Source organism: Nansenia antarctica, assembly GCF_963989245.1.
Source record: "Nansenia antarctica genome assembly, chromosome: 2".
Taxonomy (NCBI): domain Eukaryota; kingdom Metazoa; phylum Chordata; class Actinopteri; order Argentiniformes; family Microstomatidae; genus Nansenia; species Nansenia antarctica.
The window spans coordinates 27253465-27325057 of record NC_137675.1 but is presented as its reverse complement, the minus strand read 5'-3'; the positions used below and the strand labels follow the sequence as shown (position 1 = coordinate 27325057).

General features: G+C 43.4%; 12 protein-coding genes across 12 annotated transcripts in view; all 12 read right to left on the bottom strand.

Moving 5' to 3' along the window:
• Nucleotides 1–19372: 19372 nt before the first annotated feature.
• LOC308150046 (chromobox protein homolog 3-like) lies at nucleotides 19373–22830 on the bottom strand (the record flags this gene model as incomplete). Its single annotated transcript, XM_080522916.1, has 4 exons — nucleotides 19373–19499; nucleotides 21917–22011; nucleotides 22434–22599; nucleotides 22700–22830. 4 exons carry the CDS (start codon nucleotides 22828–22830, stop codon nucleotides 19373–19375), a joined length of 519 nt encoding a protein of 172 aa, XP_080379042.1.
• Nucleotides 22831–23690: 860 nt separating this feature from the next.
• LOC308150045 (chromobox protein homolog 3-like) lies at nucleotides 23691–24589 on the bottom strand (the record flags this gene model as incomplete). The annotated part of the gene is made up of 3 exons (XM_080522915.1): nucleotides 23691–23772; nucleotides 24164–24358; nucleotides 24459–24589. 3 exons carry the CDS (start codon nucleotides 24587–24589, stop codon nucleotides 23691–23693), a joined length of 408 nt encoding a protein of 135 aa, XP_080379041.1.
• Nucleotides 24590–25451: 862 nt separating this feature from the next.
• LOC308150044 (chromobox protein homolog 3-like) lies at nucleotides 25452–26352 on the bottom strand (the record flags this gene model as incomplete). Its single annotated transcript, XM_080522914.1, has 3 exons — nucleotides 25452–25533; nucleotides 25951–26121; nucleotides 26222–26352. The coding sequence occupies 3 exons, from the start codon at nucleotides 26350–26352 to the stop codon at nucleotides 25452–25454; spliced, it is 384 nt and encodes a 127-aa protein (XP_080379040.1).
• A 3732-nt stretch (nucleotides 26353–30084) lies between these two features.
• Nucleotides 30085–32316, bottom strand: LOC308150043 (chromobox protein homolog 3-like; the record flags this gene model as incomplete). The annotated part of the gene is made up of 3 exons (XM_080522913.1): nucleotides 30085–30166; nucleotides 31891–32085; nucleotides 32186–32316. The coding sequence occupies 3 exons, from the start codon at nucleotides 32314–32316 to the stop codon at nucleotides 30085–30087; spliced, it is 408 nt and encodes a 135-aa protein (XP_080379039.1).
• An 862-nt stretch (nucleotides 32317–33178) lies between these two features.
• Nucleotides 33179–34077, bottom strand: LOC308150042 (chromobox protein homolog 3-like; the record flags this gene model as incomplete). Its single annotated transcript, XM_080522912.1, has 3 exons — nucleotides 33179–33260; nucleotides 33652–33846; nucleotides 33947–34077. 3 exons carry the CDS (start codon nucleotides 34075–34077, stop codon nucleotides 33179–33181), a joined length of 408 nt encoding a protein of 135 aa, XP_080379038.1.
• Nucleotides 34078–34939: 862 nt separating this feature from the next.
• Nucleotides 34940–35838, bottom strand: LOC308150041 (chromobox protein homolog 3-like; the record flags this gene model as incomplete). The annotated part of the gene is made up of 3 exons (XM_080522911.1): nucleotides 34940–35021; nucleotides 35413–35607; nucleotides 35708–35838. The coding sequence occupies 3 exons, from the start codon at nucleotides 35836–35838 to the stop codon at nucleotides 34940–34942; spliced, it is 408 nt and encodes a 135-aa protein (XP_080379037.1).
• An 862-nt stretch (nucleotides 35839–36700) lies between these two features.
• LOC308150040 (chromobox protein homolog 3-like) lies at nucleotides 36701–37599 on the bottom strand (the record flags this gene model as incomplete). Its single annotated transcript, XM_080522910.1, has 3 exons — nucleotides 36701–36782; nucleotides 37174–37368; nucleotides 37469–37599. The coding sequence occupies 3 exons, from the start codon at nucleotides 37597–37599 to the stop codon at nucleotides 36701–36703; spliced, it is 408 nt and encodes a 135-aa protein (XP_080379036.1).
• Nucleotides 37600–38461: 862 nt separating this feature from the next.
• On the bottom strand, nucleotides 38462–40690 carry LOC308150039 (chromobox protein homolog 3-like; the record flags this gene model as incomplete). Its single annotated transcript, XM_080522909.1, has 3 exons — nucleotides 38462–38543; nucleotides 40265–40459; nucleotides 40560–40690. 3 exons carry the CDS (start codon nucleotides 40688–40690, stop codon nucleotides 38462–38464), a joined length of 408 nt encoding a protein of 135 aa, XP_080379035.1.
• Nucleotides 40691–41552: 862 nt separating this feature from the next.
• On the bottom strand, nucleotides 41553–42451 carry LOC308150038 (chromobox protein homolog 3-like; the record flags this gene model as incomplete). Its single annotated transcript, XM_080522908.1, has 3 exons — nucleotides 41553–41634; nucleotides 42026–42220; nucleotides 42321–42451. The coding sequence occupies 3 exons, from the start codon at nucleotides 42449–42451 to the stop codon at nucleotides 41553–41555; spliced, it is 408 nt and encodes a 135-aa protein (XP_080379034.1).
• An 862-nt stretch (nucleotides 42452–43313) lies between these two features.
• LOC308150037 (chromobox protein homolog 3-like) lies at nucleotides 43314–44212 on the bottom strand (the record flags this gene model as incomplete). Its single annotated transcript, XM_080522907.1, has 3 exons — nucleotides 43314–43395; nucleotides 43787–43981; nucleotides 44082–44212. 3 exons carry the CDS (start codon nucleotides 44210–44212, stop codon nucleotides 43314–43316), a joined length of 408 nt encoding a protein of 135 aa, XP_080379033.1.
• Nucleotides 44213–64302: 20090 nt separating this feature from the next.
• LOC308150036 (chromobox protein homolog 3-like) lies at nucleotides 64303–67111 on the bottom strand (the record flags this gene model as incomplete). The annotated part of the gene is made up of 4 exons (XM_080522906.1): nucleotides 64303–64429; nucleotides 66194–66288; nucleotides 66715–66880; nucleotides 66981–67111. 4 exons carry the CDS (start codon nucleotides 67109–67111, stop codon nucleotides 64303–64305), a joined length of 519 nt encoding a protein of 172 aa, XP_080379032.1.
• Nucleotides 67112–69789: 2678 nt separating this feature from the next.
• Nucleotides 69790–71593, bottom strand: part of LOC308150034 (chromobox protein homolog 3-like) — a gene marked incomplete at both ends in the record, with an annotated part of 2855 nt that continues 1051 nt past the window's right edge. Inside the window, one exon of the mRNA XM_080522904.1 lies at nucleotides 69790–69916. Within this exon, the coding sequence (XP_080379030.1) occupies nucleotides 69790–69916 (127 nt within the window). The remainder of the gene's footprint in view (nucleotides 69917–71593) is intronic.

Here is a 71593-nt window from a genome sequence, read left to right as displayed (position 1 = left end):
CTGTGTCAAGTTCTCCTGGTTAGCAGCATGTTCATTCATTCATCCATGTCATGCCTGTCAGCTAGCAGCTAGCAGCCCAGCCAGGCTTTAGGGCTAGGTCTGTCAGCTAGCAGCCCAGCCAGGCCATGCAGAGGTCTGTCTCCATGCTGCCCACCTCCCTGCTGCTGGGTCAGGCTACATCAGTCACACACGGTGGCCAGACAACTCCACATCTACAGGGCTCTACAGTGCGACCATTTCACTCGCATTTGCGACTAAAAATACATCTGTGCGACTAGAGAAATAAATTCACGAGCACACGTGCGAGTACAGATTTTTTTTATTTTATTTTTTTTTTTTTTTAATTCTAAAAATAAATCTGCGCGAACCGTGTGGCCACATTTTAAGCCGTCAGCCAGCCCGCTACGACCACGGGAAGTCATGTTAAAAGTGAAGTTACTTCTGTTAAACTGGCGCTAAGCTAACATCGCTAATCGCTAACTCCCTTTTGGGCCTTAAAGAGACAAGCGCCCTTTTCTCATCTCAAGCTTCATTAGCTTCATTAGCTCACCACATCTACAGATTTGGTCCCACACACTCCAGATTTGAACCCACGGTTACAACCAGGGTTAACTACCCAGGGTGTGCTAACAGCTAGCCGCCGCAGAGGCACCGTGCTGGGCTGGCCACCTCCACATGTCACCACCCCGGGCAGCATGGGGCTGGGGACTGGTCATCTGGATGTGGGGTAGTTTAATACCCCTAGATGTGGAGTTGTCTGGCCACCGTGTGTGACTGATGTAGCCTGACCCAGCAGCAGGGAGGTGGGCAGCATGGAGACAGACCTCTGCATGGCCTGGCTGGGCTGCTAGCTGACAGACCTAGCCCTAAAGCCTGGCTGGGCTGCTAGCTGCTAGCTGACAGGCATGACATGGATGAATGAATGAACATGCTGCTAACCAGGAGAACTTGACACAGCTAGTTACCATAATACAATGCCATCAACTCTGCGTCTAGTAGGGCTGTAGGCATGGGCCAATGTGTGATTTTGGTGCAAAAATGGCAAAATCACTAATAAAAATGTGTTATAATTACATTTTTCACTGTGCTCCTAAATTTCTTTGTGTGCCCCTAACATTTTTCATTTAGGAGCACATGTGCTCCTAGTGAAAAAGGTTAGCGTAGAGCCCTGATCTAGGGGTATTAAACTACCCCACATCCAGATGACCAGTCCCCAGCCCCATGCTGCCCGGGGTGGTGACATGTGGAGGTGGCCAGCCCAGCACGGTGCCTCTGCGGCGGCTAGCTGTTAGCACACCCTGGGTAGTTAACCCTGGTTGTAACCGTGGGTTCAAATCTGGAGTGTGTGGGACCAAATCTGTAGATGTGGTGAGCTAATGAAGCTAATGAAGCTTGAGATGAGAAAAGGGCGCTTGTCTCTTTAAGGCCCAAAAGGGAGTTAGCGATTAGCGATGTTAGCTTAGCGCCAGTTTAACAGAAGTAACTTCACTTTTAACATGACTTCCCGTGGTCGTAGCGGGCTGGCTGACGGCTTAAAATGTGGCCACACGGTTCGCGCAGATTTATTTTTAGAATTAAAAAAAAAAAAAAAAAAAAAAAATCTGTACTCGCACGTGTGCTCGTGAATTTATTTCTCTAGTCGCACAGATGTATTTTTAGTCGCAAATGCGAGTGAAATGGTCGCACTGTAGAGCCCTGCTTGAGAAGTTACAAAGCCACTTTACCTAACTAGTTTGCAGTGTAGCTTTATGTTCATTCCATTCGACGTTCACACAAATGTGGCTGTGTTGTACCATTAGATAGTAGGGATGCTCCGATCTGGATTTTTGGGGCCGATACCGATCACCGATTTTTTTCCTCAAGATCAACCGATACCGATACCGATTTTTTTTTAAATACATAACTGTAGGCCTACTGACTGGATAGCCTACATATTTTTTGCTTTTTAGACAAAAGTTTTGATCCATTAGGCACCAAGCAAACGCAGACCCATTTTTATGGCATAGTAAAAGTCTGGCCTATCACCCAGTTAGGGCCTGAAGCCCAAGTCAGTCGATATGGCTGTATAAAAGACATCATAAACGTGGCCTTCATGGTTTACATACTGTTACGTCCTCCTATGTTTTCTGTTCAGTTATCTGTCTTCCCCAGGAAAAAAAAAAAAAAAAAAAGATCGGTTTTTGCGATCGGCCATTTTTGCCGATCACCGATCGAGTCATTTGGAGTGAAATCGGCCGATTTAAATCGGTGGCCGATAAATCGGAGCATCCCTATTAGATAGTAGGGCTGGGCAAACGCTAAAAATTTCTTTTTCGATAATCGCAAGAATTAACGATCAATTATCGATTAATCAATAAGCTTTTTTTTCATAAAAACAAAAAAACAAAAACTAGGGCAGAAATAACTAACATGTTTTCCTTGGGGAAAAACTTTATTTGTGTTGCTATTGCACACATTCATTCATTCACATTCAAACTAGACACTACAGTCAGATAACAATCCTCAATAAGTAACTCGCCATAGGAGCAGTAAAAAAAACAGTTACTCACAAATAGGAGGATGACTGAAAATGTTAGTGTCCTTAAGAGCGTCCATCTTAACTTAAATTTAAACTCCAGCGAGAGACTGTAGGCGGCAGGCCTACTGGTTCTTGTTCAGAAAGATGATCATGTTAACATGTTCAGGGGTGAGCGACGAACACAATCTGGTGACAGTTAGGCCAGCCGCAGAAAACACTCGCTCCGAGGGCACCGAGGTTGCGGGGATGCAGAGGTAGGTCCGCGCTAATTTGGCCAACCGAGGAAACCTTCTTTCGTTTAATTTCCACCAGTCAGTTGGGTCGCAGTTCAGGCCCGCAGAAGGCTCCCTCAGAAAGGTGCAAACTTCGGTGGACAAACTAATTTCGGTGGACAAACTAATTTCCATTATTATTATAAAAAAAAAAAATATATATATATATTAACGATTATCGAGCAAAATATTTTGTGATCGACCAAGATCCTTATCGATCAATTGTCGATCATTGATGCCCACCGCTATTAGATAGTCATTCTATTTTCTATTTCTATTATTTCAAAAACAACCGCTTCCTGCCTAATTTTCCCATAATGCATTGCATCGTGCTTGCTGCTTACATCAGAGGCACAAGCTCTATTGATGTTACAACCTTTATAGTGTGTTTGTGTGTTTTCTGTTTGTTTCTTGTGTTTTCTCCCAGGTGATTGTCCTTCCTCCCTGCCTATCACCATGGTGACGGCCTGATTGGGCACACCTGTGCTCAATCCTCAATCGAGGGTGGAGGTGGAGGATAAAAGGCTGCTAGTGGGCCGTTCCACAACTTGAACAGGAAATGATGGAGGGACTGAACAGATGGGGACTGACCAGAGAAGGTTTGGAGTAGGGCTGCACGATTTGGGGGAAAAAATCTAATTGCGATTATTCTGACAGATATTGCGATTGCGATTTAATTTTGTGATTACATTATTTTTAAAGAGGTTTTTGTAAAGTGCGGCCATATCTCCGGCTAGGAAGGTCGTATCAACGTGCAGTTTGTTTGTATGTCTTCAGGGGACTTAGGAGCACAAATTGGCTCCCATCTCTAGCAGCCCCACAGCCCGAGTTACGAGTGAAAGAACTACATGAAACTTACGTTGGGTTGCTTTAAGTCAAGCTTCAGTTTAATTCACAGTGATTCACAGTGATTCACAGTGTAATAGATTTAAAACATGTGATGGGGCATTACTAACCTGACTCTGATGGTTTGTTTCACACAACCATCTAGGAAAGCTTCATTGGAAGCTGTTTGGAAAAGGCTAGGTACTTTCAAAAATACAGGTGATTGGATAAATCTGTCTATCATGGGCAAATTTCAGAGAGCATTACCACATGATACCATCAAACTGTTAACTGCTCTAATTCTAATGCAAGGATGAGAACTTAAAAGATATTAATTGGAACAACACATTTTTTAATGTTTTTTTTAAACAGCTGTGATTTTGTTTCTCTCAACAAGTGTCCACATGTTTTAACAATTCCAATATGAAAATAAATTAAGACCTTTCTACAAACAAGGTTATTCAATTATGGCTCAGGAGCAGTATCTAAATATTGCACATACTGCAATCAAGTTAAATAAAGTGATAATAAAAATGTCCAGTAAAGAATAATAGGTCCTTTCTGTAAACATTGAAATAGACAAAGCAGGAAAGTATACCGTTTGCAGGCAACTCTTCAACTCAAAGTCGTAATGTATGAAGTGCACGGTGAGACTGAGATACGGCTCGGTCGTCCTGCCCGACAGATCGGTTGTTGCATAGTACTCGACATTTTTCAGCTCCGTCTCAAGTATCTTCCTACATTCCGCATACGTTTCCGGGATGGCCACATGACTAAAGTACATGCGGGAGGGAACCGCATATCTTTTATCCAGCGTTTGGATGAGTTTTTTTAAACCCTTCGTTGCTCACAGTGTTAATAGACACCATGTCTTTAGCGAGGTAGTGCGTGATGGAATTGGTTATTTCACGGTGCCTTCGTGAGCCCTTTTCATACGGCGTAACAGACGCAAACGACTCTAAAACACTAGGTTGCTTAACGTTAGACTGGGCTACGGGACTTTCACTTAATTCTCAGTTTCTGACCGTACACTCGTCATAGAGCTGCCTGTGGTACTTTTTCAAGTGCTGATACAGGTTTGCGGTGTTGCCTCTGGATGTAGCGATTGTTCCACGACAGGTTGTGCGCAACACCTGCTGTTGTTGCACATCTGTCGCCCTAAACCCGAAATACTTCCATACAACAGAAGTACTGTTTTTGAAGCGATTTATCCACACCATTAATGTTGCTACTTGCTAGCTACTGAAACGTCTTCACAGATTCACACGTGGGCGTTTCACGTGCAATGTTGTTGTTCTTGGGTGTGTGCGTTCATTGACTTTGAATCCGACGCGCTGTATAATGTATCCCAAATCGCAGGCTTTGCGATTTGCTAATCGCATCATCTCAAATCGCGATTTCGATTTAAAATCGATTAATCGTGCAGCCCTAGTTTGGAGGGCGTATTGGAGTGTGGTGGGAGTGGACAGGCCAGGAAGTGTCTGGTCAGATTTCTCAAGAGAACTGGCCTGATAGGGAGACTGTGACGAAATGGACAATGTAGGAATTGGATAAATCCAGAAGATGGCAGGAGTGCAACGCGAAGGATGCAAGCTGCCGTTAAAGCTCTAATCTGTTACTGTGTGTTTGTTGCTAGTTAGAACTAAGCTTCAGCTATAGTGCGCTACTGTGGGTTGCTTGCTAAGTTAGCTTAAGCTTAAACTACTGCTATTGTTTGGTTTAGTGCAGTGGTTCTCAACCTTTTTTGGGCCAGCGCCCCCCTGTCCATTATCCAGGTCTCTTAAGGGCTCTGCACACAGCGTGCGATTTCTGTTGCGCGTCAACGTTCCATTTTGAAGTTTGAATGGAAGTCTATGAGAACATCGCATTTACTCACACACGGCCCCGATTTTAATCGCACGGCGAACATTCGATTCCATTCATTTTGAATGGGACAAAGCACACGGCGTGCGAGTTTTGTCGCACTGTCAAATGAATGGAATCGAATGTTCGCCGTGCGATTAAAATCGGGGCCGTGTGTGGGTAAATGCGATGTTCTCATAGACTTCCATTCAAACTTCAAAATGGAACGTTGACACGCAACAGAAATCGCACGCTGTGTGCAGAGCCCTTTACCCCATCAAAAAAAGTAGGCTTATTTTCTTCCCTGAATATTAATGTTGACTAATATTCTGTGTTATATCACAGAACAACAATAACACAGCAGCGATTTCACACATGTCCGGTGCAGAACAAACAGTAGGCTACAAAACTGTATATTACAACTAACATTGTTTGTTTTTTAAGTGTGCTGGTGTTGCATTTCGCCAAATTGCTGTTTTATGATGCTAATATTTATTCATTTTTGATTGGACTTTGGGGGGGTGGGGGGGGGGGGGGGGGGGGGTGGTGGTGGTGGTGTCACAATATGGCGGCAAACGCTAGGGGGCTATTATTAAAATATTTTATTTAGTATTCTATGGTATTATTTTCATAAACTGACCACTTAGTTCGAATTTCTCATATCAAAACATAACAAAGTTACAAAGTTCAGAGCTCTGCGCTCTGGGAGCGCTCAGAGATGGGTGCTCTGACTGAAAACACGGTTTTGTCCGAGCGAACTGACCGTTCGTGCATTTACGAACGTACCCGTAATAACACTGCTGACAGCTGATCAATCGCAAGCAGAGTAGTGGTTTCCTATAGCAGGGCTCGACAGTGTGACTGTTTTGGTCGCATTTGCGAGTGAATATATTTCTGTGCGACTTGGAAATACATTCAATCGCACCAGTGCGACTAACTGCTGAACTACTGTCATGCGCAGTCAAACCTATGTGTATAAGCGATGAGGGAATGAAAACAGTGAACAGAAACGCGTGTCGCAGAAATGCTTCACGCGAGTCCTATATGCTTAAAATGCGCATAATGGGTATATGGGATACAGCTCTCATAGTTCGTAGCGCTGTGTTTTGTTAGCCGCTAGCTGCTAGCAGCGGTTGCTTCCGGTTTCATTACAAAGAGGTTAACCCTATATGTGCCTGATGTCTAACATTCAAATGACTCTAACTTCATCTTTTTTCGGATTTCAATGTATGACACATCATTTGAAAGTTTATGATCCGTAGTTCCAATCCACAACACGTCACATTTGAAAGTGTTTCTGTAATTTTTTTACATTTGAAAGTGTTTTGTTTATATATATTTATATTATACAATTTACCAGTCATATTCTGGAATGTGTCTAAATGTTAAAGTTCCATAAGTATAAGCAAAATAAAGTAACAGTTTGTAAATAAATAGTAGCATTTGAAACAAACAAAAAAAACGAACCGTGAACCGTGACCCAAAAACCGAGGTTCATACCGAACCGTGGGCCAACTGAAATTAAGATTCTTACTTCCCCTTTACATTGTGTGAGTCTCCATTTTTATTACGGCCAAGAGCCGGTTATGATCATTTTGATATGTTATGATTATGATAATTTGTTGTCGTTGTTGACGAAAATTGCGCAATTTTCATTGTGCTACTGAAATTCTTGGTGTGCTACTAAATTTTTCAACATGGTAGCACAGTGCTACCTGGGGAAAAGGTAAGCGTCAAGCCCTGCCTATAGCAACAAAAGACGCTGACAGCTGTTCGGAGTGCTTATGTGTTCGTTTCCAGGACATCAGAGGAGCAACATATCACAAAAAAGCGATCGTATATTTTAGTTTGTAAACATTAAGACATCGTAATGCTAACCTCAGAATGGCACTAGGGATAACATCCACAACAACACTTAACAGTAATACATTTATGTAATATACTGTAATGAACCTGCGAGGGGAGGGGACATTCGTAGCTGATTTCTCTAGGTTCGATTATTGGTAAGCGACAGAACTTTCCGGACTGGTTACAATACGATCGTTTTTTTGAGATTTGAGGTTGTTCCTGCTGTGATGTTCTGGTATGGTGGTATGGTATAAGGCAGGGGTGCCCACACTTTTTTTAATCAAGATCTACTTTTCAAGTAGCCAGTCTGCCACGATCTACCAGTCTAGTTTAAACATCGCAAACATACACGCACGTACTACAAACACACACACACACAGTTCCCAGCCTGCATAGTACAATACACTTTCTCTCTCTGTCACACAGCCACACAGGAGAAGACCATCACAAACCCTTCCTCTTTGCTATTCTCACACACACACACACACACACACACACACACACACACACACACACAGACACACAGACACACAGACACACAGACACACAGACACACAGACACACACATACTTGTTTTTATCACATGATGGGGACTCATGACTAGGAGGTGAATGATGGGGACGTTACTTTCTAAATGTTCTAGAGACATGGTTTAAACTGCTAAAAATTGCTTTTGATTTTACAATCATAAAAATCACTTGAAATATCTAGTTTTAATAACTTTTTATTGCAGACCTGACTTTTCATATCCTGGTGGGGTCTTGTCAGACAAACCAGCCTCAGGGGTACCTATGATGTCATCACTATTTGCACAACACTGTTTGGTACTACAAGCTCTACACTACGCTCTATTACAGGCATCTTGCAATATCTGGAAATACTGGATTACAGGGGTCACACTTCTATTATAACAACACAGAGTTCAGAAGGAAGAACATTCATTCATTAACGACAATGTAATACAAAAAATATACAACTCAACTCTTTAATTAACATAACGAGGGTCGGAAAAAAAAAGTCATACAATTGTATAGGGGTATCCTTAAAAAATAGCATTCTACAAGAAAACAACAGTTATTTTTTGTGTTTTCCCCAAAAAGTGAATTTTTCAGATAGGAAACATAACCGTAACCTTCCTCGGCCCTCGATAACATTAACAGTGCAACGCCACATTAACGTGTCATAGACAGGCGTTGGATAGCTGTTATTCTGTTCTTTACATAGAATTTGACTGCTTCCCAACTTCTTTCTCTCAGTGCCCCTGGAGATAACGCAATACAGTCGACACATTCTCTTTTTCCCGGTACCCGGCCAGATCTGATGCATTCCAACAGCTTTTTTTCTACAGCCTGAATCTCCTCCTGTGTCCACTTTCTTCTCTTGGCATTATCTGGACCAAATAAACATTATTGCTATTAAGTGTCAACATGAGGAAATCTTCTGTCAAAATCAAATAAGCATAAGTTGGTCAGCACCCTGTTTTGAAATGACTGACGTGACATACGTCTGTATGTCCAAATATGTACATGGATACCGGGTGGTACGTCCAAAGTAAGGATGTTTTAGTTTGTAATGACTTAAGAGGTCAGACCTACTTGAAACAGAGGTGGAACACGTCTTGCACTGCCACATTCACACTGCCGTTCACTGCAAAGGGAGGAGAAAAAACGTGTTGGAACATACACTGAATTTATACTACATTACATTACATACACTGCAATTTGAATAGCATGCAGGGTTTTTCCTGGCTCAAAATGAGGCGGAGGTGGTACCAGTGGTGTTTGACATCGGGGGGGCCCATGAAGCAGGGCTGTCTGGGGGTCCTTAAACGACCGTCAAACACTTAATTTCTTGCATTCTGGTGAATTGATATGCACCAATTTGTGCCCTTTCTGCATCAATTTATGGTGGAAATGTCATTGTTTATGTAAAGGAAAACACAATATTCAGGCACCAGATGACCATTCAAAATATAATGCAATATAAGGCTCTCAGGCATTCTGTACTTTCAAATATGTATTCTCCTTGAGCAGTCAACATCAACTATCAGCTATTTCGGTAGCAAAAACGAAAGCTAACTTATTTGCGAAACAGCGCCCCCGCCACCACGTCGGCGCAGTGCCGCAATTGCAGTTAGAAATGACAGAAATACACCGAGTGCAACGTAGAGCTGGAGGCGGCTAGATATATGACGGAGGCGGCCGCCTCATAATTCTCTACGCAGGAAAAACCCTGCATGTTTTTAGATGAAAGGTGCTATAAAAATAAAAATAAAAATTAATTTGATACATAAAATAGAATAATAGAAGAACATTTTTAAAATACTCACAGAGCCTTTGGCACACCCTCTGGCACAAGCAACACATTTGGATCTGTGAAGATATACAATTAATCACATGATTACTTTAAGGGACAATAAGCGGCCACTGATTTCTGGCAGAATTTTTCTTGAATAATTATTTATCATTAACTTAATTATTATCATTACCATACACTTTATACACACTGCACTCACCATATTTCTTCGCTACTGTATTGCACTGTACTGCATTGAACGGTTTTCATTATCAGGATATCTAGTATTTTGTTGTTATTGCTGAAAGGTCTTGCTGAAGCAAGCATTTGTATACTTTCACCAAAATTCCAGAGCATAAAGTTAGCTAGCAGGAACTTATAGCAAACTACACATTGGCTAGTAACTTGCTAGCAGCTAGATAACGTTATCCTAAGCCTAGCATCACTTTACCATGCCGTTAGCACGTGGCACGTTCTTTTCTTATGTCTGTCTTACATGTAACGATGAATTGAAAATCAAGGACCCCAATTGAAATAAGCCAGTGGCTTTCTTGGGTTTTTATCCTTTTAGTTGACCTTGTATGTAATATGTACTTTCATGTACCTACTTCTGCAAACCTTCTAATAAAGTTTTCAATCAATCAATCAAGCCTCCTCTGGCTAACATTAGTAGTTAGCTAACTAGCAGCCGGAATAGCTAACTAACGTTACACATTGGCTATTCTAGCAACTGGAATTACCCAGAACAACTGACGATGCAGCTAACAGTGACAATGTTTTCACATTAAGACCCTTGTTAACCCTGTAACTAGTCAATACAGTATTACTCCATTTAGTTTATCCTAGCCTGCAGCTACAACATCATATTTTTGTACAAATACAAACCTACCTACCTCCTCTCATCGAAGTTCTTATGATATCCTCGATATTGAAAGATGAACCTGTAAACAATGTTTCATTAAAACAGATATCACATCGACATGCTACTTACAATATGGCGCTCCTTCTCTTTGCTCCTTCTCCTTGCTTGCTCCAAGTGGTGGTGTGAAATTGCGCGCTGCATGTGCCTCAATATGCACCTGCGAGGTGAATTCAAGGTCCCAGTGGGCAGTGCGTGCGCCCACATGACATTGGGGGAGGGGCAAACTATCTAAATTAATATTATGTTCTATCATCATGATCATTATTTGTTGATTACACATCTACCGAGATTATAATAATCAAGCTACATTTAAACATGTTTAAAGGAGAACCTTAAACAATTCATGTAGTATCATTTAAATTATTATTTGGAGATTGAACAGACTGCCAGTTCCCTTATTTTCAGTGTGCGACTTTTGTGGCCATAGGTTACATGCAAATTAAACCTGGTCAACTTTATCAAAAGATACTGATATATGGAGATCTTTCTTGGTCAGGTGGCCGGAAATGATATATTGATAACTCAGAGAGAAGGTTGAATCGTAATCATTGTATTAGGCAGATCTGGGTTGCATTCTCTTGTACAGATGTTTCCAAGGCAGCATGCTCTGTTAAGTCCAAGCTTCAAGCATGGCTACGACATAGGAGATGTCGAGCTTGGCTGCGACTAGGGGTGGGACGATTAGAAAATGTCATGTCACGATTATCGTGGGCAAAATAATCGCGATCCACGATATTATCGCGAGAATGAAAAAAAAAAAAAAAAAAACTTTTTTTAGAATGCCAATAAAACACACTGTAATCACTTTAACTTAGATTTTGTTGTATTTTTATTGAATCATGTTAATAACATTAACATCATTTTAAAAACATCTTGACAAAAATAAAAATCTTTAATAAAATCTTAAATAAGGTAATGATAAATTATAAGGTATCACTGCATAAATAAAGGAAAAAAATACTGTCAAACAAAACTTGAACACTGACACTTTTCTGTCATCAAACTGAGTGCTAGCCTTGTGGCTTAGAGACGTGAAAGCTTCAAGATAGGTTAAAGTGCAAAAATGTCAACATGTTCACTTTTTCTGCCTTTAGCTGTGCTCGGAGAGGTGTGAGTATGTGCCCACTGGCACTAAACACTCTCTCTGAAGGAACACTAGTTGCAGGTATGCATAGAAGCCTGCGTGCAACCCTGGAAAGGTGAGGCAATGGACACGGGGCCGATGCAGCCATGGTGAGAAGGCTAGCATACGTTAGTGACTGACTGACAAGGCTGACTTGACAGTCACGTTACCCATGCAGGCTGAACAATCGCGCGAGACAAATTTCTGTGAGGATATTCGCGCGCGGCTCATGTGAGAAATCTCAATTATATTACCATTTATTTATAACATACGATTATTACATCCTCCCTCTCGCCAGTTTGGGGCAACATAGACTTCTCCCCTGGTGCCACGGATAGGGGTTTCAAGCGGTGGGACAGCAAAGGGATGGTTACTATCGGACATTTATATGATACGGAAATACTACTTTCATTTGACCAATTATGTAAGAAATATGACCTACCACGAAATGAGTTTTTCAGATACCTTCAGATACGAAGTTTTTTAAATAGCCAAAAAGACACTGGCCTCTGTCACCAACCCTCTCCGCTGGAGGAGATAGTCTCTGCTGGAAAGACGAGAGGCATTCTGGGGCTTGGGTATAGAGCACTTTCGAAATATGATAAAGGCAAACCTGCATTTACGCCCAAAGACTGGAATAATGACCTGAACATTAATACTGATGCAGCAACTTGGTCACTAATATGGCAATCGGCAAACGACATCTCAATCTGTAATAGGACGAAGGAAACGCAATTTAGACTACTACAACGTTTGCAGATTACTCCCCAACTTAGACATAAAATGGATCATAACAAATCGGAAATGTGTACAAAGTGTATTACCGAGGTTGGGAGCTTTGTTCATTGTGTTTGGACTTGTAGATATATAGATGATTACTGGAAAGGTATAGTGGATAAAATTCATCTAATTCTAGATGTTACATTGGATAAGGACCCCATGTGTCTATTGTTTGGGTTGCCAGACAAACAACTTAAAAGTATGCATTCCAAAAGACTTCTGTGTATCCTCACTTTTTGTGCAAGGAAAAATGTACTGCATAACAAAGTGCAAAACTAGTTTTCTACTATTAATGGGACAATAACCTCCCCCACGGATACTAGTTGTTGTTGTTATGTCCTGTTGTGTACATGTCTCTTTGAAACTCAATACAAAAATTAACAACAACAACAAAAAACACACATAGGTCACATACATTAATACATACAATAAAAACAGACAGATCAAATCATGATACAGGTGATGGTACTCCTGCTGGGCATTGCTGCCTGACGCACCTCCAACAGTGCCTTTAGAACAGGTGTGCTGTGACACCTCACTGAACACCTATGTGGGCCTAACTGGGTCATCAGCTGGGGACCACCAGTCAGACAAAGCAGTGTTTATAAAATGTAGTGCCTATTTAAAAAGTCCAGTCATTTAAAAAAAAAAAAAAAAAAAAAACGATTATGACGATTATTCAACTAATTAAAATTCTCCACGATAAAGTTATCGCGGGTGTTTTTATCGCGATTAACGATAAACACGATAATCGTCCCATCCCTAGCTGCGACATAAGGGATGCCGAGCTTGGCTACGGCTGGTGCCGAGCCAAGTACTGATGTTTGTTACAGCTTATATACCGTTCTCAGAGAGGGAATAGCTTTACCTCATAACTTACAATACTGACATTAGTTCCCATACATGGTTCTATCCTGTGTTCATGCTGTTCTACCCTGTTGACCACTGGGTAAGGCTCCTATTCTGGGAATCTGGGACATTGGGGTGGTGGGGACATTGGGTGGGGTGGTGCTGGACACCTAAACTCCAGTGTGTTCATTTCCTGTTCTATTAAAAAGGTTCAGTCTCTGTTCCTCTCCTCCTCAGCGGTAACACAGGTAGCTGATGATGAGCTTGGGGATGTCCAGTTGACCTATGACCTCCACGGCTCTGGTACCCAGCATCCTTCTCAGCGCCACTCTGCTCAGGTGCTGCAGACTCAGGGGGTTACTCTCATAGTGCAGTAGACAGCGGGCTGACGGGGACCCTGGCAGGGCCAGGTCGCTGGGCCTCCTCTCCTGCTGGTCTCTGGCGTACACGTTGGCCCCGAACTCCACCAGCATCCTGATCATGTCCACGCTCTGGGCCCCGGCTGCATGGTGCAGGGGGGGTCACGTGCAGCCTGGCTGCATTCACCAGCGCACCTGCGTCCAGCAGCACCTTGACAAAGCTGGTGTGTTGGCGGGAGCAGGCGACGTGCAGGGGGGTGCCGTAGTACATGTCATAGGCCTCCAGACTGGCCCCCCGAGACACCATCAGCCTCACACACGCACTGTTACCCTTCATGCAGGCCTCGTGCAGGGCGGAGGCTGTGCAGGAGGTGAGGGTGGGGTTGACCGCGGCCCCGTGGTCCAGCAGCAGGGTCACACACTCCAGGCTGCCCGCAGAGCAGGCCTCACACAGGGCCGTGCCCCCGTACACGTTACGGCTGTCCACCTGAGCCCCTGCCTCCAGCAGCAGTCTAACACAGTGCGTCTGGCCCCTGCCGCAGGCCTCGTGCAGGGGGGTGACAGAGTCCACCCCCACCATGTTGACCGAGTCCCCCCCCTGGATCGAGGCCCCCCCCAACAGCCACGCGCATCATTCGACTGATGCTCACGAGACGTTGCTAAGGGACGTGTATGTATTCAATGTACAGGATATATAATTAGGCAATTCTGCTGGAGCTCTTAAATCTGCGTGCTACTCCATAGTTCGTTAAGCCGGAAGTCCTTTAGTCTTGTGTTTTGAGTCACTTTAAGTTAATTGTTTCACTGTTCATTACTTGGCTAGCTACCTAACTTGCTATATAGTCTTTATTAATACTTATCCGCTCTCTCCTTTTTATAGGGAGTAGTTTTCAGTTTAAGTGTTTCACAGAAACAGCCCTGCTACCCCCTCCATACCCCCCCAGGCCCCAGAGGGCCCAGACCCAGCCCTGCTACCCCCTCACCATACCCCCCCCAGGCCCCAGACCCAGCCGTGCTACCCCCTCCATACCCCCCCCAGGCCCCAGAGGCCCCAGACCCAGCCGTGCTACCCCCTCCATACCCCCCCCAGGCCCCAGACCCAGCCCTGCTACCCCCTCCATACCCCCCCCAGGCCCCAGACCCAGCCCTGCTACCCCCTCCATACCCCCCCCCCCCCAGGCCCCAGACCCAGCCCTGTAGGGGGAGCTCTGGTCCAGCCCCCTCCCTCTCCAACCACGCCTGAGAACCTCCCTGCCACGGGGAGACACCTCGCCTCTCCTCTCAGTCTCTCCTTCAGTTCTTTCAGAAAGCCTTAAAAGAGCCATGTGTGATGTTTATGGTACAGACCAGCAGGTGGCAGTCAAGGGTCAATTTTGTTACTTCAACATACAGTGCCCTCCACAATTATTGGCACCAATCTTTTCTTGGTAAAGATGAGAAAAATGGGTTCCTTTTTCTCCTTGTTCCTTGTTCCTTTTGGTGAATCAGCTTAAGCGCTCTCGGTTTTTATTCTACAGAATTAGGATATTTATCTAATTGTTGCCATTACAAAGTTCAAATAAATCCACCAAAAGTTGGTAATTTACATTAGAACATTAACATGAATATTATGCTGTTGTCAATAAAGACGTTATCGAAGCGTATCAACTTGTGGTTATGGACGTATTCTACTGTGTGCGTAAATTCAATGTGGTACATAGACCAGTAGACGATTTCGAGTTCGTAATAATAAATACATTTAAAAAAAAAAAAAAATACTTTACCCATAATCTACCCTAATCTTGTTTTATTTATATTCTCCCGTTGCCTCTGGTTCTTGTCCCCCCCGGTTTATCATATTGTTACTCACCATGTCCTCTAGATTCTATATGGGGTTGTAACAAGTGGGGGCTCATCTGGGATGGGTGGACAAAGGAGTCGTGTTTGTTAGGATAAATTACGTTTATTGGTTAAAGGATTTTGTTAGTGTTGACCTTGTCTCCGGTGGCTATCGTGGTGAGTATTGCTGTCTGGATGTCCGTGGTCTAGCCTTCAATAAGCATTGTGCAACTTCCTCTGTCAGATTAGGTGGGTGTCCAGCTAGACTGTATCAGTTTTTCCTTCGGGCACCCTGTTATTATTTTGCCTTTGTTATTTTCGGAGCGAATCCTGGGTGGGGATAGAGTTCCCTGTTGGGGGCAGGCGTTTCAGGGTCTTCGGGCCACTGAAGTTTAGCCTTTAAAGTCGCCTCGTGCCCGGCAAACTCCAGAAGACAGGTAGTAATAGTTTTGGGCTAGGTAGGACAGGGGAAGTTGTTTTCGGAAGGCTGGGCTTGTGTTTACATGTCATGTGTGTGGTATCCGGCATCAATGGTCATCTCGTTGCTACCGGTGGATAAGGTCAGGAAGTGAATGAATGAATTGTGATAACTAAGCGGACCTCAGTGTGGAGAAGAAGACGCTCAAAGGTCTCGTCATTTTCCTGACACAGCTGTCTGAACAATCTGGTATTCAGGGCGTGGGCTTTTATTTTGTTTATTGCCTTGACTGTAACATTGAGAGACTCATGGAGAGGTGGACTTTTAGATTTGGCCACAAGGTTGTGGCGGTGCAAGACACAGTGGACTGTGAGGACATGCGGGACCTGCTCCTTCAGCAGAGCAGTGAAGCCACGGTACCTGCCAACCATGGACGGGGCACCGTCAGTGGCACATGCAAGGATGTTCTTGATTGGGATTGACTTCTCCTGTAGATATGCATCCAGTGCATTAAAAATGGTCTGGCCCTTGGTGTCTGTTTCCAGATATTTGGAAAATAAAAATTCCTCAGCCATCTCCTGACTGTTGGAGGCACTATAGCGGACATAGGCCATCAACAGAGCATTATTGTCAGCAGTGGTTGTCTCATCCAGCTGAAGACTGAATGGAGTTTCCCGCAGGATGGCACACAGCTGCTCCTCTGTATCGGCGCCCATCTCATCAACCCTGCGTGCTACGGTGTCATTGCTGAGTGGGATGGATTTCAGCACCTGTGTGGGATCACGCTCCATCACAGTAGATATTACCTCTTTGATGGCAGGGAGTACCAACTTCTCTCCAATTGTGAACGGCTGCCCACATTTGGCTATCAGCAGGGAGATATTATAGGATGCTATTAGCCCGCTGTCAGTCTGGGTGGTCTTCCTAGCGAAGAGACTGCTGATGGTGCTCCTACCATGTTTCTCTTTGAGGGCCTGGAAGAATGGACGCTGCTTATCTGCCTTGTCCGGGTGTATCTTGTTAAGGTGCTCCTTTAGACGTGAGGGTTTCATTGCCTCATTGGAAAATACTTGTTCACACAGTAAACACATTGGGAGTTGGTCATTGGTAGGAGACGGTATGAAGCCATAGCTAAGATACTCAATAGAGTACTGTCTGCATTTTACCTTTTTCGCGGCCATTTTGATGATATAATATGATTTTAGTTGTTTTATAATGCTATGCTGGGAGCGCTCAGAAATGGGTGCTCTGACTGAAAAGACAGTTTGTCCAACTGACCGTGCGTGCATTTACGAACGTACCAGTAATAACACTGCTGACAGCTGACCAATCGCAAGCAGAGTAGTGCTTATGCGTTCGTTTCCAGGACATCACAAGAGATCACTAAAAAGCGATCGTATATTTTTGTTTGTAAACGTTAAGACGAACACATCGCAATGCTAACCTCAGAATGGCACTAGGGATAACTTCCACAACAGCACTTAATAGTAATACATTTATGTAATATACTGTGATGAACGTGGGGAGGGGACATTCGTAGCTGATTGCTCGGTTATATTCTTGGTAAACGACAGGGCCCTTTCCCGACTGAGTCATTACAATATTATCGCTTTTTTGTGATAGGTTGCTCCTGCTGTGATGTTCTGGTATCTTGGTATGGTATTAGCACTCATTTTAACTAAATTAAATAAGCTGTATTGAAAGGAAGCGAACGCATAAGCGCAGAGGGTAGTGTGCATAATATGCGGGGAGTGAGTATTTGTCTGCGTCACAGAGCCCGGCCAAGTTCAGAGCACTGCGCTCTGGGAGCGCTCAGAGACGGGTGTTCTGACTGAAAAGACGGTTTGTCCGAGCGAACATTTACGAACGTAATAACATTGCTGACAGCTGTTTTTCATGAGAAAAATACTTTATGCGTCACCGCCCCCCAAGAACACCTCAACGCCCCCCCTTAAAAAATATTTGCTCCAGCGCCCCCCGATGTTGTCTGAACGCCCCCGTTGAGAAACGATGATATAACCTGTATAACCCATGTTTGGTGCTGAATTCAGTCTATTGAGTTCTATACGTTTACCTCAGCCTGACACATCTCCTCTGTGCTCTGTCAATCTGATTCTGCAATTAATGGGAATTGTGTGATATTCTGTGCATTTATTTCACCTGTATAGTTATTAGAAGTATAGCTATAACTCAGGCTGTCTACCTGGCCAAATGTGATCACATAGGCCTACTGTGGAACTATTTAGTGGGGAAATCTGCATGGTAACGGTGATGTAGGCCTACTTACTGTCAAACTAGTTTCTGCATGCCGATGAACAACATATGGTTTTAAAAAATCCAAATGTGTTAAGATCCAGGACTGCCTTGGAGTTGGATTTTTGTCTCCACTCCCACTTGGCTTTGGCTTCAATAGTTTGCCATACTGGGTGCGAAGAGAAGCTGCTCTCATTTGCACCTCATTGGCTGAAATAAAATAAACAGCTAACGTTAGCTAGCTACTACTTAAAAAAACATTAGCCTACTAAACAGATCAAGAAAGACGGCTAACGTTAGCTGCTGTCTATTGATTTAATTTCATGTATTTCATGTTTCAATGTATGTCAATGTTGACTAGCTGTGCGTGGTTCACGTGAATCTAGCTAGCCAAAGGAAGTCATTGAGACCAACAGAGATTGCAATCAAAACTCAGCGTACCAGGTAGCTCAAGGGCAGATGAAATCTCTTTCCAACTGTTCTCCCTCATCCCTCTGTCATGATAGGAAGCGGAGGAGACGTCAAACAGACACCCGTGTTCCCTCCTTTCCAAAGACAAACAGAGGGCACTTTATTATGTCATGCTCCTTTCCTGACATGGGACTCCTGAGCCAACAGGTAATCCACTTGTTGACTGTTGGCACTGATCAGCAGAAAGTCTTCCTTCATATGAAAGGTGGCAAAAGAAGCGTTGCAGTATGTAGTCACCAATGTAACTAGAGAGGTCAGGGTCCATGTCACTTTCATAGTGAAAACACACAAGAGACCAGACAGAGAGGGTAAAATGAAGCATATAAACCTTTATTTTAAACATATTTTAGTCCGGAGGCAGGAACAGGGCCACGGGGACATTTGTCAGGTGGGGTGTGTCACTAACCCGGCTCAGAGTAAGTGACAAAATAGGGAGACAAGTCGAGGGTAAAGGTAAATTATTCTTTTATTAACAACTAAAGACTATAAATAATGAAGAAATGTGATGTGATAGTCAGTTTATCAGTTGTGTAGGGTGTGGGTGAGTGATCTGTAATGTGGAATGTTGTAAGGTGTAAACTAAAGAACAAAAGGTTTGCCACTAACAAAGGAGTAAAACAAAGGATATCCTGTATGGAGAGAGAGAGAGAGAGACTGATCCCCCACGCACACCCTAAATAGGCACAGGTGTGCTACATCAGCCAATCAGGCCTCCTCTCCCCACTGCCATCCTGCAACATAATCAGACCAAGACAGCAGGGAGGAGACCGTAACAGGTGCTACTGTGACTCATCCTCAGGACAGGGGAACCAGGTGAGCCTCTCCTCATAGAAGGCTATGACCACCTGAGGACAGCGAGTGTTTGCCTCACGGGCCGGAACCAGATCAGCCTCGTCTGAGCTCTTCCTGTAGAGCAGAGGGAGAAAAAGAATAGCTCAGGACTCATACTAATTATAGACCTTTAGTAGCAAGTTTGATAAACTTCCATCATGTCAGTCATGCTCTCATTTCCATGGCAACCCAAACCTTACAAACTAGCAAGGACAGAAGCGTATTTATTTAAGACATTTCTGAAAATGTCCCTAATAAAAAGGCAGATTCACATAAGTGTAAACAAAAGTTGGAAGTGCATTATGAAAAGTACGGTAGTAAGGAGGACTTCAAAAGGCAGGGATGTATTATAGACCTTTTCTTTATAACAAGTAGGGGTGTAACGGATCACCTAACTCACGGATCGGATCGTGGCACGGATTTTGAGTCACGGATCGGATCATTTTTCGGATCAACACAAAACATATATTTTTTTTAATAAAAACAACATTTTCCTTGAATTCTGTAAAAACACCACTTTTAATGTGTGAAACAAAAAAACAACATTCAAGATGTCAAAACTGATATATATATATATCACATATATATATATATATATAACATCTATATATAACAACATATATATAACATCACTGCTGCAAAGTAACAGAGTACTTTTTTTGTGTGTTTACACAATCACCCAGGCTGCTTAGCGGGTGATATGACGTGATATAATTGGGACAGAGATGAGTGAATGAATGTTGTTGTCAACTCAGTACACATGCAGAGAGTGAGAATAAAGCGCACATGATTGTTTTTCTACCGGTTACATTTGAATGAATGAATGGTCTTTATTGTCATTGCTACAGTACAGGTACCAAACAACGAAATTTAGGAGGGGTGGCTCCCCTGGTGTTGGGAAAGAAAAAAAAAAAAAAAAAAAAACGATTTTGCTATTGATCCGCGGTACACATGCGTTCCGAACCGTGGAGGGCGATCCGAACGGATCACGGATTATCCGTGATCCGTTACACCCCTAATAACAAGCACAACCATTTTCCATGTCGCATTTTCCCCCTTCGATGGCATGAAGCTATAGCTATGGCACTTCTTGAACCAAAACACGCAATCTAATCCGAACAGTTGTTATTATGCCATATTATTGATGGGTTATATCATGTAGCTGACTAATAACATGGACAGCGGCTGTTTCTCCAGCGTTCCTGTCATATCGGATTTTAGAACTCCATAAAAATAAATCTGCGCTCTGTGTCTAATGTTATCTATCTGACGTTACATGTTTTGTGCATGATAGTGGTGCATTTTAACATTTCATGTCGCATTTCCCCCCTTTGATGGCATATGACGCTATTGCACTTATTAAACTAAAACTGCGCTCCGTGTCTACTAACGTTATCTACCTAATGTTACATATTTTACGGCTGATTTGGGCATGATAGTCATGCATTTTGACATATTTCCATGTCGTATTTCCCCCCTTTGATGGCATATGACACCCGAATTTAACTTAAGCCACGAAGTTGTTGCACGGTTGTCCTATATCAGTGCAGACTGGCACGGTAGGAGCACAGTTGATAGCCTACAGAGCACTGTTATTCTGTCATGGTCTGATAATGAAGCATTGTTATTTGTTATTTGATGACTTGATTTGACGTGTTTGATCGATTGATAGTGTAAAACTTAAATTGTGAATGAATCACTAACGTCAATGTTTTTCTATGACACTACTGATGACCCATCAGGGTCTTGAAGGGTTGTCCCATTTAATTGGGAAAGATTTCAACCACTACCTACGCCTTGTGGCTCTGTTCAGAGGCCTTGGCTCCAAAGTGAGCAGCACTCCAAAACGAGCCGTAGGGAAGGGAATCGGGAATGGGCCTTAAAAGCCGTCCTAAAACCCCCTAGCAGCCATAACTCTCCCCTGACCCCCATCTAAGACCCTTTTTCAGTTAGGGAAAAACCCAGCAGAAAGTCAAAATGTTTTATTATCAAACTTACACCTCTGGTTTTATCAACCCACCACCATCTGCCAATGTTATTTTACTAAATTAATCAAATCAATCAATAAGAATAACCGGTTACATTTCTAGTCAACGGTTAATCTAAATGGTAAATGGACTGACTTAAAGCGCCTTATTCCATAGCGCTTTACAATGGCCTCTCATTCACCCATTCATACACCAATGGTGGCAAGCTACCATGCAAGGTGCTGACCTGCTCATTGGGAGCAATTTGGGGTTCAGTGTCTTGCCCATGACACCTCGACATGTAGCCAGCCGGGGTTCGAACCAACGATCTGCCGACCTTGCGATCATTAGACGTAATCTAATAACTGTTAATCATGAACACCCCCAATTTCAAGTATTGCCATGTAGAGTTGGGTTCCAAACAAAGTTGGGTTCCAAAGTGACTACAAAAAGCAATACGAGTGAACGTGTGATTTGAGTGGGGACAACAAGTACGAGGTCGGCATTTGTGCATGTGAGACTCACCATTTCATCAGGAACCTCAGTTCACCACTGCCGTCTGTTGCGCCGATGATCCTCTCTGGGTCAAGGTTCCTGGCAAAGCCCCGTGGCTTTTCACTCTGAAACAGACAACACAATAAATAAATTACCATTTACCACAACACAGATCAGCTCTCTGGGAACCTGCATACTTTACCTTTTTATGTGAACTGTAAGTAGGCTACACCTTGTGCAAACCAGGTCACATGAACCAGCAATGGCTCATAACGCAGGATCCCCATCTCCCGTTTGTGTAGCAGGATACTAGACTGTTGCAGGGCCTTACACCCAATTAATGTACCCCCCCCCCCCGCCCTCAGGGTGGACACCGAGACCCCATTTAAACCTTGCATTAAAACATTGTGTATCCAGATACTGTCCATATTGTGATTGTGTCTACATGAAAGGACAGGTGTAAATGGAAAAGGCTATCTAAGTGGGTACAATCATTGCATGCACATACACTTGATAACCTCAGCTGCAGATCAGTCAGCACACCCACCGTATCCTTCTTCTTCTTGGCTTTGTTGTCCTCAGTCTCTGGCTCCTCAGTGGAGGACTTCCTTTTGTTATCAGGCTTCTCCACTACATTCTTCTGGGATTCAAGGAACGCTGAAATCAGCTCCGGACAGTCAAGGTTTTCCGCAGGCTCCCATGTGTTATCCGTCCTGAAATATATTTTTTAAAAAAGATCACCAAGCCAATAATTCACATTTAATTCTACAAACATAGCCCCATACCAGGGAAGCACTTCCAGGTTGTACTCACTCTGGAAATCCTTTCCATTTCAGAAAGTATTCAACCTTCCCATTGACGATACGTCGGTCCATTATCTTCTCTACAACAAACTCCTCCAAAGTTGGCTCCTGCTTCATGTCCTTCTTCCCCTTTTCCGTCATGTAGCACTCCATATGTACAATGCTCCGCCAGCGCATATAGTGTCGTCACAAATGAGTCCACCGTCTCGCATTCTCCCTGCTTGCGCATGTTAAATTTGGCACGCTCGTAGATAACGTTCTTCTTGACTACGAAGAAACCCTGTAATCCATCGCGCACCCCTTGGTAAGTACGTCTTAGAGCATCAGTCAGATTTAGTCCACGTAAAATATCATCCGCCTCATCTCCCATACAATATATTAGCGTGTTGACTTGATTCTCTTCAGTGCTAACCGTCAGGTTACTTGCCAGACGAAATCTTTCAAACCTGCGTATCCATTTGGCCCACTCTTGCGGCTTTGAAAAGTGGAAGGACTCCGGAGGCTGGATGCTGAACGTAGCACTTGAAACTGGCGCCGCTCTCTGGACTGCAGCTGCTCCCGCGTTAGCATTATCAACCATCTTTTCTTCCTCCCTTCTCACCGTCACGAGCTCAAATGACACTGTCGGCCGACCTAACTCTTAACACTCACTTACAGGACTGCTGACACCATGTCGTGTTATTCTATTACAAATACGCGTGAGTCCTTCTGTATTTAAATGTAAGTGTCTTTATTGTAACTCGCTCCGTGAGCTCTGTCAATACCACTCTCCCTGTCTTGTTGTCCCCCGCCCACCTGACCTGATGTCACAACGGTGGCCTGTACAGAATTACAATAATACCACATAATGGACTAACTAGCCAAGCTATGGGTGGCTAGCGACACCGTGTGCAAATACAATACCAATTGGTAATATTAAAGGGGAGGAATAATCAACAAGAAAAGCATTTCCGAACTTTTTTTGAGGGGTTTATATACAGAGGCATTTGTGCATGTGAGACTCACCATTTCATCAGGAACCTCAGTTCACCACTGCCGTCTGTTGCGCCGATGATCCTCTCTGGGTCAAGGTTCCTTTTCACTCTGAAACAGACAACACAATAAATAAATTACCATTTACCACAACACAGATCAGCTCTCTGGGAACCTGCATACTTTACCTTTTTATGTGAACTGTAAGTAGGCTACACCTTGTGCAAACCAGGTCACATGAACCAGCAATGGCTCATAACGCAGGATCCCCATCTCCCGTTTGTGTAGCAGGATACTAGACTGTTGCAGGGCCTTACACCCAATTAATGTACCCCCCCCCCGCCCTCAGGGTGGACACCGAGACCCCATTTAAACCTTGCATTAAAACATTGTGTATCCAGATACTGTCCATATTGTGATTGTGTCTACATGAAAGGACAGGTGTAAATGGAAAAGGCTATCTAAGTGGGTACAATCATTGCATGCACATACACTTGATAACCTCAGCTGCAGATCAGTCAGCACACCCACCGTATCCTTCTTCTTCTTGGCTTTGTTGTCCTCAGTCTCTGGCTCCTCAGTGGAGGACTTCCTTTTGTTATCAGGCTTCTCCACTACATTCTTCTGGGATTCAAGGAACGCTGAAATCAGCTCCGGACAGTCAAGGTTTTCCGCAGGCTCCCATGTGTTATCCGTCCTGAAATATATTTTTAAAAAAAGATCACCAAGCCAATAATTCACATTTAATTCTACAAACATAGCCCCATACCAGGGAAGCACTTCCAGGTTGTACTCACTCTGGAAATCCTTTCCATTTCAGAAAGTATTCAACCTTCCCATTGACGATACGTCGGTCCATTATCTTCTCTACAACAAACTCCTCCAAAGGTGGCTCCTGCTTCATGTCCTTCTTCCCCTTTTCCGTCATGTAGCACTCCATATGTACAATGCTCCGCCAGCGCATATAGTGTCGTCACAAATGAGTCCACCGTCTCGCATTCTCCCTGCTTGCGCATGTTAAATTTGGCACGCTCGTAGATAACGTTCTTCTTGACTACGAAGAAACCCTGTAATCCATCGCGCACCCCTTGGTAAGTACGTCTTAGAGCATCAGTCAGATTTAGTCCACGTAAAATATCATCCGCCTCATCTCCCATACAATATATTAGCGTGTTGACTTGATTCTCTTCAGTGCTAACCGTCAGGTTACTTGCCAGACGAAATCTTTCAAACCTGCGTATCCATTTGGCCCACTCTTGCGGCTTTGAAAAGTGGAAGGACTCCGGAGGCTGGATGCTGAACGTAGCACTTGAAACTGGCGCCGCTCTCTGGACTGCAGCTGCTCCCGCGTTAGCATTATCAACCATCTTTTCTTCCTCCCTTCTCACCGTCACGAGCTCAAATGACACTGTCGGCCGACCTAACTCTTAACACTCACTTACAGGACTGCTGACACCATGTCGTGTTATTCTATTACAAATACGCGTGAGTCCTTCTGTATTTAAATGTAAGTGTCTTTATTGTAACTCGCTCCGTGAGCTCTGTCAATACCAGTCTCTCCCTGTCTTGTTGTCCCCCGCCCACCTGACCTGATGTCACAACGGTGGCCTGTACAGAATTACAATAATACCACATAATGGACTAACTAGCCAAGCTATGGGTGGCTAGCGACACCGTGTGCAAATACAATACCAATTGGTATTATTAAAGGGGAGGAATAATCAACAAGAAAAGCATTTCCGAACTTTTTTTGAGGGGTTTATATACAGAGGCATTTGTGCATGTGAGACTCACCATTTCATCAGGAACCTCAGTTCACCACTGCCGTCTGTTGCGCCGATGATCCTCTCTGGGTCAAGGTTCCTTTTCACTCTGAAACAGACAACACAATAAATAAATTACCATTTACCACAACACAGATCAGCTCTCTGGGAACCTGCATACTTTACCTTTTTATGTGAACTGTAAGTAGGCTACACCTTGTGCAAACCAGGTCACATGAACCAGCAATGGCTCATAACGCAGGATCCCCATCTCCCGTTTGTGTAGCAGGATACTAGACTGTTGCAGGGCCTTACACCCAATTAATGTACCCCCCCCCCCGCCCTCAGGGTGGACACCGAGACCCCATTTAAACCTTGCATTAAAACATTGTGTATCCAGATACTGTCCATATTGTGATTGTGTCTACATGAAAGGACAGGTGTAAATGGAAAAGGCTATCTAAGTGGGTACAATCATTGCATGCACATACACTTGATAACCTCAGCTGCAGATCAGTCAGCACACCCACCGTATCCTTCTTCTTCTTGGCTTTGTTGTCCTCCAGTCTCTGGCTCCTCAGTGGAGGACTTCCTTTTGTTATCAGGCTTCTCCACTACATTCTTCTGGGATTCAAGGAACGCTGAAATCAGCTCCGGACAGTCAAGGTTTTCCGCAGGCTCCCATGTGTTATCCGTCCTGAAATATATTTTTAAAAAAAGATCACCAAGCCAATAATTCACATTTAATTCTACAAACATAGCCCCATACCAGGGAAGCACTTCCAGGTTGTACTCACTCTGGAAATCCTTTCCATTTCAGAAAGTATTCAACCTTCCCATTGACGATACGTCGGTCCATTATCTTCTCTACAACAAACTCCTCCAAAGGTGGCTCCTGCTTCATGTCCTTCTTCCCCTTTTCCGTCATGTAGCACTCCATATGTACAATGCTCCGCCAGCGCATATAGTGTCGTCACAAATGAGTCCACCGTCTCGCATTCTCCCTGCTTGCGCATGTTAAATTTGGCACGCTCGTAGATAACGTTCTTCTTGACTACGAAGAAACCCTGTAATCCATCGCGCACCCCTTGGTAAGTACGTCTTAGAGCATCAGTCAGATTTAGTCCACGTAAAATATCATCCGCCTCATCTCCCATACAATATATTAGCGTGTTGACTTGATTCTCTTCAGTGCTAACCGTCAGGTTACTTGCCAGACGAAATCTTTCAAACCTGCGTATCCATTTGGCCCACTCTTGCGGCTTTGAAAAGTGGAAGGACTCCGGAGGCTGGATGCTGAACGTAGCACTTGAGATGAGATAACGTTTATTGCCATTTATGCATACACATATAGGAACTTGATTCGGCGTTACAGTAAGAGCATTTCTAAATGCAATGCAAACAAAACAACACAGGACAGACAGCAATGCAGAGAGAACACAACAAACTGTAAAACCACGGCAGCCATATTGCGGGTTACCCACGCCTCGGCGCTGTAGTCCACAGAATACTGTAGAAGGGAGGGGGGGGGGGTGGCGGGGTGGCATGGGCAGGGGGAGGGAGGAGTGGGGTGGGTAGGTAGGTATGGGTGGGGGGAGGGAGGAGTGGGGGGGGTAGAGAGATAAGGTGGGGTAAAGTCTCAGGATGTTCTGGGTCAGTCCGACCCGTCCTCGTAGTAGAGCAGCAATCAGTGTCGCTATGGACAACGGCCTTGAGCACTGCCCCAGAAGGCGGCACAGAGTTCACCAGAGGGGGGGGGGGGGTTGGCACGCTGCATGGAGTCTTCAGGGCATGGGGGAGCTTTTGGGCCATAATCAGGTGAATGGGTTCACTGCGAGGAAAAACAGCATTCCATAGAATCAAACCTCTCGAAAATTTGGGGTCTCCTGTCAAACGCCAATTTGGGGAGCAGCAAGATTGCCCACCCTGCGATCCAGATCCAGGACCTTACGGTTCAGATCCGTAAGCGCAGCGCCGTGCATTCCAGCCGCCCTCCCCAGTTCTTTGATCAAGTGGGGCAGCTCGCGCAGCTCGCTAATCGCTGCTCCCAGCTTTTTAATTTGCCGATAGATCATCACACTACTCAACCCTAGTCCAATGTGTCCAACTATCATGAATCCGAAAATGAAAACATCTTCCACGTCCTCAATCGACATGACTGCCAAGCAAACGAGACGCCAGTTGTCCCAGGCATCTCTGATGTAACCTGCGGCAAAGGTTCCGTCTGGGCAGGCAGGTTCCCCCGAACCAGCTTTCCTCGTGGAAAATAGGTTATCAATTGTATTCAGGGACCAGCTTAACAAATCCATTTTGCTTCTGAAGAGTCAGTGCAGTGTAGAGCAAACAAAAAAAAGCAGGGGAGAGGAGAGCGAAAAGGAATGCGACCGCCCACGACAGAGAGGAGAGAAGAAGGAGCACTTGAAACTGGCGCCGCTCTCTGGACTGCAGCTGCTCCCGCGTTAGCATTATCAACCATCTTTTCTTCCTCCCTTCTCACCGTCACGAGCTCAAATGACACTGTCGGCCGACCTAACTCTTAACACTCACTTACAGGACTGCTGACACCATGTCGTGTTATTCTATTACAAATACGCGTGAGTCCTTCTGTATTTAAATGTAAGTGTCTTTATTGTAACTCGCTCCGTGAGCTCTGTCAATACCAGTCTCTCCCTGTCTTGTTGTCCCCCGCCCACCTGACCTGATGTCACAACGGTGGCCTGTACAGAATTACAATAATACCACATAATGGACTAACTAGCCAAGCTATGGGTGGCTAGCGACACCGTGTGCAAATACAATACCAATTGGTATTATTAAAGGGGAGGAATAATCAACAAGAAAAGCATTTCCGAACTTTTTTTGAGGGGTTTATATACAGAGGCATTTGTGCATGTGAGACTCACCATTTCATCAGGAACCTCAGTTCACCACTGCCGTCTGTTGCGCCGATGATCCTCTCTGGGTCAAGGTTCCTTTTCACTCTGAAACAGACAACACAATAAATAAATTACCATTTACCACAACACAGATCAGCTCTCTGGGAACCTGCATACTTTACCTTTTTATGTGAACTGTAAGTAGGCTACACCTTGTGCAAACCAGGTCACATGAACCAGCAATGGCTCATAACGCAGGATCCCCATCTCCCGTTTGTGTAGCAGGATACTAGACTGTTGCAGGGCCTTACACCCAATTAATGTACCCCCCCCCCGCCCTCAGGGTGGACACCGAGACCCCATTTAAACCTTGCATTAAAACATTGTGTATCCAGATACTGTCCATATTGTGATTGTGTCTACATGAAAGGACAGGTGTAAATGGAAAAGGCTATCTAAGTGGGTACAATCATTGCATGCACATACACTTGATAACCTCAGCTGCAGATCAGTCAGCACACCCACCGTATCCTTCTTCTTCTTGGCTTTGTTGTCCTCAGTCTCTGGCTCCTCAGTGGAGGACTTCCTTTTGTTATCAGGCTTCTCCACTACATTCTTCTGGGATTCAAGGAACGCTGAAATCAGCTCCGGACAGTCAAGGTTTTCCGCAGGCTCCCATGTGTTATCCGTCCTGAAATATATTTTTAAAAAAAGATCACCAAGCCAATAATTCACATTTAATTCTACAAACATAGCCCCATACCAGGGAAGCACTTCCAGGTTGTACTCACTCTGGAAATCCTTTCCATTTCAGAAAGTATTCAACCTTCCCATTGACGATACGTCGGTCCATTATCTTCTCTACAACAAACTCCTCCAAAGGTGGCTCCTGCTTCATGTCCTTCTTCCCCTTTTCCGTCATGTAGCACTCCATATGTACAATGCTCCGCCAGCGCATATAGTGTCGTCACAAATGAGTCCACCGTCTCGCATTCTCCCTGCTTGCGCATGTTAAATTTGGCACGCTCGTAGATAACGTTCTTCTTGACTACGAAGAAACCCTGTAATCCATCGCGCACCCCTTGGTAAGTACGTCTTAGAGCATCAGTCAGATTTAGTCCACGTAAAATATCATCCGCCTCATCTCCCATACAATATATTAGCGTGTTGACTTGATTCTCTTCAGTGCTAACCGTCAGGTTACTTGCCAGACGAAATCTTTCAAACCTGCGTATCCATTTGGCCCACTCTTGCGGCTTTGAAAAGTGGAAGGACTCCGGAGGCTGGATGCTGAACGTAGCACTTGAAACTGGCGCCGCTCTCTGGACTGCAGCTGCTCCCGCGTTAGCATTATCAACCATCTTTTCTTCCTCCCTTCTCACCGTCACGAGCTCAAATGACACTGTCGGCCGACCTAACTCTTAACACTCACTTACAGGACTGCTGACACCATGTCGTGTTATTCTATTACAAATACGCGTGAGTCCTTCTGTATTTAAATGTAAGTGTCTTTATTGTAACTCGCTCCGTGAGCTCTGTCAATACCAGTCTCTCCCTGTCTTGTTGTCCCCCGCCCACCTGACCTGATGTCACAACGGTGGCCTGTACAGAATTACAATAATACCACATAATGGACTAACTAGCCAAGCTATGGGTGGCTAGCGACACCGTGTGCAAATACAATACCAATTGGTATTATTAAAGGGGAGGAATAATCAACAAGAAAAGCATTTCCGAACTTTTTTTGAGGGGTTTATATACAGAGGCATTTGTGCATGTGAGACTCACCATTTCATCAGGAACCTCAGTTCACCACTGCCGTCTGTTGCGCCGATGATCCTCTCTGGGTCAAGGTTCCTTTTCACTCTGAAACAGACAACACAATAAATAAATTACCATTTACCACAACACAGATCAGCTCTCTGGGAACCTGCATACTTTACCTTTTTATGTGAACTGTAAGTAGGCTACACCTTGTGCAAACCAGGTCACATGAACCAGCAATGGCTCATAACGCAGGATCCCCATCTCCCGTTTGTGTAGCAGGATACTAGACTGTTGCAGGGCCTTACACCCAATTAATGTACCCCCCCCCCGCCCTCAGGGTGGACACCGAGTAGGGATGGACGGTTTTTCGGTTAAACCGAAAACCGGGGTTTATAAAAATAGAAACGGTTTTTTATCAAAACCGTCTGAAACCGTTTTTTTTTTTTTTTTTTTTTTTTTTTTTTTTAGAAGAATAAAATAGAATAAGAATAAAACTGGAACATGTCACATGTTTGTCGTGTGTGAAAATAACAATGATACAGTCTGAATCTGCCGCGCAATGAGTGAGAGGTTTGGTCAGTTGTGAAGAATAACTGAGGATTAATATCTAATTGGGATTATATTTAAGGGTAACGAATCACTCTATGGGAAAGATAGTTGCCTTCAGTTATTGGTAGATAGGAAAGTTTTTTTACAATTACTCGCTTACATTTAATAAGATCATTTTCGCTGCTCTCTGTAAAGCGCATTGGGTCACTTTTGTGAGAAATGCGCTATAGAAATAAAATGTGATTTGATTTGATATCAATCAATCAATCAAACTTTATTTATGTTCTATAGCACAAATCATGCATTGAATGTAACTCCAAGTGCAGTATTTACTAAACCACAATATAATAAAACAAGAGCTATACGGATCAAGAGTGTTTGTGCACAGCGCCACTGTGTGTGAAGGCGCTACTGAAAGTGATGACAGAACGCATGTCTCAGAAGATACGCGGTCACTTAGTGACGCAAAGGTAGTTCTGTATTTATCTCTATCTGTATTAGTACATTTATTTTGAAAGCTCTATTTTGACAGCTCTACCATGGGCACTTTTATTTTGATGGGGCATTCTTTGTTGATTGACTTACGACAGTTCAGGACGAGTCAGTCTCGCGGCATGTGGTTTTTATGAAAAGCTTTAAGTATGTTCACTGCATAATTCTAAGTCTAATATTTCAGTGATTATTGAGCAGTATTCAAATATTTAAATACATTGAGCAGCAGCTGAAACTTTGTCTAAGAACCAAGATATTGAGAAAGCAGTTCATTCAATGAAGACGCTGTTCCAAGAGATGATCTTCCGTGCAGGCGTGCACCCTGGATCAGCGGAGCTGGTGTGTTAAGTGTTCATGTGTTTTCATGTATGGTGTAGCTTACAAAAGTCTGCCTTTCCACTTATATTTGTGAAACTAAGTAGCCTAAATGTGTTGCGACTGTGCTTACGGTGTTTTAATGGTGTTCGACATGAGTGTATTGTAGCAGTAGGAAATTGGCGTTTTTTTTTTTTTTTTTTTTTACATTTTTTTTTTTTTTTTTTTTTTTTTACTGTATTTTTCGGTTAACCGGAAAACCGCGGTTTTACTCTCTGACGGTTTTTCGGTTTCAATAATTGGAAACCGTCCATCCCTAACACCGAGACCCCATTTAAACCTTGCATTAAAACATTGTGTATCCAGATACTGTCCATATTGTGATTGTGTCTACATGAAAGGACAGGTGTAAATGGAAAAGGCTATCTAAGTGGGTACAATCATTGCATGCACATACACTTGATAACCTCAGCTGCAGATCAGTCAGCACACCCACCGTATCCTTCTTCTTCTTGGCTTTGTTGTCCTCAGTCTCTGGCTCCTCAGTGGAGGACTTCCTTTTGTTATCAGGCTTCTCCACTACATTCTTCTGGGATTCAAGGAACGCTGAAATCAGCTCCGGACAGTCAAGGTTTTCCGCAGGCTCCCATGTGTTATCCGTCCTGAAATATATTTTTTAAAAAAGATCACCAAGCCAATAATTCACATTTAATTCTACAAACATAGCCCCATACCAGGGAAGCACTTCCAGGTTGTACTCACTCTGGAAATCCTTTCCATTTCAGAAAGTATTCAACCTTCCCATTGACGATACGTCGGTCCATTATCTTCTCTACAACAAACTCCTCCAAAGGTGGCTCCTGCTTCATGTCCTTCTTCCCCTTTTCCGTCATGTAGCACTCCATATGTACAATGCTCCGCCAGCGCATATAGTGTCGTCACAAATGAGTCCACCGTCTCGCATTCTCCCTGCTTGCGCATGTTAAATTTGGCACGCTCGTAGATAACGTTCTTCTTGACTACGAAGAAACCCTGTAATCCATCGCGCACCCCTTGGTAAGTACGTCTTAGAGCATCAGTCAGATTTAGTCCACGTAAAATATCATCCGCCTCATCTCCCATACAATATATTAGCGTGTTGACTTGATTCTCTTCAGTGCTAACCGTCAGGTTACTTGCCAGACGAAATCTTTCAAACCTGCGTATCCATTTGGCCCACTCTTGCGGCTTTGAAAAGTGGAAGGACTCCGGAGGCTGGATGCTGAACGTAGCACTTGAAACTGGCGCCGCTCTCTGGACTGCAGCTGCTCCCGCGTTAGCATTATCAACCATCTTTTCTTCCTCCCTTCTCACCGTCACGAGCTCAAATGACACTGTCGGCCGACCTAACTCTTAACACTCACTTACAGGACTGCTGACACCATGTCGTGTTATTCTATTACAAATACGCGTGAGTCCTTCTGTATTTAAATGTAAGTGTCTTTATTGTAACTCGCTCCGTGAGCTCTGTCAATACCAGTCTCTCCCTGTCTTGTTGTCCCCCGCCCACCTGACCTGATGTCACAACGGTGGCCTGTACAGAATTACAATAATACCACATAATGGACTAACTAGCCAAGCTATGGGTGGCTAGCGACACCGTGTGCAAATACAATACCAATTGGTATTATTAAAGGGGAGGAATAATCAACAAGAAAAGCATTTCCGAACTTTTTTTGAGGGGTTTATATACAGAGGCATTTGTGCATGTGAGACTCACCATTTCATCAGGAACCTCAGTTCACCACTGCCGTCTGTTGCGCCGATGATCCTCTCTGGGTCAAGGTTCCTTTTCACTCTGAAACAGACAACACAATAAATAAATTACCATTTACCACAACACAGATCAGCTCTCTGGGAACCTGCATACTTTACCTTTTTATGTGAACTGTAAGTAGGCTACACCTTGTGCAAACCAGGTCACATGAACCAGCAATGGCTCATAACGCAGGATCCCCATCTCCCGTTTGTGTAGCAGGATACTAGACTGTTGCAGGGCCTTACACCCAATTAATGTACCCCCCCCCCGCCCTCAGGGTGGACACTGAGACCCCATTTAAACCTTGCATTAAAACATTGTGTATCCAGATACTGTCCATATTGTGATTGTGTCTACATGAAAGGACAGGTGTAAATGGAAAAGGCTATCTAAGTGGGTACAATCATTGCATGCACATACACTTGATAACCTCAGCTGCAGATCAGTCAGCACACCCACCGTATCCTTCTTCTTCTTGGCTTTGTTGTCCTCAGTCTCTGGCTCCTCAGTGGAGGACTTCCTTTTGTTATCAGGCTTCTCCACTACATTCTTCTGGGATTCAAGGAACGCTGAAATCAGCTCCGGACAGTCAAGGTTTTCCGCAGGCTCCCATGTGTTATCCGTCCTGAAATATATTTTTAAAAAAAGATCACCAAGCCAATAATTCACATTTAATTCTACAAACATAGCCCCATACCAGGGAAGCACTTCCAGGTTGTACTCACTCTGGAAATCCTTTCCATTTCAGAAAGTATTCAACCTTCCCATTGACGATACGTCGGTCCATTATCTTCTCTACAACAAACTCCTCCAAAGGTGGCTCCTGCTTCATGTCCTTCTTCCCCTTTTCCGTCATGTAGCACTCCATATGTACAATGCTCCGCCAGCGCATATAGTGTCGTCACAAATGAGTCCACCGTCTCGCATTCTCCCTGCTTGCGCATGTTAAATTTGGCACGCTCGTAGATAACGTTCTTCTTGACTACGAAGAAACCCTGTAATCCATCGCGCACCCCTTGGTAAGTACGTCTTAGAGCATCAGTCAGATTTAGTCCACGTAAAATATCATCCGCCTCATCTCCCATACAATATATTAGCGTGTTGACTTGATTCTCTTCAGTGCTAACCGTCAGGTTACTTGCCAGACGAAATCTTTCAAACCTGCGTATCCATTTGGCCCACTCTTGCGGCTTTGAAAAGTGGAAGGACTCCGGAGGCTGGATGCTGAACGTAGCACTTGAAACTGGCGCCGCTCTCTGGACTGCAGCTGCTCCCGCGTTAGCATTATCAACCATCTTTTCTTCCTCCCTTCTCACCGTCACGAGCTCAAATGACACTGTCGGCCGACCTAACTCTTAACACTCACTTACAGGACTGCTGACACCATGTCGTGTTATTCTATTACAAATACGCGTGAGTCCTTCTGTATTTAAATGTAAGTGTCTTTATTGTAACTCGCTCCGTGAGCTCTGTCAATACCAGTCTCTCCCTGTCTTGTTGTCCCCCGCCCACCTGACCTGATGTCACAACGGTGGCCTGTACAGAATTACAATAATACCACATAATGGACTAACTAGCCAAGCTATGGGTGGCTAGCGACACCGTGTGCAAATACAATACCAATTGGTATTATTAAAGGGGAGGAATAATCAACAAGAAAAGCATTTCCGAACTTTTTTTGAGGGGTTTATATACAGAGGCATTTGTGCATGTGAGACTCACCATTTCATCAGGAACCTCAGTTCACCACTGCCGTCTGTTGCGCCGATGATCCTCTCTGGGTCAAGGTTCCTTTTCACTCTGAAACAGACAACACAATAAATAAATTACCATTTACCACAACACAGATCAGCTCTCTGGGAACCTGCATACTTTACCTTTTTATGTGAACTGTAAGTAGGCTACACCTTGTGCAAACCAGGTCACATGAACCAGCAATGGCTCATAACGCAGGATCCCCATCTCCCGTTTGTGTAGCAGGATACTAGACTGTTGCAGGGCCTTACACCCAATTAATGTACCCCCCCCCCGCCCTCAGGGTGGACACCGAGACCCCATTTAAACCTTGCATTAAAACATTGTGTATCCAGATACTGTCCATATTGTGATTGTGTCTACATGAAAGGACAGGTGTAAATGGAAAAGGCTATCTAAGTGGGTACAATCATTGCATGCACATACACTTGATAACCTCAGCTGCAGATCAGTCAGCACACCCACCGTATCCTTCTTCTTCTTGGCTTTGTTGTCCTCAGTCTCTGGCTCCTCAGTGGAGGACTTCCTTTTGTTATCAGGCTTCTCCACTACATTCTTCTGGGATTCAAGGAACGCTGAAATCAGCTCCGGACAGTCAAGGTTTTCCGCAGGCTCCCATGTGTTATCCGTCCTGAAATATATTTTTAAAAAAAGATCACCAAGCCAATAATTCACATTTAATTCTACAAACATAGCCCCATACCAGGGAAGCACTTCCAGGTTGTACTCACTCTGGAAATCCTTTCCATTTCAGAAAGTATTCAACCTTCCCATTGACGATACGTCGGTCCATTATCTTCTCTACAACAAACTCCTCCAAAGGTGGCTCCTGCTTCATGTCCTTCTTCCCCTTTTCCGTCATGTAGCACTCCATATGTACAATGCTCCGCCAGCGCATATAGTGTCGTCACAAATGAGTCCACCGTCTCGCATTCTCCCTGCTTGCGCATGTTAAATTTGGCACGCTCGTAGATAACGTTCTTCTTGACTACGAAGAAACCCTGTAATCCATCGCGCACCCCTTGGTAAGTACGTCTTAGAGCATCAGTCAGATTTAGTCCACGTAAAATATCATCCGCCTCATCTCCCATACAATATATTAGCGTGTTGACTTGATTCTCTTCAGTGCTAACCGTCAGGTTACTTGCCAGACGAAATCTTTCAAACCTGCGTATCCATTTGGCCCACTCTTGCGGCTTTGAAAAGTGGAAGGACTCCGGAGGCTGGATGCTGAACGTAGCACTTGAAACTGGCGCCGCTCTCTGGACTGCAGCTGCTCCCGCGTTAGCATTATCAACCATCTTTTCTTCCTCCCTTCTCACCGTCACGAGCTCAAATGACACTGTCGGCCGACCTAACTCTTAACACTCACTTACAGGACTGCTGACACCATGTCGTGTTATTCTATTACAAATACGCGTGAGTCCTTCTGTATTTAAATGTAAGTGTCTTTATTGTAACTCGCTCCGTGAGCTCTGTCAATACCAGTCTCTCCCTGTCTTGTTGTCCCCCGCCCACCTGACCTGATGTCACAACGGTGGCCTGTACAGAATTACAATAATACCACATAATGGACTAACTAGCCAAGCTATGGGTGGCTAGCGACACCGTGTGCAAATACAATACCAATTGGTATTATTAAAGGGGAGGAATAATCAACAAGAAAAGCATTTCCGAACTTTTTTTGAGGGGTTTATATACAGAGGCATTTGTGCATGTGAGACTCACCATTTCATCAGGAACCTCAGTTCACCACTGCCGTCTGTTGCGCCGATGATCCTCTCTGGGTCAAGGTTCCTTTTCACTCTGAAACAGACAACACAATAAATAAATTACCATTTACCACAACACAGATCAGCTCTCTGGGAACCTGCATACTTTACCTTTTTATGTGAACTGTAAGTAGGCTACACCTTGTGCAAACCAGGTCACATGAACCAGCAATGGCTCATAACGCAGGATCCCCATCTCCCGTTTGTGTAGCAGGATACTAGACTGTTGCAGGGCCTTACACCCAATTAATGTACCCCCCCCCCGCCCTCAGGGTGGACACCGAGACCCCATTTAAACCTTGCATTAAAACATTGTGTATCCAGATACTGTCCATATTGTGATTGTGTCTACATGAAAGGACAGGTGTAAATGGAAAAGGCTATCTAAGTGGGTACAATCATTGCATGCACATACACTTGATAACCTCAGCTGCAGATCAGTCAGCACACCCACCGTATCCTTCTTCTTCTTGGCTTTGTTGTCCTCAGTCTCTGGCTCCTCAGTGGAGGACTTCCTTTTGTTATCAGGCTTCTCCACTACATTCTTCTGGGATTCAAGGAACGCTGAAATCAGCTCCGGACAGTCAAGGTTTTCCGCAGGCTCCCATGTGTTATCCGTCCTGAAATATATTTTTTTTAAAAGATCACCAAGCCAATAATTCACATTTAATTCTACAAACATAGCCCCATACCAGGGAAGCACTTCCAGGTTGTACTCACTCTGGAAATCCTTTCCATTTCAGAAAGTATTCAACCTTCCCATTGACGATACGTCGGTCCATTATCTTCTCTACAACAAACTCCTCCAAAGGTGGCTCCTGCTTCATGCCCTTCTTCCCCTTTTCCGTCATGTAGCACTCCATATGTACAATGCTCCGCCAGCGCATATAGTGTCGTCACAAATGAGTCCACCGTCTCGCATTCTCCCTGCTTGCGCATGTTAAATTTGGCACGCTCGTAGATAACGTTCTTCTTGACTACGAAGAAACCCTGTAATCCATCGCGCACCCCTTGGTAAGTACGTCTTAGAGCATCAGTCAGATTTAGTCCACGTAAAATATCATCCGCCTCATCTCCCATACAATATATTAGCGTGTTGACTTGATTCTCTTCAGTGCTAACCGTCAGGTTACTTGCCAGACGAAATCTTTCAAACCTGCGTATCCATTTGGCCCACTCTTGCGGCTTTGAAAAGTGGAAGGACTCCGGAGGCTGGATGCTGAACGTAGCACTTGAAACTGGCGCCGCTCTCTGGACTGCAGCTGCTCCCGCGTTAGCATTATCAACCATCTTTTCTTCCTCCCTTCTCACCGTCACGAGCTCAAATGACACTGTCGGCCGACCTAACTCTTAACACTCACTTACAGGACTGCTGACACCATGTCGTGTTATTCTATTACAAATACGCGTGAGTCCTTCTGTATTTAAATGTAAGTGTCTTTATTGTAACTCGCTCCGTGAGCTCTGTCAATACCAGTCTCTCCCTGTCTTGTTGTCCCCCGCCCACCTGACCTGATGTCACAACGGTGGCCTGTACAGAATTACAATAATACCACATAATGGACTAACTAGCCAAGCTATGGGTGGCTAGCGACACCGTGTGCAAATACAATACCAATTGGTATTATTAAAGGGGAGGAATAATCAACAAGAAAAGCATTTCCGAACTTTTTTTGAGGGGTTTATATACAGAGGCATTTGTGCATGTGAGACTCACCATTTCATCAGGAACCTCAGTTCACCACTGCCGTCTGTTGCGCCGATGATCCTCTCTGGGTCAAGGTTCCTTTTCACTCTGAAACAGACAACACAATAAATAAATTACCATTTACCACAACACAGATCAGCTCTCTGGGAACCTGCATACTTTACCTTTTTATGTGAACTGTAAGTAGGCTACACCTTGTGCAAACCAGGTCACATGAACCAGCAATGGCTCATAACGCAGGATCCCCATCTCCCGTTTGTGTAGCAGGATACTAGACTGTTGCAGGGCCTTACACCCAATTAATGTACCCCCCCCCCGCCCTCAGGGTGGACACCGAGTAGGGATGGACGGTTTTTCGGTTAAACCGAAAACCGGGGTTTATAAAAATAGAAACGGTTTTTTATCAAAACCGTCTGAAACCGTTTTTTTTTTTTTTTTTTTTTTTTTTTTTTTAGAAGAATAAAATAGAATAAGAATAAAACTGGAACATGTCACATGTTTGTCGTGTGTGAAAATAACAATGATACAGTCTGAATCTGCCGCGCAATGAGTGAGAGGTTTGGTCAGTTGTGAAGAATAACTGAGGATTAATATCTAATTGGGATTATATTTAAGGGTAACGAATCACTCTATGGGAAAGATAGTTGCCTTCAGTTATTGGTAGATAGGAAAGTTTTTTTACAATTACTCGCTTACATTTAATAAGATCATTTTCGCTGCTCTCTGTAAAGCGCATTGGGTCACTTTTGTGAGAAATGCGCTATAGAAATAAAATGTGATTTGATTTGATATCAATCAATCAATCAAACTTTATTTATGTTCTATAGCACAAATCATGCATTGAATGTAACTCCAAGTGCAGTATTTACTAAACCACAATATAATAAAACAAGAGCTATACGGATCAAGAGTGTTTGTGCACAGCGCCACTGTGTGTGAAGGCGCTACTGAAAGTGATGACAGAACGCATGTCTCAGAAGATACGCGGTCACTTAGTGACGCAAAGGTAGTTCTGTATTTATCTCTATCTGTATTAGTACATTTATTTTGAAAGCTCTATTTTGACAGCTCTACCATGGGCACTTTTATTTTGATGGGGCATTCTTTGTTGATTGACTTACGACAGTTCAGGACGAGTCAGTCTCGCGGCATGTGGTTTTTATGAAAAGCTTTAAGTATGTTCACTGCATAATTCTAAGTCTAATATTTCAGTGATTATTGAGCAGTATTCAAATATTTAAATACATTGAGCAGCAGCTGAAACTTTGTCTAAGAACCAAGATATTGAGAAAGCAGTTCATTCAATGAAGACGCTGTTCCAAGAGATGATCTTCCGTGCAGGCGTGCACCCTGGATCAGCGGAGCTGGTGTGTTAAGTGTTCATGTGTTTTCATGTATGGTGTAGCTTACAAAAGTCTGCCTTTCCACTTATATTTGTGAAACTAAGTAGCCTAAATGTGTTGCGACTGTGCTTACGGTGTTTTAATGGTGTTCGACATGAGTGTATTGTAGCAGTAGGAAATTGGCGTTTTTTTTTTTTTTTTTTTTACATTTTTTTTTTTTTTTTTTTTTTTTACTGTATTTTTCGGTTAACCGGAAAACCGCGGTTTTACTCTCTGACGGTTTTTCGGTTTCAATAATTGGAAACCGTCCATCCCTAACACCGAGACCCCATTTAAACCTTGCATTAAAACATTGTGTATCCAGATACTGTCCATATTGTGATTGTGTCTACATGAAAGGACAGGTGTAAATGGAAAAGGCTATCTAAGTGGGTACAATCATTGCATGCACATACACTTGATAACCTCAGCTGCAGATCAGTCAGCACACCCACCGTATCCTTCTTCTTCTTGGCTTTGTTGTCCTCAGTCTCTGGCTCCTCAGTGGAGGACTTCCTTTTGTTATCAGGCTTCTCCACTACATTCTTCTGGGATTCAAGGAACGCTGAAATCAGCTCCGGACAGTCAAGGTTTTCCGCAGGCTCCCATGTGTTATCCGTCCTGAAATATATTTTTTAAAAAAGATCACCAAGCCAATAATTCACATTTAATTCTACAAACATAGCCCCATACCAGGGAAGCACTTCCAGGTTGTACTCACTCTGGAAATCCTTTCCATTTCAGAAAGTATTCAACCTTCCCATTGACGATACGTCGGTCCATTATCTTCTCTACAACAAACTCCTCCAAAGGTGGCTCCTGCTTCATGTCCTTCTTCCCCTTTTCCGTCATGTAGCACTCCATATGTACAATGCTCCGCCAGCGCATATAGTGTCGTCACAAATGAGTCCACCGTCTCGCATTCTCCCTGCTTGCGCATGTTAAATTTGGCACGCTCGTAGATAACGTTCTTCTTGACTACGAAGAAACCCTGTAATCCATCGCGCACCCCTTGGTAAGTACGTCTTAGAGCATCAGTCAGATTTAGTCCACGTAAAATATCATCCGCCTCATCTCCCATACAATATATTAGCGTGTTGACTTGATTCTCTTCAGTGCTAACCGTCAGGTTACTTGCCAGACGAAATCTTTCAAACCTGCGTATCCATTTGGCCCACTCTTGCGGCTTTGAAAAGTGGAAGGACTCCGGAGGCTGGATGCTGAACGTAGCACTTGAAACTGGCGCCGCTCTCTGGACTGCAGCTGCTCCCGCGTTAGCATTATCAACCATCTTTTCTTCCTCCCTTCTCACCGTCACGAGCTCAAATGACACTGTCGGCCGACCTAACTCTTAACACTCACTTACAGGACTGCTGACACCATGTCGTGTTATTCTATTACAAATACGCGTGAGTCCTTCTGTATTTAAATGTAAGTGTCTTTATTGTAACTCGCTCCGTGAGCTCTGTCAATACCGGTCTCTCCCTGTCTTGTTGTCCCCCGCCCACCTGACCTGATGTCACAACGGTGGCCTGTACAGAATTACAATAATACCACATAATGGACTAACTAGCCAAGCTATGGGTGGCTAGCGACACCGTGTGCAAATACAATACCAATTGGTATTATTAAAGGGGAGGAATAATCAACAAGAAAAGCATTTCCGAACTTTTTTGGAGGGGTTTATATACAGAGGCATTTGTGCATGTGAGACTCACCATTTCATCAGGAACCTCAGTTCACCACTGCCGTCTGTTGCGCCGATGATCCTCTCTGGGTCAAGGTTCCTTTTCACTCTGAAACAGACAACACAATAAATAAATTACCATTTACCACAACACAGATCAGCTCTCTGGGAACCTGCATACTTTACCTTTTTATGTGAACTGTAAGTAGGCTACACCTTGTGCAAACCAGGTCACATGAACCAGCAATGGCTCATAACGCAGGATCCCCATCTCCCGTTTGTGTAGCAGGATACTAGACTGTTGCAGGGCCTTACACCCAATTAATGTACCCCCCCCCCGCCCTCAGGGTGGACACCGAGACCCCATTTAAACCTTGCATTAAAACATTGTGTATCCAGATACTGTCCATATTGTGATTGTGTCTACATGAAAGGACAGGTGTAAATGGAAAAGGCTATCTAAGTGGGTACAATCATTGCATGCACATACACTTGATAACCTCAGCTGCAGATCAGTCAGCACACCCACCGTATCCTTCTTCTTCTTGGCTTTGTTGTCCTCAGTCTCTGGCTCCTCAGTGGAGGACTTCCTTTTGTTATCAGGCTTCTCCACTACATTCTTCTGGGATTCAAGGAACGCTGAAATCAGCTCCGGACAGTCAAGGTTTTCCGCAGGCTCCCATGTGTTATCCGTCCTGAAATATATTTTTTAAAAAAGATCACCAAGCCAATAATTCACATTTAATTCTACAAACATAGCCCCATACCAGGGAAGCACTTCCAGGTTGTACTCACTCTGGAAATCCTTTCCATTTCAGAAAGTATTCAACCTTCCCATTGACGATACGTCGGTCCATTATCTTCTCTACAACAAACTCCTCCAAAGGTGGCTCCTGCTTCATGTCCTTCTTCCCCTTTTCCGTCATGTAGCACTCCATATGTACAATGCTCCGCCAGCGCATATAGTGTCGTCACAAATGAGTCCACCGTCTCGCATTCTCCCTGCTTGCGCATGTTAAATTTGGCACGCTCGTAGATAACGTTCTTCTTGACTACGAAGAAACCCTGTAATCCATCGCGCACCCCTTGGTAAGTACGTCTTAGAGCATCAGTCAGATTTAGTCCACGTAAAATATCATCCGCCTCATCTCCCATACAATATATTAGCGTGTTGACTTGATTCTCTTCAGTGCTAACCGTCAGGTTACTTGCCAGACGAAATCTTTCAAACCTGCGTATCCATTTGGCCCACTCTTGCGGCTTTGAAAAGTGGAAGGACTCCGGAGGCTGGATGCTGAACGTAGCACTTGAAACTGGCGCCGCTCTCTGGACTGCAGCTGCTCCCGCGTTAGCATTATCAACCATCTTTTCTTCCTCCCTTCTCACCGTCACGAGCTCAAATGACACTGTCGGCCGACCTAACTCTTAACACTCACTTACAGGACTGCTGACACCATGTCGTGTTATTCTATTACAAATACGCGTGAGTCCTTCTGTATTTAAATGTAAGTGTCTTTATTGTAACTCGCTCCGTGAGCTCTGTCAATACCGGTCTCTCCCTGTCTTGTTGTCCCCCGCCCACCTGACCTGATGTCACAACGGTGGCCTGTACAGAATTACAATAATACCACATAATGGACTAACTAGCCAAGCTATGGGTGGCTAGCGACACCGTGTGCAAATACAATACCAATTGGTATTATTAAAGGGGAGGAATAATCAACAAGAAAAGCATTTCCGAACTTTTTTTGAGGGGTTTATATACAGAGGCATTTGTGCATGTGAGACTCACCATTTCATCAGGAACCTCAGTTCACCACTGCCGTCTGTTGCGCCGATGATCCTCTCTGGGTCAAGGTTCCTTTTCACTCTGAAACAGACAACACAATAAATAAATTACCATTTACCACAACACAGATCAGCTCTCTGGGAACCTGCATACTTTACCTTTTTATGTGAACTGTAAGTAGGCTACACCTTGTGCAAACCAGGTCACATGAACCAGCAATGGCTCATAACGCAGGATCCCCATCTCCCGTTTGTGTAGCAGGATACTAGACTGTTGCAGGGCCTTACACCCAATTAATGTACCCCCCCCCCGCCCTCAGGGTGGACACCGAGACCCCATTTAAACCTTGCATTAAAACATTGTGTATCCAGATACTGTCCATATTGTGATTGTGTCTACATGAAAGGACAGGTGTAAATGGAAAAGGCTATCTAAGTGGGTACAATCATTGCATGCACATACACTTGATAACCTCAGCTGCAGATCAGTCAGCACACCCACCGTATCCTTCTTCTTCTTGGCTTTGTTGTCCTCAGTCTCTGGCTCCTCAGTGGAGGACTTCCTTTTGTTATCAGGCTTCTCCACTACATTCTTCTGGGATTCAAGGAACGCTGAAATCAGCTCCGGACAGTCAAGGTTTTCCGCAGGCTCCCATGTGTTATCCGTCCTGAAATATATTTTTTAAAAAAGATCACCAAGCCAATAATTCACATTTAATTCTACAAACATAGCCCCATACCAGGGAAGCACTTCCAGGTTGTACTCACTCTGGAAATCCTTTCCATTTCAGAAAGTATTCAACCTTCCCATTGACGATACGTCGGTCCATTATCTTCTCTACAACAAACTCCTCCAAAGGTGGCTCCTGCTTCATGTCCTTCTTCCCCTTTTCCGTCATGTAGCACTCCATATGTACAATGCTCCGCCAGCGCATATAGTGTCGTCACAAATGAGTCCACCGTCTCGCATTCTCCCTGCTTGCGCATGTTAAATTTGGCACGCTCGTAGATAACGTTCTTCTTGACTACGAAGAAACCCTGTAATCCATCGCGCACCCCTTGGTAAGTACGTCTTAGAGCATCAGTCAGATTTAGTCCACGTAAAATATCATCCGCCTCATCTCCCATACAATATATTAGCGTGTTGACTTGATTCTCTTCAGTGCTAACCGTCAGGTTACTTGCCAGACGAAATCTTTCAAACCTGCGTATCCATTTGGCCCACTCTTGCGGCTTTGAAAAGTGGAAGGACTCCGGAGGCTGGATGCTGAACGTAGCACTTGAAACTGGCGCCGCTCTCTGGACTGCAGCTGCTCCCGCGTTAGCATTATCAACCATCTTTTCTTCCTCCCTTCTCACCGTCACGAGCTCAAATGACACTGTCGGCCGACCTAACTCTTAACACTCACTTACAGGACTGCTGACACCATGTCGTGTTATTCTATTACAAATACGCGTGAGTCCTTCTGTATTTAAATGTAAGTGTCTTTATTGTAACTCGCTCCGTGAGCTCTGTCAATACCGGTCTCTCCCTGTCTTGTTGTCCCCCGCCCACCTGACCTGATGTCACAACGGTGGCCTGTACAGAATTACAATAATACCACATAATGGACTAACTAGCCAAGCTATGGGTGGCTAGCGACACCGTGTGCAAATACAATACCAATTGGTATTATTAAAGGGGAGGAATAATCAACAAGAAAAGCATTTCCGAACTTTTTTTGAGGGGTTTATATACAGAGGCATTTGTGCATGTGAGACTCACCATTTCATCAGGAACCTCAGTTCACCACTGCCGTCTGTTGCGCCGATGATCCTCTCTGGGTCAAGGTTCCTTTTCACTCTGAAACAGACAACACAATAAATAAATTACCATTTACCACAACACAGATCAGCTCTCTGGGAACCTGCATACTTTACCTTTTTATGTGAACTGTAAGTAGGCTACACCTTGTGCAAACCAGGTCACATGAACCAGCAATGGCTCATAACGCAGGATCCCCATCTCCCGTTTGTGTAGCAGGATACTAGACTGTTGCAGGGCCTTACACCCAATTAATGTACCCCCCCCCCGCCCTCAGGGTGGACACTGAGACCCCATTTAAACCTTGCATTAAAACATTGTGTATCCAGATACTGTCCATATTGTGATTGTGTCTACATGAAAGGACAGGTGTAAATGGAAAAGGCTATCTAAGTGGGTACAATCATTGCATGCACATACACTTGATAACCTCAGCTGCAGATCAGTCAGCACACCCACCGTATCCTTCTTCTTCTTGGCTTTGTTGTCCTCAGTCTCTGGCTCCTCAGTGGAGGACTTCCTTTTGTTATCAGGCTTCTCCACTACATTCTTCTGGGATTCAAGGAACGCTGAAATCAGCTCCGGACAGTCAAGGTTTTCCGTGTGTTATCCGTCCTGAAATATATTTTTTAAAAAAGATCACCAAGCCAATAATTCACATTTAATTCTACAAACATAGCCCCATACCAGGGAAGCACTTCCAGGTTGTACTCACTCTGGAAATCCTTTCCATTTCAGAAAGTATTCAACCTTCCCATTGACGATACGTCGGTCCATTATCTTCTCTACAACAAACTCCTCCAAAGGTGGCTCCTGCTTCATGTCCTTCTTCCCCTTTTCCGTCATGTAGCACTCCATATGTACAATGCTCCGCCAGCGCATATAGTGTCGTCACAAATGAGTCCACCGTCTCGCATTCTCCCTGCTTGCGCATGTTAAATTTGGCACGCTCGTAGATAACGTTCTTCTTGACTACGAAGAAACCCTGTAATCCATCGCGCACCCCTTGGTAAGTACGTCTTAGAGCATCAGTCAGATTTAGTCCACGTAAAATATCATCCGCCTCATCTCCCATACAATATATTAGCGTGTTGACTTGATTCTCTTCAGTGCTAACCGTCAGGTTACTTGCCAGACGAAATCTTTCAAACCTGCGTATCCATTTGGCCCACTCTTGCGGCTTTGAAAAGTGGAAGGACTCCGGAGGCTGGATGCTGAACGTAGCACTTGAAACTGGCGCCGCTCTCTGGACTGCAGCTGCTCCCGCGTTAGCATTATCAACCATCTTTTCTTCCTCCCTTCTCACCGTCACGAGCTCAAATGACACTGTCGGCCGACCTAACTCTTAACACTCACTTACAGGACTGCTGACACCATGTCGTGTTATTCTATTACAAATACGCGTGAGTCCTTCTGTATTTAAATGTAAGTGTCTTTATTGTAACTCGCTCCGTGAGCTCTGTCAATACCGGTCTCTCCCTGTCTTGTTGTCCCCCGCCCACCTGACCTGATGTCACAACGGTGGCCTGTACAGAATTACAATAATACCACATAATGGACTAACTAGCCAAGCTATGGGTGGCTAGCGACACCGTGTGCAAATACAATACCAATTGGTATTATTAAAGGGGAGGAATAATCAACAAGAAAAGCATTTCCGAACTTTTTTGGAGGGGTTTATATACAGAGGCATTTGTGCATGTGAGACTCACCATTTCATCAGGAACCTCAGTTCACCACTGCCGTCTGTTGCGCCGATGATCCTCTCTGGGTCAAGGTTCCTTTTCACTCTGAAACAGACAACACAATAAATAAATTACCATTTACCACAACACAGATCAGCTCTCTGGGAACCTGCATACTTTACCTTTTTATGTGAACTGTAAGTAGGCTACACCTTGTGCAAACCAGGTCACATGAACCAGCAATGGCTCATAACGCAGGATCCCCATCTCCCGTTTGTGTAGCAGGATACTAGACTGTTGCAGGGCCTTACACCCAATTAATGTACCCCCCCCCCGCCCTCAGGGTGGACACCGAGACCCCATTTAAACCTTGCATTAAAACATTGTGTATCCAGATACTGTCCATATTGTGATTGTGTCTACATGAAAGGACAGGTGTAAATGGAAAAGGCTATCTAAGTGGGTACAATCATTGCATGCACATACACTTGATAACCTCAGCTGCAGATCAGTCAGCACACCCACCGTATCCTTCTTCTTCTTGGCTTTGTTGTCCTCAGTCTCTGGCTCCTCAGTGGAGGACTTCCTTTTGTTATCAGGCTTCTCCACTACATTCTTCTGGGATTCAAGGAACGCTGAAATCAGCTCCGGACAGTCAAGGTTTTCCGCAGGCTCCCATGTGTTATCCGTCCTGAAATATATTTTTAAAAAAAGATCACCAAGCCAATAATTCACATTTAATTCTACAAACATAGCCCCATACCAGGGAAGCACTTCCAGGTTGTACTCACTCTGGAAATCCTTTCCATTTCAGAAAGTATTCAACCTTCCCATTGACGATACGTCGGTCCATTATCTTCTCTACAACAAACTCCTCCAAAGGTGGCTCCTGCTTCATGTCCTTCTTCCCCTTTTCCGTCATGTAGCACTCCATATGTACAATGCTCCGCCAGCGCATATAGTGTCGTCACAAATGAGTCCACCGTCTCGCATTCTCCCTGCTTGCGCATGTTAAATTTGGCACGCTCGTAGATAACGTTCTTCTTGACTACGAAGAAACCCTGTAATCCATCGCGCACCCCTTGGTAAGTACGTCTTAGAGCATCAGTCAGATTTAGTCCACGTAAAATATCATCCGCCTCATCTCCCATACAATATATTAGCGTGTTGACTTGATTCTCTTCAGTGCTAACCGTCAGGTTACTTGCCAGACGAAATCTTTCAAACCTGCGTATCCATTTGGCCCACTCTTGCGGCTTTGAAAAGTGGAAGGACTCCGGAGGCTGGATGCTGAACGTAGCACTTGAAACTGGCGCCGCTCTCTGGACTGCAGCTGCTCCCGCGTTAGCATTATCAACCATCTTTTCTTCCTCCCTTCTCACCGTCACGAGCTCAAATGACACTGTCGGCCGACCTAACTCTTAACACTCACTTACAGGACTGCTGACACCATGTCGTGTTATTCTATTACAAATACGCGTGAGTCCTTCTGTATTTAAATGTAAGTGTCTTTATTGTAACTCGCTCCGTGAGCTCTGTCAATACCGGTCTCTCCCTGTCTTGTTGTCCCCCGCCCACCTGACCTGATGTCACAACGGTGGCCTGTACAGAATTACAATAATACCACATAATGGACTAACTAGCCAAGCTATGGGTGGCTAGCGACACCGTGTGCAAATACAATACCAATTGGTATTATTAAAGGGGAGGAATAATCAACAAGAAAAGCATTTCCGAACTTTTTTTGAGGGGTTTATATACAGAGGCATTTGTGCATGTGAGACTCACCATTTCATCAGGAACCTCAGTTCACCACTGCCGTCTGTTGCGCCGATGATCCTCTCTGGGTCAAGGTTCCTTTTCACTCTGAAACAGACAACACAATAAATAAATTACCATTTACCACAACACAGATCAGCTCTCTGGGAACCTGCATACTTTACCTTTTTATGTGAACTGTAAGTAGGCTACACCTTGTGCAAACCAGGTCACATGAACCAGCAATGGCTCATAACGCAGGATCCCCATCTCCCGTTTGTGTAGCAGGATACTAGACTGTTGCAGGGCCTTACACCCAATTAATGTACCCCCCCCCCGCCCTCAGGGTGGACACCGAGACCCCATTTAAACCTTGCATTAAAACATTGTGTATCCAGATACTGTCCATATTGTGATTGTGTCTACATGAAAGGACAGGTGTAAATGGAAAAGGCTATCTAAGTGGGTACAATCATTGCATGCACATACACTTGATAACCTCAGCTGCAGATCAGTCAGCACACCCACCGTATCCTTCTTCTTCTTGGCTTTGTTGTCCTCAGTCTCTGGCTCCTCAGTGGAGGACTTCCTTTTGTTATCAGGCTTCTCCACTACATTCTTCTGGGATTCAAGGAACGCTGAAATCAGCTCCGGACAGTCAAGGTTTTCCGCAGGCTCCCATGTGTTATCCGTCCTGAAATATATTTTTTTTAAAAGATCACCAAGCCAATAATTCACATTTAATTCTACAAACATAGCCCCATACCAGGGAAGCACTTCCAGGTTGTACTCACTCTGGAAATCCTTTCCATTTCAGAAAGTATTCAACCTTCCCATTGACGATACGTCGGTCCATTATCTTCTCTACAACAAACTCCTCCAAAGGTGGCTCCTGCTTCATGTCCTTCTTCCCCTTTTCCGTCATGTAGCACTCCATATGTACAATGCTCCGCCAGCGCATATAGTGTCGTCACAAATGAGTCCACCGTCTCGCATTCTCCCTGCTTGCGCATGTTAAATTTGGCACGCTCGTAGATAACGTTCTTCTTGACTACGAAGAAACCCTGTAATCCATCGCGCACCCCTTGGTAAGTACGTCTTAGAGCATCAGTCAGATTTAGTCCACGTAAAATATCATCCGCCTCATCTCCCATACAATATATTAGCGTGTTGACTTGATTCTCTTCAGTGCTAACCGTCAGGTTACTTGCCAGACGAAATCTTTCAAACCTGCGTATCCATTTGGCCCACTCTTGCGGCTTTGAAAAGTGGAAGGACTCCGGAGGCTGGATGCTGAACGTAGCACTTGAAACTGGCGCCGCTCTCTGGACTGCAGCTGCTCCCGCGTTAGCATTATCAACCATCTTTTCTTCCTCCCTTCTCACCGTCACGAGCTCAAATGACACTGTCGGCCGACCTAACTCTTAACACTCACTTACAGGACTGCTGACACCATGTCGTGTTATTCTATTACAAATACGCGTGAGTCCTTCTGTATTTAAATGTAAGTGTCTTTATTGTAACTCGCTCCGTGAGCTCTGTCAATACCGGTCTCTCCCTGTCTTGTTGTCCCCCGCCCACCTGACCTGATGTCACAACGGTGGCCTGTACAGAATTACAATAATACCACATAATGGACTAACTAGCCAAGCTATGGGTGGCTAGCGACACCGTGTGCAAATACAATACCAATTGGTATTATTAAAGGGGAGGAATAATCAACAAGAAAAGCATTTCCGAACTTTTTTGGAGGGGTTTATATACAGAGGCATTTGTGCATGTGAGACTCACCATTTCATCAGGAACCTCAGTTCACCACTGCCGTCTGTTGCGCCGATGATCCTCTCTGGGTCAAGGTTCCTTTTCACTCTGAAACAGACAACACAATAAATAAATTACCATTTACCACAACACAGATCAGCTCTCTGGGAACCTGCATACTTTACCTTTTTATGTGAACTGTAAGTAGGCTACACCTTGTGCAAACCAGGTCACATGAACCAGCAATGGCTCATAACGCAGGATCCCCATCTCCCGTTTGTGTAGCAGGATACTAGACTGTTGCAGGGCCTTACACCCAATTAATGTACCCCCCCCCCCGCCCTCAGGGTGGACACCGAGACCCCATTTAAACCTTGCATTAAAACATTGTGTATCCAGATACTGTCCATATTGTGATTGTGTCTACATGAAAGGACAGGTGTAAATGGAAAAGGCTATCTAAGTGGGTACAATCATTGCATGCACATACACTTGATAACCTCAGCTGCAGATCAGTCAGCACACCCACCGTATCCTTCTTCTTCTTGGCTTTGTTGTCCTCAGTCTCTGGCTCCTCAGTGGAGGACTTCCTTTTGTTATCAGGCTTCTCCACTACATTCTTCTGGGATTCAAGGAACGCTGAAATCAGCTCCGGACAGTCAAGGTTTTCCGCAGGCTCCCATGTGTTATCCGTCCTGAAATATATTTTTAAAAAAAGATCACCAAGCCAATAATTCACATTTAATTCTACAAACATAGCCCCATACCAGGGAAGCACTTCCAGGTTGTACTCACTCTGGAAATCCTTTCCATTTCAGAAAGTATTCAACCTTCCCATTGACGATACGTCGGTCCATTATCTTCTCTACAACAAACTCCTCCAAAGGTGGCTCCTGCTTCATGTCCTTCTTCCCCTTTTCCGTCATGTAGCACTCCATATGTACAATGCTCCGCCAGCGCATATAGTGTCGTCACAAATGAGTCCACCGTCTCGCATTCTCCCTGCTTGCGCATGTTAAATTTGGCACGCTCGTAGATAACGTTCTTCTTGACTACGAAGAAACCCTGTAATCCATCGCGCACCCCTTGGTAAGTACGTCTTAGAGCATCAGTCAGATTTAGTCCACGTAAAATATCATCCGCCTCATCTCCCATACAATATATTAGCGTGTTGACTTGATTCTCTTCAGTGCTAACCGTCAGGTTACTTGCCAGACGAAATCGTTCAAACCTGCGTATCCATTTGGCCCACTCTTGCGGCTTTGAAAAGTGGAAGGACTCCGGAGGCTGGATGCTGAACGTAGCACTTGAAACTGGCGCCGCTCTCTGGACTGCAGCTGCTCCCGCGTTAGCATTATCAACCATCTTTTCTTCCTCCCTTCTCACCGTCACGAGCTCAAATGACACTGTCGGCCGACCTAACTCTTAACACTCACTTACAGGACTGCTGACACCATGTCGTGTTATTCTATTACAAATACGCGTGAGTCCTTCTGTATTTAAATGTAAGTGTCTTTATTGTAACTCGCTCCGTGAGCTCTGTCAATACCAGTCTCTCCCTGTCTTGTTGTCCCCCGCCCACCTGACCTGATGTCACAACGGTGGCCTGTACAGAATTACAATAATACCACATAATGGACTAACTAGCCAAGCTATGGGTGGCTAGCGACACCGTGTGCAAATACAATACCAATTGGTATTATTAAAGGGGAGGAATAATCAACAAGAAAAGCATTTCCGAACTTTTTTTTGAGGGGTTTATATACAGAGAGAGAGAGAGAGAGAGAGAGAGAGAGAGAGAGAGAGAGAGAGAGAGAGAGAGAGAGAGAGAGAGAGAGAGAGAGAGAGAGAGAGAGAGAGAGAGAGAGAGAGAGAGAGAGAGAGAGAGAGAGAGAGAGAGAGAGAGAGAGAGAGAGAGAGAGAGAGAGAGAGAGAGAGAGAGAGAGAGAGAGAGAGAGAGAGAGAGAGAGAGAGAGAGAGAGAGAGAGAGAGAGAGAGAGAGAGAGAGAGAGAGAGAGAGAGAGAACTAGCCAAGAGGATGTTGAAGTAGATTTATTTTAACCATCTGAAAGCATTATTAAAAACACTTATTTCCAATGCTAATGTCTATACTTGTTTTGTATTTGAGGGTATATTCATGCATTCAGACACTTGGACCCGATGGATCCAGATGTTTTTTTAGTGCCTTTGTTATTTAGTTATGACAGCAGGTGTGATCACTCAACTTGGAGAAAACAGGACACTTCGCATGAAGTCATTTCAGAATTTTTGGGCACCCTGAGACAATAACATACTCAATAACATACGTACAGTGCCTTCGGAAAGTATTCAGACCACTTCACTTTTTCCACATTTTGTTGTTATAGACATCACCTGGTATGACTAAATGACTCCTATGCAAATCAGACACTATAAAAGCAAAAATATGAATTCCAAAAATACCTGAACTATTATCCTTGCATTAAGATGGACTCAATTCAACTTAGAGATATTTGTTGATCGTCATAGCGAAGGGTCTGAACACTTATGTACATGAGGTATTTCTGTATTTTAAAACATGTTTTCACTGTGTCCTTCTGGGGTATTGTGTGTGGATTGATGGCAAATAATTGTTTAATTCAATCCATTTTAAATTGACTCTATAACACAACAAAATGTGTAAAAAGTGAAGGCGTCTGCATACTTTCCAAAGGCACGGCATATAACATACTTTGATTTAAATATTACTTTGCAAGAATCCTTTGGTAATATACCTAAAGCCCCTAGAAGACATGTAGTTACTACAAAATTAGCTAAGGAATTTCTAAAAGGACATTTTGGTGCTTAATGGAATAAGAAGCTAAGTGCCCCATTTACTCCCATTCCATCTCTGAATTGAGCGATCACCCTTCACTAGATACAGCTAAATAAAAGGTAAGCACTCAAATCTGGGGTCAGTCATCAACATGGGAGATGCATATAAAACAAATATCAAGCCAAATAGTGACCCTTTCCTTTGATGGTAAAATACCGTAAAATCAAAAGGTGACATTCTGTACTTTTGCTAAAACCTAAATTGCTAGAGTAGGCCATGATCAGACCAAAATGTACTTTTTAGAGGAACTTTCCAAAGACAAACAGAGGGCACTTTATTATGTCATGCTCCTTTCCTGACATGGGACTCCTGAGCCAACAGGTAATCCACTTGTTGACTGTTGGCACTGATCAGCAGAAAGTCTTCCTTCATATGAAAGGTGGCAAAAGAAGCGTTGCAGTATGTAGTCACCAATGTAACTAGAGAGGTCAGGGTCCATGTCACTTTCATAGTGAAAACACACAAGAGACCAGACAGAGAGGGTAAAATGAAGCATATAAACCTTTATTTTAAATAGTGTTGTTCCGATACCGATACTGGTATCGGCATGGCCACCGATACGCACAAAAATGCTGGTATCGGTATCGGCGAGTACTAACAAATATATAACACCCGATACCAAACTTTCACTATCGCGGAAAAACAAACACGCAACTGTGGTTGTCGAGGAGAGGAGCGGTGGAGCGGCGAGGCTCACCTCAGGTAACCTGCTGTCCCTTCCAGCTGCTCAGAGCCCAAGCTAAGCTATGCTACCGGGGCAACGTTCGGAAAGTCCCCCTGAGAGCGCCGGAGCGCACACTGGGCTCCGACGTCATAAACGGACCGAGGAATCCGATTGGACAAGAGGCGTTCTACGAGTGCCGATCAGTTTCCCAGAGCGACTTTTACCAACGCAGCCCTCAGACTTATAGACTACGCCACTCCGCTTAAAGCGATACAACCCACAGCCAAGATAGGACACATTTTACAGGAAAAACATATCGACCTTAATCGATATTTATTTCGGTTGCACAGTCTAGCACCGCCACCGGCGTGCTGGAGAGAGTTCAAATAATAATAATAATGTCCGCGCGGCCGCTTCTCCGAGTCCCGCCCAGCTGTTCCCCTTTCGGGATAGTTCTCGGCTCCGTCTCCGCGCCACACCCCCTTTCGGGATCTGCTGTTGTGGCTCTCCGTGTCTCTCTCTCTCTCCGTCTCTTTCTCTCTCTCTCTCTCTCTCTCTCCGTCTCTCTCTCTCTCTCTCTCTCTCTCTCTCTGTCTGTCTGTCTGTCTCCGTGCGGCAGGTACTTCCTGCCTCCTTCCTTCTCCCGAGGAGAAGTTTTCTCTATGTTTGTTTGAATTGTTTACATATGCAGAACACAGAACACACATGCATTAGTGGTGCAGGAAGGCCTACTGTCACAGCGGAGTGTGTGCGACGCGCTGGCCAATGGGAGAAAGATCATCGGCCACTTCAAGCATTCCCCACTGGCCACTTCACGTCTGCAAACTGTACAGACTGAACTTGGAATGCCTAAATTTTTTTTTTTTTTTTTTTTTCAAACGCCGTGGTATCGGATCGGTACTCGGTATCGGCAAGTACTGCACGGTCAGGTATCGGTATCGGTATCGGGATCAAAAAATGGTATCGGAACAACACTAATTTTAAACATATTTTAGTCCGGAGGCAGGAACAGGGCCACGGGGACATTTGTCAGGTGGGGTGTGTCACTAACCCGGCTCAGAGTAAGTGACAAAATAGGGAGACAAGTCGAGGGTAAAGGTAAATTATTCTTTTATTAACAACTAAAGACTATAAATAATGAAGAAATGTGATGTGATAGTCAGTTTATCAGTTGTGTAGGGTGTGGGTGAGTGATCTGTAATGTGGAATGTTGTAAGGTGTAAACTAAAGAACAAAAGGTTTGCCACTAACAAAGGAGTAAAACAAAGGATATCCTGTATGGAGAGAGAGAGAGAGAGAGACTGATCCCCCACGCACACCCTAAATAGGCACAGGTGTGCTACATCAGCCAATCAGGCCTCCTCTCCCCACTGCCATCCTGCAACACAATCAGACCAAGACAGTGTTGGGAATTTGTATTAAAATCACTAGAAGTGATAAATCATGTACTATGTGCTCATTTAAATAATATGTGAATGCGGTCAGTTGAGAACAATAGGAAGGTCACGCAAAGCCAAAAGAGAGGTTCTGTTTTTGAGCGACAAGAAGAAGACAAGCTCCTGACTAAAAGAACGTTTTATGATTCAAACTGCCTGTGAATTACTTATTTTTACCTATGTGCTAACAACCATTGTATACCTGCTGTTATGATATTCTATTTTCTGTACTGATTTTATACTTTCATAACTAATGATTAATGATAAGTCTATTCTTCTATACTATACTTTAACTTGTAAATCGAATCCTAACTCATATTACTGTGCAACTTCAAATGTTTTCACAAGCTACTGATAAGAACTCAACTCACTGCTCTGCTCACAAAGTATGATATCACCATGGGAACGAGACGCTAGCAGGACACTCAAGCTGATAACATACAGTGCACTTTCGCACCCACACAGGAGGAATTGAAGGCCAATGCTAACGAGCAGCTGCAACGGATTTTGTACGGACAAGTGGAAAACTACTAGATAGGGGGGGGGGGAGGCACCACCCAGCCCAAATGTTAAATCAAATGTATAAACACTATGTACCAAGGAAAAAGGGGAGTCTTGTCTGGTGGAGCTCTTGCAGTTAACTTGTTGACGGCTAGCTGAGACGGGCCTGCAGAGGTGAAACTAGATGAGACCACTTTTCCATGGAAATGAACTATTATTGCTTGCTGATGTGCTTGAATAAATATTATCTTAATGAACAGTTCAGTAGTGGTGCCTAATATTTGATTGGATCATATCATCTTAAGAAGTGATATCAAGGACGTCTCGTTGAGATTAAACGAACTCGCTTGTAAAGTGACGACTCAATTAAATCGATACTGGAGAAGTTGATCACCTTACAAAATTGGTGACCCCGACGTGATCTTCAACGGGATGCAAGGAGGAGTGGGCGAGGCTGGGTTCGGACTAAGCACTTCCACGGTACCAACACAAAAGAGGTGAGCAGAGCCATTTAATGAAATCTGCTTAGGTAGACAATAGTATTCTAGCTGGAAGTGCTGGGTCCTGGAATCGTCAAACCCATTCTGATCTGTGTCTTTGAAGATCCGTCAAAAGTAAGGATAATCATTAATTAAATTGACATTCTATACATTATTGAACACCACTGTCTGATATTTAAGCACATCTTGTATTAACGTGTAATAAGACCCGCCGAGGTCTAAAGAAGGGACAGTAGCTAAGTCCTGGAAATAAAGAGGGGTAACCAGTCCCCAGGATAGACCCGCCGAGGTCTAAGGTAAGGAAAGACACGACAGTCCTGGATATTAAGAGGTAACCAGCCCCCAGTTTAGACCCGACGAGGTCTAATGAAAGGACGGTGTCCCGAAGGTTGAAATACCTTGCAAACCAAGTGAGAAGTGAGGTCATTGCGAGTAGGGTAGCGTCTACGGCAGGACTGCAGTCCGGTAGAGGTCCTAGTATTAGCGTGCCTCCTCTCACAGCGGGCGCTAAAACAATTGTGACGTTAGGATTATAAGGTTCTATCATCGTTTTAGTCAAAATTGAGTTTTTTGCATAATCTGATCCATTAAGTGGTTTATTAATGTGTGGTGTTATTTTTAAAATGTTGACATTTTGAGTGGGTAATTCATAAAATACAAGGGTCCCATCTCACGGAACATAATGGAATGTAAAAACGTTGACGCTCAATATCTCTGAACTACCCTAAGCGGAGATATAACCTTATAATTCTAAACTCACGCAATATGTTACGTAATATTGTGTGTAAATAATAGTGTTAGAATTGTTATTATTATTGTAATTATTACTATTAAAAGGGATAGTTGAGTAAAGCGCCCTGGAGCAACTGGTCTAGGCTGAGTGCTCCCTGGCTTGGTATCACTCAAATATCACTTGCAAACTTTATAAAATAATGTTATGCCTCGATTGAGGAGAAAAAGAAAAAGAAAAAAAGTGTTGTGGAGCGAGTGTGTCACACCATTTGAGCGCGGACAAGAGAAGGAGAAGTGGCTCCGCTAGAAGGAGTGTCTCTATTGACGCACGGTGATCGCCGTATGTAATAGTAGTATTTTGGGGGCAATAATAAGATTGGTGGACCCCTTATGGTTTGGAGATGGTTAAGAATTTCATCTCAGACTGTGATGTGTGTAACAAACACAACCCGTTAAAACAGTACTTAAATGTACACATATCCGATGCCTCCCTGTCCATTCCAAGTGATTATTGACTTCACGGACATGGGAGTGATTGATAGATTTTCAAGGTGGCCTGAAGCATATCCGTGTAAACGGGAGGATGCCGCATCTGTAATAAAGTGCCTCTTAAAGGAATTCATACCACGGTTTAGTTTCCCTACAATAATACACTTTGATAATGGGTCACATATAAAATAAAATAAAAGTCCATATGGCTGCAATTGAGACAGCAATGGGGATTAAGCATCGATTTGGTTCAGTCTACCACCCCCAGTAGTCACAGGGTTAGGGTTAGGTTGAGAGGGATAACCAATCTATTAAAAGAAAGCTTGCCGACATGATACAGAGACAGAGGGAGGGGGCTTGAACCCCCTCTCCATGAAAATGAATATATGTCCAAACTCTAACTAATCTCAATCGAGTTTTCTCTTCACAGGAACTGAATGCTGCGGAGAAAGCAGACAAGGCGCAAAACAGACTCCTATTTTAGACCCAGGCGACGTGGTGGACAAGACCGTGGGAGGTATATTGACCACCTCACACGCTGTCAGAGTCGAAGGTAAACCGGGTACAGAATGGCCTCTCTTGTCACACTGTACCAAAGCAGACCCACCACATGTATAACATTTTCAAATTCCTGGCGACTCTGTCAGCATGCACTAAGCCTCAAATAATGTGGAAAGTAACACAACAAGTGGACTATTAATCCATGATATTAGCGATCACCTGCCTGTCTTTTCATTTTATGAATGTAATTATAGAAAGAAGAGGGAGTTAAAGGAAATGACATACAAGACAGTAGAACTGAGGAATCCATATCTGCTTTTAGAAATGAGTTATTAAAATGGAATTAGAAGAGTATATATGAAGAATCAGATGTGGACAAAGCGTATGGGTTATTCCTAGAAACATTTAAAGTTCTATATGACAAAAACTGCCCACTAAAACAATGTAGCAATAAGAATAAATATTCTGAAAATCTGTGGATGTCCAGGGGCATTCAAAATGCATACAAGAAAAAGTATACTCTATAAAGTGTATGTATAAAGCATGAAACAAAGGAGGCAGGGGTTACATATAATAAATACAAAAAAAAAAAAACTAATTAGTATTATGAGAATATGTAAGAAAGATTATTATACCAGATTATTAGATGAGAAGAAAAAATAATGTTAAAGAAACAAAGTAGAACATTTTACAGACAATGACGGGAAAATTAGCCTTATAAATTAGGTGGTGGATGGATTTAAGAAAAAAAAAAAAAAAAAAAAACATATATATATATATACAGTATATATAAGTATATATATGTTGTTGATATGGGGCCAAAACTAGTTAAAGAAATAAACGGCACTGGAAAGAGATTTGCTGAGGAGGACTGTGGAGAGAGAATCACTGACTCAATATCGATGGGAACTATAGGAAAAAATAAAAATATTTTACTGATATACTGATATGGTAAACAAATGTATGAACAAACCTTCAACAGATAAACACCTCTTCACCAATTACAGACCGGTATCCTTATTATAACAGTTAGAGTTAGGGTTAGGGTTAGAGAAACTATATGATGAAAGACTGGCCAATTTCATTGAAAAACATCAACTACTAATGGATAGTCAGTATGGTTTTAGAACAGCTAGATCTACTGCCATGGCATTAATGGAGCTAGTAGAAGCAAATAACAACTTGTACAGAGAGAAAGAAATATGCATTGGGCATATTCATTGACCTTAAAAAAGCATTCGACACAATAGATCATGAGATTCTACTTTAAAAAAAAAAAGGACAGGTATGGTGTCAGAGGGGTCGCACTTGAATGGCTTAAAAGCTATATTAGTAATAGACAGCAATTTGTTCAAATAGGCCAGAACAAATCAAGGTGCTTAAATATTACCTGTGGTGCCCACAGGGGTCGAATTGGTTGTCTTGGCAGATGACAGAAATATGTTATGTTATGGGGAAGATCTGCAGCAGCTTTTAAAGGTGGCAAAGAAGGAATTGTACAAATTAAAATGCTGGGTTGAGACAAACAAGCTATCATTAAATCTGAATAAAGCCAAATTCATGCAATTTGGAAATTGCAATATAAATACAGAGCTCCATCTGGAAATTGAAAATGTCAAAATCAATAGAGTATATGAAATCAAGTTTTTGGGTGTTTTAAATAGACCACAAACTCTGCTGGAAACCACATATAAAATATCTGTGCTCAAAGATTGCGAAAAGCTTGGGAATTCTGGGTAAAATTAAATACATCTTAAATCAGAAATCACTATACACTCTTTATTGCACACTCATTGTACCCTATCTGTCATATTGTGTTGAAGTTTGGGGAAATACATATAAAACCAACCTAGAAAAGATATGCACATTGCAAAAAGAGCTATAAGGATTGTACTTCATAGAGATCATACCAATTATATACAAATAACAGAAAGTCAAACTGAGTGTAAATGTAGTGTAAATTCAGAGCTGCACGATTCATGTTTAAAGTAACACAAAATAAGGTCCCTGGCAACTTACAAAAAATGTTTTGTTCATGAGCAGAGATGGGGGTTGTAGTCTAGGAGGGAAATTGTGGAGAACAGCCTGTTGTCCGTGCAGCGCTCAGGGGCAGGTGCATCTCAGTTTGTGGGGTGTCCATTTTGAATGGCCTTGATGTAACAATGAAAACAAGTAATACTATTGAGTGGTTTGGAGGGATATAGGTTGGAGGAGTTTGAGAATGACGTGAACTGGTATTTTTGTGGATATTTGGTTCCTGGTTAGCTATAGTGGATAGCCATATTATTATAGATATTGATAGATAATCTATTGCGTAATGGTATGATATTGTGGGGAAGGGGCAGGACCATGGGTTTTGTTTCTTTCTGTCTTTTATCGAACAGGACAATTGCCGACTGTTGCTTCCATGTCGAGGAAGATATATTTTATTTCAATTTATATCTTATTTTATTTGTATTTGTATTTATTTTTTGGGGTTTGTTTTTGTTGTTTTTTGTTGTTGAAGATTTGTGTGTTTTTGTGGTTGAAATGTTCGAGATAAATGGAGAAGCAAATCAAATTAAAATGTTTGGTACAACTGGGTTATAGCCACAATTATTTATACAATTTATTAATTAATTATTAAATTAACTGGGTTCACTACACAATATCCACCATTTATAAGGTAACATGTTTAGTCTGCTTGAAACAACCTAGAGAGAGTACACTGTTTCTCCCCCTACAAGCCTGATAATTGTTCAAATTCTCCAGTAGGGATGGGACGAGGGGGAGAACATGCTGCCATGATATATGAGGGACATCACCCTTTACACTTAGAAAAAGCCTACGACTGCTTCACAGGACGGGAAAGGGGGGCGACGTGGGACGCCTTAATGCTACGCACTTCTGCAATATGTTCATGAGTGCATGGTCAAGACAGGGAAACATTTGTGAACAGGACTTTACTTGCGCATGTTGGCGGGGGGGGGTTCAAGGATACCAAACAAGGGCTGTGTTTATGCCTCTGTTTTTATACTTGTTAATCATCTTATTTTTTGTGATTTTTTTAGTCCTTTTGGTGTGCTGCACATTTTCATTTCCTTTTCGGCGGTGTTCCATGGGTAGGCTCCTTTAACTGTTATACATCTTTGTTTTGCATTTGTTTTAATCTTTGTTTTCATAAATATACATATTCCTCTGAGTTCGTAATTAGTCTGTCTAACTTGGAACAGTCTCTGGATAAAGTCTGAAAGCATCTTATATATATTTTTTACTTTGTAGAATTACTTGTGCCATTTTGAAGTCCACCAATTCTTTAAATTTGAGATCATAGGGGTTTATGAATAATTTGTTAGTTGGGTCTTGATAGGCAGCTCTGTTTATTTACGGTAATAGCATTCTACTTACTATTTTACTCCCAATTTCATTGGTAAAAATGTTTCTATTAAAGGAGCACTGTTAATTGTTATTCTAGTCGGTTTTAAGATTGTAGGAAATACACATATACTGTACATTGTGTCCATGATGTCTGTAACATTTTTTTTTTTGTGTTCATTTGGGTTCAACAAATCTATATTTAAGTCCCCTCATACAAAGACCGTCTTTCTGTCATTTAGTTTATCATACATATCAACCATCATATCTTTGAATGTGTCAAGACAGGATCCTGGAGTTCTATATACACAGCGTATTATTATGGTCTTAGATTTCTCCATATTTTATTTCCACAGTGACACAATCCATAATGTTTTCTTTTGAATTGTTCCTCTGTGTAGTGTGTCACAGTTGCAGACGGTTATTATTGCTGTAGAAGTGGTTCGCTGTTATTATTGTTGTAGAAGTGGTCGATGTTGTTCTCAATGTCATACATTTTGTCCTCTGTAAAGTCAAAGGTTTTCAAAGTTCAACTCTTCATAGTTTTTAGGTGCAGCTGGATTATAATTCACACAGTCCAGTGATCCCATTTCTCCAAACTCATCATCATTTATATCGTTTAGTGGAAATGAATAATCCTTGTCCATTCCCATTTTGACAGTCATTGTCTGTTCAAGTATTTCCACTCAGACTTGAGTCATTGTCTGTTCAGGTATTTCACAAGTCATTATTTGTTCTCTCACCATAATCCCTTTGGAGGTTTCAGGAGATCCATTGGGCCTAATCATCACTTTACAGTTTCTTGTCCAAATGCCTTGCAATTTGTTTTGCTTCCTTAGAATGCGTTAGAAATTTCGGTAAACCTGTAGTAGACATGTTTGGAAAGGTGGGGGCTCACCCCATAGATATCTGCTTTTAGATTAGAGGCACCGCTGAAGGGACACTCGAAAGCCGACACAGACGAAGAAAAAGGAAATTATGCTGCAGATGCAGCCGCTAAATCAGGAGGGGGTGGCTGTGATGCAGGAGGTAGAGCCGCCCTCTAATGATCGCAAGGTTGGCAGATCGGCGGTTCGAGCCCCGGCAGGCCACATGTCAGAGTGTCCTTGGGCAAGACACTGAACCCCGAATTGCTCCCAGGGCCGGCGCCTTGTATGGCAGCTTGCCACCATTGGTGTGTGAATGTGTGTGTTGGTGAATGAGAAGCCATTGAAGCGCTTTTGGATAAAGGCGGTATGTAAGCGCAGTCCATTGATATGTCCCCAGAGAACATCAGCTGGTCTCAATCCAGCTAGACAAACCTAAATGCTCTGTACAGACTATAGATGACATACAGGGGGCCGCCTCCCCCCAAGAAAGTTCAGTGTGGGTAACAAGGGGGGTGACGCAAAGCTGGTTGTGGAGAGCGCATGACGGAAGAATAGTGGCCCGTGCAGGTCTAATGAATGTTATTGGTGCTGAGGCACATGATCCCACTCATGGGTCGGTGCGAGACACTTGGGCGCTGATAATGAGAAATTTGGAAGATGGTGATGAGGATGTTTACAAGAGGTGTATGCAAACGCTGGAGTTAACAATGTTATTGGAGAGTGGTTCGAATCTGTTTTTGGTAAATGGAAAAATCTGGCTATGTCTATGCTCTCTGCCCTCCTCATCTCTGCCACAGTGCTGATCCTGTTTGGCTGCTGCATTGTCCCTTGCATTAGAGGCCTGGCACAGCGACTGATTACTACGGCCCTAACCAAGGTTGATGCTGGAACACAGATGCACTTACAAATGCTTATTGCTGAGCAGCAGCAGTCACTGTTGGGGGGTGAGGAGATCATGGATCATGATACAGGAGTTGAAGATATGTTGTAATTATGGAGGTTTGTGAAGGAATGGTGTAAATAAAGGCATTTGCGGTCTACGACCCATCTCACCTTTCTGGCTACAAATTCTCTGTAATGGTCATAATTTTGTTTTAATGACCAAAGGGGGGATTTGTTGGGAATTTGTATTAAAATCACTAGAAGTGATAAATCATGTACTATGTGCTCATTTAAATAATATGTGAATGCGGTCAGTTGAGAACAATAGGAAGGTCACGCAAAGCCAAAAGAGAGGTTCTGTTTTTGAGCGACAAGAAGAAGACAAGCTCCTGACTAAAAGAACGTTTTATGATTCAAACTGCCTGTGAATTACTTATTTTTACCTATGTGCTAACAACCATTGTATACCTGCTGTTATGATATTCTATTTTCTGTACTGATTTTATACTTTCATAACTAATGATTAATGATAAGTCTATTCTTCTATACTATACTTTAACTTGTAAATCGAATCCTAACTCATATTACTGTGCAACTTCAAATGTTTTCACAAGCTACTGATAAGAACTCAACTCACTGCTCTGCTCACAAAGTATGATATCACCATGGGAACGAGACGCTAGCAGGACACTCAAGCTGATAACATACAGTGCACTTTCGCACCCACACAGGAGGAATTGAAGGCCAATGCTAACGAGCAGCTGCAACGGATTTTGTACGGACAAGTGGAAAACTACTAGATAGGGGGGGGGGGAGGCACCACCCAGCCCAAATGTTAAATCAAATGTATAAACACTATGTACCAAGGAAAAAGGGGAGTCTTGTCTGGTGGAGCTCTTGCAGTTAACTTGTTGATGGCTAGCTGAGACGGGCCTGCAGAGGTGAAACTAGATGAGACCACTTTTCCATGGAAATGAACTATTATTGCTTGCTGATGTGCTTGAATAAATATTATCTTAATGAACAGTTCAGTAGTGGTGCCTAATATTTGATTGGATCATATCATCTTAAGAAGTGATATCAAGGACGTCTCGTTGAGATTAAACGAACTCGCTTGTAAAGTGACGACTCAATTAAATCGATACTGGAGAAGTTGATCACCTTACAACAGCAGTGGAGGGAGGAGACCGTAACAGGTGCTACTGTGACTCATCCTCAGGACAGGGGAACCAGGTGAGCCTCTCCTCATAGAAGGCTATGACCACCTGAGGACAGCGAGTGTTTGCCTCACGGGCCGGAACCAGATCAGCCTCGTCTGAGCTCTTCCTGTAGAGCAGAGGGAGAAAAAGAATAGCTCAGGACTCATACTAATTATAGACCTTTAGTAGCAAGTTTGATAAACTTCCATCATGTCAGTCATGCTCTCATTTCCATGGCAACCCAAACCTTACAAACTAGCAAGGACAGAAGCGTATTTATTTAAGACATTTCTGAAAATGTCCCTAATAAAAAGGCAGATTCACATAAGTGTAAACAAAAGTTGGAAGTGCATTATGAAAAGTACGGTAGTAAGGAGGACTTCAAAAGGCAGGGATGTATTATAGACCTTTTCTTTATAACAAGCACAACCATTTTTCCATGTCGCATTTTCCCCCTTCGATGGCATGAAGCTATAGCTATGGCACTTCTTGAACCAAAACACGCAATCTAATCCGAACAGTTGTTATTATGCCATATTATTGATGGGTTATATCATGTAGCTGACTAATAACATGGACAGCGGCTGTTTCTCCAGCGTTCCTGTCATATCGGATTTTAGAACTCCATAAAAATAAATCTGCGCTCTGTGTCTAATGTTATCTATCTGACGTTACATGTTTTGTGCATGATAGTGGTGCATTTTAACATTTCATGTCGCATTTCCCCCCTTTGATGGCATATGACGCTATTGCACTTATTAAACTAAAACTGCGCTCCGTGTCTACTAACGTTATCTACCTAATGTTACATATTTTACGGCTGATTTGGGCATGATAGTCATGCATTTTGACATATTTCCATGTCGTATTTCCCCCCTTTGATGGCATATGACACCCGAATTTAACTTAAGCCACGAAGTTGTTGCACGGTTGTCCTATATCAGTGCAGACTGGCACGGTAGGAGCACAGTTGATAGCCTACAGAGCACTGTTATTCTGTCATGGTCTGATAATGAAGCATTGTTATTTGTTATTTGATGACTTGATTTGACGTGTTTGATCGATTGATAGTGTAAAACTTAAATTGTGAATGAATCACTAACGTCAATGTTTTTCTATGACACTACTGATGACCCATCAGGGTCTTGAAGGGTTGTCCCATTTAATTGGGAAAGATTTCAACCACTACCTACGCCTTGTGGCTCTGTTCAGAGGCCTTGGCTCCAAAGTGAGCAGCACTCCAAAACGAGCCGTAGGGAAGGGAATCGGGAATGGGCCTTAAAAGCCGTCCTAAAACCCCCTAGCAGCCATAACTCTCCCCTGACCCCCATCTAAGACCCTTTTTCAGTTAGGGAAAAACCCAGCAGAAAGTCAAAATGTTTTATTATCAAACTTACACCTCTGGTTTTATCAACCCACCACCATCTGCCAATGTTATTTTACTAAATTAATCAAATCAATCAATAAGAATAACCGGTTACATTTCTAGTCAACGGTTAATCTAAATGGTAAATGGACTGACTTAAAGCGCCTTATTCCATAGCGCTTTACAATGGCCTCTCATTCACCCATTCATACACCAATGGTGGCAAGCTACCATGCAAGGTGCTGACCTGCTCATTGGGAGCAATTTGGGGTTCAGTGTCTTGCCCATGACACCTCGACATGTAGCCAGCCGGGGTTCGAACCAACGATCTGCCGACCTTGCGATCATTAGACGTAATCTAATAACTGTTAATCATGAACACCCCCAATTTCAAGTATTGCCATGTAGAGTTGGGTTCCAAACAAAGTTGGGTTCCAAAGTGACTACAAAAAGCAATACGAGTGAACGTGTGATTTGAGTGGGGACAACAAGTACGAGGTCGGCATTTGTGCATGTGAGACTCACCATTTCATCAGGAACCTCAGTTCACCACTGCCGTCTGTTGCGCCGATGATCCTCTCTGGGTCAAGGTTCCTGGCAAAGCCCCGTGGCTTTTCACTCTGAAACAGACAACACAATAAATAAATTACCATTTACCACAACACAGATCAGCTCTCTGGGAACCTGCATACTTTACCTTTTTATGTGAACTGTAAGTAGGCTACACCTTGTGCAAACCAGGTCACATGAACCAGCAATGGCTCATAACGCAGGATCCCCATCTCCCGTTTGTGTAGCAGGATACTAGACTGTTGCAGGGCCTTACACCCAATTAATGTACCCCCCCCCCCCCCCCGCCCTCAGGGTGGACACCGAGACCCCATTTAAACCTTGCATTAAAACATTGTGTATCCAGATACTGTCCATATTGTGATTGTGTCTACATGAAAGGACAGGTGTAAATGGAAAAGGCTATCTAAGTGGGTACAATCATTGCATGCACATACACTTGATAACCTCAGCTGCAGATCAGTCAGCACACCCACCGTATCCTTCTTCTTCTTGGCTTTGTTGTCCTCAGTCTCTGGCTCCTCAGTGGAGGACTTCCTTTTGTTATCAGGCTTCTCCACTACATTCTTCTGGGATTCAAGGAACGCTGAAATCAGCTCCGGACAGTCAAGGTTTTCCGCAGGCTCCCATGTGTTATCCGTCCTGAAATATATTTTTAAAAAAAGATCACCAAGCCAATAATTCACATTTAATTCTACAAACATAGCCCCATACCAGGGAAGCACTTCCAGGTTGTACTCACTCTGGAAATCCTTTCCATTTCAGAAAGTATTCAACCTTCCCATTGACGATACGTCGGTCCATTATCTTCTCTACAACAAACTCCTCCAAAGGTGGCTCCTGCTTCATGTCCTTCTTCCCCTTTTCCGTCATGTAGCACTCCATATGTACAATGCTCCGCCAGCGCATATAGTGTCGTCACAAATGAGTCCACCGTCTCGCATTCTCCCTGCTTGCGCATGTTAAATTTGGCACGCTCGTAGATAACGTTCTTCTTGACTACGAAGAAACCCTGTAATCCATCGCGCACCCCTTGGTAAGTACGTCTTAGAGCATCAGTCAGATTTAGTCCACGTAAAATATCATCCGCCTCATCTCCCATACAATATATTAGCGTGTTGACTTGATTCTCTTCAGTGCTAACCGTCAGGTTACTTGCCAGACGAAATCTTTCAAACCTGCGTATCCATTTGGCCCACTCTTGCGGCTTTGAAAAGTGGAAGGACTCCGGAGGCTGGATGCTGAACGTAGCACTTGAAACTGGCGCCGCTCTCTGGACTGCAGCTGCTCCCGCGTTAGCATTATCAACCATCTTTTCTTCCTCCCTTCTCACCGTCACGAGCTCAAATGACACTGTCGGCCGACCTAACTCTTAACACTCACTTACAGGACTGCTGACACCATGTCGTGTTATTCTATTACAAATACGCGTGAGTCCTTCTGTATTTAAATGTAAGTGTCTTTATTGTAACTCGCTCCGTGAGCTCTGTCAATACCAGTCTCTCCCTGTCTTGTTGTCCCCCGCCCACCTGACCTGATGTCACAACGGTGGCCTGTACAGAATTACAATAATACCACATAATGGACTAACTAGCCAAGCTATGGGTGGCTAGCGACACCGTGTGCAAATACAATACCAATTGGTATTATTAAAGGGGAGGAATAATCAACAAGAAAAGCATTTCCGAACTTTTTTTGAGGGGTTTATATACACAGAGAGAGAGAGAGAGAGAGAGAGAGAGAGAGAGAGAGAGAGAGAGAGAGAGAGCACTAGCCAAGAGGATGTTGAAGTAGATTTATTTTAACCATCTGAAAGCATTATTAAAAACACTTATTTCCAATGCTAATGTCTATACTTGTTTTGTATTTGAGGGTATATTCATGCATTCAGACACTTGGACCCGATGGATCCAGATGTTTTTTTAGTGCCTTTGTTATTTAGTTATGACAGCAGGTGTGATCACTCAACTTGGAGAAAACAGGACACTTCGCATGAAGTCATTTCAGAATTTTTGGGCACCCTGAGACAATAACATACTCAATAACATACGTACAGTGCCTTCGGAAAGTATTCAGACCACTTCACTTTTTCCACATTTTGTTGTTATAGACATCACCTGGTATGACTAAATGACTCCTATGCAAATCAGACACTATAAAAGCAAAAATATGAATTCCAAAAATACCTGAACTATTATCCTTGCATTAAGATGGACTCAATTCAACTTAGAGATATTTGTTGATCGTCATAGCGAAGGGTCTGAACACTTATGTACATGAGGTATTTCTGTATTTTAAAACATGTTTTCACTGTGTCCTTCTGGGGTATTGTGTGTGGATTGATGGCAAATAATTGTTTAATTCAATCCATTTTAAATTGACTCTATAACACAACAAAATGTGTAAAAAGTGAAGGCGTCTGCATACTTTCCAAAGGCACGGCATATAACATACTTTGATTTAAATATTACTTTGCAAGAATCCTTTGGTAATATACCTAAAGCCCCTAGAAGACATGTAGTTACTACAAAATTAGCTAAGGAATTTCTAAAAGGACATTTTGGTGCTTAATGGAATAAGAAGCTAAGTGCCCCATTTACTCCCATTCCATCTCTGAATTGAGCGATCACCCTTCACTAGATACAGCTAAATAAAAGGTAAGCACTCAAATCTGGGGTCAGTCATCAACATGGGAGATGCATATAAAACAAATGTCAAGCCAAATAGTGACCCTTTCCTTTGATGGTAAAATACCGTAAAATCAAAAGGTGACATTCCGTACTTTTGCTAAAACCTAAATTGCTAGAGTAGGCCATGATCAGACCAAAATGTACTTTTTAGAGGAACTTTCCAAAGACAAACAGAGGGCACTTTATTATGTCATGCTCCTTTCCTGACATGGGACTCCTGAGCCAACAGGTAATCCACTTGTTGACTGTTGGCACTGATCAGCAGAAAGTCTTCCTTCATATGAAAGGTGGCAAAAGAAGCGTTGCAGTATGTAGTCACCAATGTAACTAGAGAGGTCAGGGTCCATGTCACTTTCATAGTGAAAACACACAAGAGACCAGACAGAGAGGGTAAAATGAAGCATATAAACCTTTATTTTAAACATATTTTAGTCCGGAGGCAGGAACAGGGCCACGGGGACATTTGTCAGGTGGGGTGTGTCACTAACCCGGCTCAGAGTAAGTGACAAAATAGGGAGACAAGTCGAGGGTAAAGGTAAATTATTCTTTTATTAACAACTAAAGACTATAAATAATGAAGAAATGTGATGTGATAGTCAGTTTATCAGTTGTGTAGGGTGTGGGTGAGTGATCTGTAATGTGGAATGTTGTAAGGTGTAAACTAAAGAACAAAAGGTTTGCCACTAACAAAGGAGTAAAACAAAGGATATCCTGTATGGAGAGAGAGAGAGAGAGACTGATCCCCCACGCACACCCTAAATAGGCACAGGTGTGCTACATCAGCCAATCAGGCCTCCTCTCCCCACTGCCATCCTGCAACACAATCAGACCAAGACAGCAGGGAGGAGACCGTAACAGGTGCTACTGTGACTCATCCTCAGGACAGGGGAACCAGGTGAGCCTCTCCTCATAGAAGGCTATGACCACCTGAGGACAGCGAGTGTTTGCCTCACGGGCCGGAACCAGATCAGCCTCGTCTGAGCTCTTCCTGTAGAGCAGAGGGAGAAAAAGAATAGCTCAGGACTCATACTAATTATAGACCTTTAGTAGCAAGTTTGATAAACTTCCATCATGTCAGTCATGCTCTCATTTCCATGGCAACCCAAACCTTACAAACTAGCAAGGACAGAAGCGTATTTATTTAAGACATTTCTGAAAATGTCCCTAATAAAAAGGCAGATTCACATAAGTGTAAACAAAAGTTGGAAGTGCATTATGAAAAGTACGGTAGTAAGGAGGACTTCAAAAGGCAGGGATGTATTATAGACCTTTTCTTTATAACAAGCACAACCATTTTTCCATGTCGCATTTTCCCCCTTCGATGGCATGAAGCTATAGCTATGGCACTTCTTGAACCAAAACACGCAATCTAATCCGAACAGTTGTTATTATGCCATATTATTGATGGGTTATATCATGTAGCTGACTAATAACATGGACAGCGGCTGTTTCTCCAGCGTTCCTGTCATATCGGATTTTAGAACTCCATAAAAATAAATCTGCGCTCTGTGTCTAATGTTATCTATCTGACGTTACATGTTTTGTGCATGATAGTGGTGCATTTTAACATTTCATGTCGCATTTCCCCCCTTTGATGGCATATGACGCTATTGCACTTATTAAACTAAAACTGCGCTCCGTGTCTACTAACGTTATCTACCTAATGTTACATATTTTACGGCTGATTTGGGCATGATAGTCATGCATTTTGACATATTTCCATGTCGTATTTCCCCCCTTTGATGGCATATGACACCCGAATTTAACTTAAGCCACGAAGTTGTTGCACGGTTGTCCTATATCAGTGCAGACTGGCACGGTAGGAGCACAGTTGATAGCCTACAGAGCACTGTTATTCTGTCATGGTCTGATAATGAAGCATTGTTATTTGTTATTTGATGACTTGATTTGACGTGTTTGATCGATTGATAGTGTAAAACTTAAATTGTGAATGAATCACTAACGTCAATGTTTTTCTATGACACTACTGATGACCCATCAGGGTCTTGAAGGGTTGTCCCATTTAATTGGGAAAGATTTCAACCACTACCTACGCCTTGTGGCTCTGTTCAGAGGCCTTGGCTCCAAAGTGAGCAGCACTCCAAAACGAGCCGTAGGGAAGGGAATCGGGAATGGGCCTTAAAAGCCGTCCTAAAACCCCCTAGCAGCCATAACTCTCCCCTGACCCCCATCTAAGACCCTTTTTCAGTTAGGGAAAAACCCAGCAGAAAGTCAAAATGTTTTATTATCAAACTTACACCTCTGGTTTTATCAACCCACCACCATCTGCCAATGTTATTTTACTAAATTAATCAAATCAATCAATAAGAATAACCGGTTACATTTCTAGTCAACGGTTAATCTAAATGGTAAATGGACTGACTTAAAGCGCCTTATTCCATAGCGCTTTACAATGGCCTCTCATTCACCCATTCATACACCAATGGTGGCAAGCTACCATGCAAGGTGCTGACCTGCTCATTGGGAGCAATTTGGGGTTCAGTGTCTTGCCCATGACACCTCGACATGTAGCCAGCCGGGGTTCGAACCAACGATCTGCCGACCTTGCGATCATTAGACGTAATCTAATAACTGTTAATCATGAACACCCCCAATTTCAAGTATTGCCATGTAGAGTTGGGTTCCAAACAAAGTTGGGTTCCAA